General features: G+C 42.0%; 1 protein-coding gene and 1 pseudogene across 1 annotated transcript; one reads left to right on the top strand and one right to left on the bottom strand.

Moving 5' to 3' along the window:
- Window positions 1-29,094: 29,094 nt before the first annotated feature.
- On the bottom strand, window positions 29,095-48,295 carry Yeats4 (YEATS domain containing 4). The gene is made up of 7 exons (XM_004650084.2): window positions 48,057-48,295; window positions 43,030-43,149; window positions 40,088-40,154; window positions 39,888-39,982; window positions 32,418-32,510; window positions 32,016-32,103; window positions 29,095-29,754 (listed from the first exon to the last, which is right to left on the bottom strand). Exons 1-7 carry the CDS (start codon window positions 48,105-48,107, stop codon window positions 29,585-29,587), a joined length of 684 nt encoding a protein of 227 aa, XP_004650141.1. The 5' UTR covers window positions 48,108-48,295; the 3' UTR covers window positions 29,095-29,584.
- On the top strand, window positions 34,359-37,906 carry LOC123461433 (annotated as a pseudogene).
- Window positions 48,296-72,089: the final 23,794 nt, after the last annotated feature.

The raw sequence follows: 72,089 nt of genomic DNA, 5'->3' as shown, positions 1-72,089 counted from the left end.
AGGTTTGAATTGCTGGTAGAAATCACCCAACCCAAGAGCAGCCTGTGGGGGAAAAAAGGAGGTTTATTTTGGTTTACAGGCTTGAGGGGAAGCTCCATGATGGCAGGGGGAAATGATGGCATGAGCAGAGGGTGGACATCAGCCTCTGGCCAACCTCAGGTAGACAATAGCAACAGGAGAGTGTGCCAAACACTGGCAAGGGGACACTGACTATAACATCCATAAGCCCGCCCCCTACAACTCACTGCCTCCAGGAGGCTCCAATTTCCAATTGCTGTCAGCTGGGGAGACTAGCATTCAGAATACCCAAGTTTATGAGAGACACGTGAATCAAACCACCACACTGGGAGTCAAACTTTGGTCCTTAGGCATCGCAAGCAAGCACCTCAACCACTAATCCATATCTCCAACCCCATCAAATCTTATTTTTGATGAAAATCAAGTGTTACAATTTCTTCTTTGAGATGTTTAGTTATTAATTGACTATAGGAATAGCTTAAAAGTAGATTTTAAAGAAAGACCAGAACTAGGTATGATTAGTTATTAGAACTAGAAAAAACTGATAAATTACAAAGTTTATATTTAGAACTTCTGCTATGAAGATGTTTATGGGGGACACCTGAATCAAACCACCATGGACGTTCTGATATTTCTGTATTTGCTTTGTGTGAAATGGTGGTGTCATTGGCTGCTTTTTACTGCTTGTACAAGTTGTGAGAGTCTATGTTAATTAGCAGAATTCCAAGTTACCAATAAAGAAAACAGACATTACATGTGCCACCTTGTGCATCTAGCTTTACCTGGATACTAGCAAATTGAACCTGGGTCCTTTGGCTTTGCCAGCAAGCACTTTAACCGTTAAGGCATTTCTCCATCCCGTTTTTTCTTTCTATTTTTTTTTTTTTTTTGAAGGGTCTCCCTCTAGTCCAAACTGGCCTGGGACACACTTTATAGTCCCAGGCTGGCCTTGAACTCATGGAAATCCTTCTACCACTGCCTCTCAAGTGCTGGGATTAGAGTAGTGTAAGTAGTTACACTAGCACATGTTACACGGGTGTGCTGGATAGTTTATACTAGTGCATGACACCAACAGATATTTTTATAATTAATCTTGGTCTTAGAAAATTCCATTATTTTTTGATAATTGGCAACAGTAGGAAACTATGAAGGATTACTCCTAAATTGTTGGAGAGATTTCATAGTCATTTATTCATGACAATGATTTGACTATCACTAGCTGTCTGGATTTGAGGAATGTGAGTCTAAGTGAGCTGACACCTTTTTTTTCAAGAAACCTGTTGGATGTTAAATCTGTTGTGAGCCTCACACCTCAAGATGGGTATTTGAAGTATTCACTATCATGGAATAATGAACTATTATTAAGAATTATGACATATTTTGGAAAAAACTATACTATTCCTTATTATCTAAGTTTCTCAAGGGCCAATAGAGACATCCAGTGTGAGCATCTCAATACTTCTCTGTGGGATATAACTTTCCCAGAAAAATTCTTAGGTGGGTGTGTTCTAATTTATAATATGTAAGTAGTTTCCCCATAGAGAAGAAGCCAAGTTTTTTAATGTTCCCTTGTGTTCATGCTGAGAGACAAGCATGATTAAGATGGCTCAGAAGCTCAAAAAAAAAAAAAAAATTGAATCTCAGATTTTCCTCTGAGACACCCTAGCAATATCAAAGCTTAGCATGCAGCCTGTAACAGGCTGGCCTTGAGGATTTTTAGCCTAAGTACAGAACCTATATAAAATATACACACCATTTTTTGCTTGTTTGTTTTTGAGATAGGGTCTCACTCAAGCCTAGGCTGACTTGTACTCTCAGGCTGGCCTCAACCTCACAGCAATCCTCCTACCTCTGCTTTCCCAGTGCTGAGGGCTCCTCCAGTTCTTTGTTAAACACCTGTAAGCACTTCACTGTAGGCACAGGTGCTACTTTGAGTGGGCCATGTGGTCACCAAGCTGAGGATCCTCTGACCCTCTTTATTCACTTCTGTAAGGTCTTTGTAAGAACTGAGTTTCACCCGGTTTTCAGTACCAGGTGCTCTCTTGAACACTGGTGGCTCACTAGTTATGAGATATACTGGTGATGATGGCTAATTTTAATTGTCAACCTGATTACATTAATAAACACCTAGGGGAGTTATGAGAAGCACCTTTGAGTGTTTCTGTGCTGGCTTTTCCAGAGAGAACTAGACCATGAGGGTTCTTACTTACTGAGAGAATCAGTATCTAGATCGATTCACAATATAAATTGAAATAGTGAAAGCAAGGGAGTAAACTGGGCATGGTGGCTCACTTCTTCAATCCTAGCACTTGGGATGCTCAGTTAGAGGATTTCTGTAAGTTTGAGGCCAGCTTGGACTACAGAGTGAGTTCCAGGGCAGCCTGGGCTACAGTGAGAGCCTACTTCAAAAAAACCAAAAAGAAAACAAAGACAGGTGAGCCCAGGTGAAGTAAGTAGATTTACTGAGGGTGAGGCTTTGGGACTATCTTTCACATTGACCCCTGTCTGTATTCCCTTTCTGTTTCCTATCTGCCTGATGTGAGCTCTGTTTTACCATGCCCTTTCTGCCACGATGGACTGACACCTCTAAAACCATGGGCAAAAATAACTTGGCTCCCTCCCCTGGTCCCTGATCAAACCTACCCTTGCCAATAGTGAATTGTTTTCAGAGTTCTCCATGACTGAGGCTGAGTATCTCTTCACTTACCTTTGATCTTTACAGTATTTCTTCATAATTTCTGATATATCTGCCCCCCCCCACACTTACATCTAAGTCTCATCCTTGTATTCTGGAAAGATGTATCTTTCTAAAACACATCCTTCAAGGCCTGTCTCACATGTTGAACTGATAATGCCATTTGTCTACTGATGGAGTTCTTTTTCAAACTGGTGAGAATGACACACAAACATATGACACTACAGTATGAGAAGCAGAGTAGAAATACGTAACACGAAAGGAGTGTGTCATCTGAGAAAGGAGAGTGGGGCCTTCCTCAGAGGAGATGAATTTTGAATTGGATATGAACGAGAGAATGATCAAAGGTGAGCAAGAAATGATTAGAGTGAAAATTTTTACTTATTTTATTTTGAGACAGTGTCTCACTCTGTAGCCATGATTAGTCTGGAACTCACTGGGCAGCTCAAGCAGTCCCCCCGCCTCAGCCTCCCAAATTCTGGGTGTACAGGCATGTGCCACCACATCTGGCTTGTATTAGAGTTAAACTTAAGTCAGCTATATTTGACAACTCATTGGCAGTTACAAAACTGGTAAGAATTACCCTAAATGTGCTTAGCTCATGTAGGTTTTATTTTAGTAGGAAGCAGACAGGCCAGAGATAACTAGCACACAGGGAGGAAGTCTTCTGAGGGAACTACAGAGGGGAGAACCTGAGTCATCTCAGGGTTTTCTGTTTTGTTTTTTCAAGGTAGAGTCTTGCCCAGGCTGACCTGGAATTAGTCTCAGTCTGGCCTAGAACTCACAGCAATCCTCCTACCTCTGCCTCGGGAATTCTGGGATTAAAGGCGTGAGCCACCATGCCCAGACTGAGTCAACACCTGCATCTTTTTATTGACAGGTGAATGTTTTAGACAAACAATTATTTATTGATTTTTGTTTTATTTGAGGCAGAGTCTCACTATAGCTCTGCAATAAGTCACTGACAGTTATCTATTACAAGTCTTTTATTTTTTATTTTGGTTTTTTTTGAAAGAGCGTTATAGGCTGGGAAGTAGATTAGTGGTAGAACACTTGCCTACCATGCACTTGGTTCAATCCCAATCATTGCAAGAAAAAAAGAAAAGCAACTTGGCAATCAAGATTTGATACAGCCCAGAAAACTAGTAAAAGGATCTCACACATATTGCAAAATACCTGCAGTATCTGCAGTCCTAACAGGACTTGGATTTTGGAACTCTTGTCCACCAAACACAAATACCATTATCACGTTCCACTTACTTCAAGAAGGCCTTACTGATAGGAGACAATCCTCAGAATTGGCCTCCATCAGCAGAGTGGCCTTTGATTTCATCTCTAGAACACACAACTTTATCTGACAAAGATAAGGGCAAGAGCCTGAAACTTTGGAATAACTTATTTCATGTGGCCCTTTCAGCTGAAAAATCTTTCTCTACGTGAAACAAGATTTCACCATCAGCAGATTATTTTTTAAAGGGACATCTGGCTTCAAAAGGTTTTGCTGCTTCCCCCCCCCCATTATGAAAATATTAAGTTGGGCATTTCTAGGGAGGTATGCAAAAAAAAAAGTCAACATCAAACTAAATGTCACTGCCTTCCAAGGGACTGTTTCCACAATAACAAGTGGTGCTCTTGTTTTTACAGAAACACGAATAAACAGTCCTCGAAACAGTGCATGCACAGTGGTCAACACAAGTTTTCTTCATGTTCGAGTTAGTCTAGAACACTGCAGAGGTACAGGTGGCAAACACAGGTAGTCAGACTTGACAAGCAGACAAGTCACAGTCATAGGGCGTGGGCCTCCCACCTAGGAGTTCTGTGTGGGATGCTCATCCCTCCTCATCCTCATCCGCTCAGGCGCTTCACAGGTATTCGCCCACATGGGGTTGAAGAGACAGCTCTGCGGTTAAAGGGGCTTGCTTGCAAGACCTGTTGGCCAGGGTTTGATTGTCCAGTACCCATGTAAAGCTCGATGCTCTTGGCAAGAGATTGTAGCATGTTTTGCCTCCCTCAGCACACACACACACACACACACACACACACACACACACACGTAAAAACATAAACTTAAAAATAAAAAAGTATTTACCTACAATATTGATGGTTTAGCCTTGACCAACTGGGTGCTATCTCTCTCCAGATGCCAGATATATTCTTCTCTTCTCTTTTCTATTTTGTTTTTTTTTTAAGGTAGGGTCTCACTGTAGCTCAGGCTGACCTGGAATTCACTAGGTATTCTCAAGGTGGCCTAGAACTCACAGTGATCCTCCTATCTCTGCCTCCTGAGTACTGGGATTAAAGGCATGTGCCACTATGCCTGGCTCTGCTTTTTCATTTTCTTTATGTGTGCATAGTTGGTGTGATGTGCTGGTGTGTATATACATGTGAGTGCAAAGATCTGGTGTGCATATGCAGGCCAGAGGAGAATGCTGTGTGCCCCTCATTGCTCACCCACTTCTTGTGACAGTCTCTTCACTAATTCTGGAGCTTGCTTTTTTTTTTTTTTTTTTTTTTTTTTGTGGTTTCCCAAGCCCCAGCAATTCTGTGGTTTCTGCTCCCCACAGGACTGAGATTAGAGATACACATACGCCTGGCAATGCCCAGCTATTTATGTGGGTTCGGGGGAATCGAACTCAGCAGTCTCAGGCTCCCTCTGGCCCTCATGCTTACATAGTAAATACTTTCTGGAAACCACAGAGCAATCTCTCTAGGCCTCTTTTTCTTTTGAGGCAGGTCTCATATAGCTCAGGCTGGCCTCAAACCTGATATGTAGACTATGCAGCCAAAGATGGCCTTGAACCTCTGATCCTCATGCTGACACCTCCAGAGTACTTTGTCAAGTGCATTCTATTTTAAAAAAATGTTCATAAAAAAATGTTCATTTATTTGTTTATTTGAGAGAGAAAGGGAGAGAGAACGGGTGCCCCAGGGCCCCCAGCCACTGCAAACTCTAGATGCATGCACCACTTTGTGCATCTGGCTTTATATGTGTACTGGGAAATCAAACGCAGGCCATCAGGCTTTTCAAGCCAGTGCCTTTAATTGCCGAGCCATCTCTGCAGGCCCCTAGATACATTCTTATTACCAAAATTAAGCAGTAGATGTTGGTTGTTGTTGAGCTATGAGGGAACTATGCTCATAGAGGCCTTGTAATTTTAAATCCAACCCTGGAAAAGCCAGGCTGGTCATAGTGGAAGGAGGGCTGCCGGGAGATGAGCAGAGAAGCGATCCAGCTTGCTTCCAGCAGTGCCCTTTGCACCAAATCAATGGCCAGCTCTCCTTGTGAAACATACCTCTGAACTCAGATAAGCACTATTTTGGAAATGTTTACAATTCTGATAGCCACTAAGTTTTACTGAGTTCTGTGATTTTTTTCCCTGCAACTAATGACATTGCTATATGCGTCTTGGGCAGACTCCCATTCCCTGGCATGAGAAGTCTGTAAACAGAATTAAAAATCAGAAGACTTTCCTTGTCTCACTTGCTAGATAATAAACACATCAGAGGATTGAAAAGTTTCTGTGTTGTTTGTTGTTGATGAGGGAGAGAGGACAACTGCTTAGCCAGGTTACAGGTCTTTCCATCTGCTCTCTGAGCGGTTTGCAGGTAAGTCAGTGGCTGTGGCAAAAACCGAGGTAAAGTTGGGGTCGTATCTTCTACTGCGATGGAAACAAGGAGCCAGTTGCGTCTGGCTTCCCAGGCTGGTGTTAATGGCTCTGTTCCTACAGAAGTGCTGACAAAACATGACAAATAGAAAGCAGATGTGAACTGACCTTCCAAAAATGCATTTCAAGTCCTGTTAATCTCTACATAGATTCTTCAAACTAACACATGCCACCTTCAGGCAGCCATGCACATCGCATCTTCAAGGCTGCTGTCCCGCTATGATCCCTGGCCTGGCCCTCCCATGGTACTTTTCTGAAACATCTTCCTGCATGCAGGCTAACTCCCCTGTCCTCACACACAGTCAGCTGTTTTAGTGTTATAACCCTTCTTACTAAGAATTGAGATGGCTCCTCTATATATGCCATCGGATTTATACATGCCTTGAAATGGTGGCTGTTGCTGGAGCCACTGCTAACTCTCATACAGTGGTGTATCACTTAATGACAGGCGTATGTTCTTAGACATATGTCCATATGAGGCTTTCTTCAAGCAAACATCACAAACCTAGATGGTATAGGCCAACCATTCGATACAGCACATTTATTGAGAGTACTGCAAGGGGAGTGAGAGAGAGTTCATGGGTGTGCCAGGGTCTCTTGCTGCTGCAAACTATCTCCAGATGCATGAGCCACTTTGTGCAACTGGCTGATGTGGGCACTGGGGAATTGAACTTTGTAAGCAAGTTCCATTAACCTCGGAGCTGTCTCCCCAGCCACATGTGTATATATATATATAATTATTATTTATTTAACAGAGAGAAAGAGAGAGAGAGAATGGACATGCCAGGGCCTCGGGCCACTGCAAATGAACTCCAGATGCATGTGCCCCTTTGTGCATCTGGCTTATGTGGGTCCTGGAGAATCAAACCAGGATCCTTTGGCTTTGCAGGCAAACTCCTTAACCACTAAGCCATCTCTCCAGCCCCAGCCCCTTATATTTTTTAAAAAATGTTTATTTACTTATTATTTTCAAGCAGAGAGGGAGAGAGAGGAGAGAGAAAGAGAGGGGAAATGGGTGTACCAGGCCTTCTTGCCACTGCAAATGAACTCCAGACACACTTGCCACTTTGTGTACCCGGCTTTACATGGGTACTGGAGAATCAAACCAGGCTATCAGGCTTTTCATGCAAGTGCCCTTAACTGCTGAGCATCTATCTCCCCAGCCCACTCTACCTCCTTAAAACTTTTTTTTCTTCTCTTAAATTTAATTTTGTTTTTGCTTGTGTGGTTGTAGTGGTGTGTGGTGGTGTGTATGGTGCATGCTTCTTGTGGTGCCCCATATTCTCACTAGCCATGATGGACACTCAACTGCAGTGGCCTGAGGGAAATGTCAGGTATCTTACTTTGGCGTTCAGCCTGGTCTTGTTTTAAGCCACAGTCTCCTTTGACTGATTCCCAAGCTTATGTGGCTCAGATGATTCTCAGTTCTCTGCTCCCCTGCAAGACTGGGGTTACAGGTACATGTAGCCATGACCAGCTGTTTTATGTGAGATCTGGAGATCTGAACTCTGGTCAGAGCCCCCCTCAGGCCCACATGTTTGTATAGGAAGAGCACTTAATTGCTGAACCACCTCTTCTTTTTATTTTTCAAGATAGAGTCTCACTATGCAGCTCAAACTGGCCAGGAGTTTACTGTATAGTCTGGATTGGCATTAAAATAGACATTTTAAGGCTGGAGAGTTGGCTTAGCAGTTAAGGAGCTTGCCTGTGAAGCCTAAGGGCATAGGTTCAATTCTCCATGTCCTACTTAAACCAGATGCACAAGGTGGCACATGTGTCTGGAGTTCATTTGCAGTAGCTAAAGGCCCTGGTGCACCCATTCGCTCTCTCCCTCCCCCAGTTTCTCTCTAAAATAAAAAGATAAGATAAGATAAAATAATTTCTGCCCCAGTCTCTGAGAGCTGGGATTACAGTGTGTATAACTATGTCCCGTTCAAGCTTTTGTTTGATCGTGTTTTGAGGCAGGGTTTCACGCCAGCTTAGGCTGAACTGGAACTCACTCTGTAGTCCAGGCTGGCCTTGAACTCAATGATCTTCCTACCTCAGCCTCCCAAGTACTGGAATTAAAGGCATAATTCTTTTTCATTACCTTCTCTTGTCCCCCTTCATATTCCCCTTCCACCTAACCCCTTCTTCTGCTTTGTTATCTTTCCTTCCTTCTATTTTATTTCTTTTTAGAAAGTCTCATGCAGCCCAAGCTGGCCTTGAGCTCCTGATACTTTTTTTTTATTTTTTTGGTTTTCTCAGGTAGGGTCTTACTCTAGTTCAGGCTGACCTGGAATTCACTATGTAGTGTCAGGGTGGCCTCGAACTCACAGTGATCCTCCTACCTCTGCCTCCTGAGTGCTGGGATTAAAGGTGTGCACCACCATGCCCGCTGCTCCTGATACTCTCGCTTCCACCCCTCAAGTGTTGAGATGTTAGACATGAACCACCACACTAGCTTAAGAAGTTCTTTCTTTCTTTCTTGTTTTTTTTTTTTTTTCCTCTCTTTTTCTTTTTCTGAAGCCCAGACTGACATGGGATTCACTATGTAGTCTCAGAATTGCATTGAACTCACAGTGATCCTCCTACTTCAGCCTCCTGAGACTAAAGGCATGTGCCACCATCCTTGGCAAGAAGTTCTTTCTTTCTTTCCTTCCTTCCTTCCTTCCTTCCTTCCTTCCTTCCTTCCTTCCTTCCTTCCTTCCTTCCTTCCTTCCTTCCTTCCTTCCTTCCTTCCTTCCTTCCCTCCTTCCCTCCCTCCCTCCCTCCCTTCCCTCCCTCCCTCCCCTCCCTCCCTCCCTCTCTCTCTCTTTCTTTCTTTCTTTGTTAATTTATTGGGCTGGAGAGATGTCTTAGTGGTTAAGGCGCTTGCTTGCAAAGCCAAAGGACCCAGGTTTGACTCTCCAGGACCCAGGTAAGCCAGATGCACAAGGAGGCGCACGCATCTGGAGTTTGTTTGCAGTGGCTGGAGGCCCTAGCAAGCCCATTCTCTGTCTCTCTCACTCTGCCTGCCTATTTCTTTTCTTTTCTTTTTTTTAAAATTTATTTGAGAGCGACAGACACAGAGAGAATGACAGATAGAGGGAGAGAGAGAGAATGGGCGCGCCAGGGCTTCCAGCCTCTGCAAACGAACTCCAGACGCGTGCGCCCCCTTGTGCATCTGGCTAACGTGGGACCTGGGAACCGAGCCTTGAACTGGGGTCCTTAGGCTTTACAGGAAAGCGCTCAACCGCTAAGCCATCTCTCCAGCCCTGCCTGTCTATTTCTGTCTCTCTCTCTCTCAAATAAGTAAATAAATAAAAATATATTTTTTTAATTAATTAATTTATTTGAGAGCGACAGACACAGAGAGAAAGACAGATAGAGGGAGAGAGAGAGAATGGGCGCGCCAGGGCTTCCAGCCTCTGCAAACGAACTCCAGACGTGTGCGCCCCCTTGTGCATCTGGCTAACGTGGGACCTGGGGAACCGAGCCTCGAACCGGGGTCCTTAGGCTTCACAGGCAAGCGCTTAACCGCTAAGCCATCTCTCCAGCCCTAAAAATATTTTTTTAATTTTAATTTATTTTGTAAAGAGAGGGAGAGAGACAGAGAGAGAATTGTACCAGGACCTCAGTCCCTGCAATCAAAGACCAGACACTTCCACCACCTAGTGGGCATATACGACCTTGCAATTGTCTTACCTTTGTGCATCTGGCTTATGTGGAATCTGGAGAGTCAAACCTGGGTCCTTAGGCTTTGCAGGCAAGAGCCTTAACTGCCAAGAAGTTATTTCTGACATAATGATCACAATGATGTTTTTGACTAAATATTTAAATTCTTACTCCAACTCCTCTGTGGCACATATAGTGATTTTTGTCTTATATATTTTGTAGATACGCTATAATGGGAATGTTATTGTATAGAAAAAAATTAAATGACAGAAAATGTGGGCTCCTAATAGGAAGTTTTAAGAAGATGATGAGGATATAGAATGGGTTAATTCGCAATATATAAACTTTCCTAGTTGTTGGAGATATTTATATGAATTGTCAAAAAAAAAAAAAAAAAAAAGCAGGGCTGGAGGGATGGATTAGTGGTTAAGTCATTTGCCTGCAAAGCTAAAGGACCCAGGTTCGACTTCCCAGGATCCATGTTAGCGAGATGCACAAGGGGGCACACGCATCTGGAGTTCATCTGCAGTGGTTGGAGGCCCTGGCACACCCAGTTTCTCTCTCTCTTTCTCCCTCTTTCTCTGTCAAATAAATAAATAAAAATAAAATATTTAAAAAGAAAATCAAATGTATAGAGCTAGGAAGGAAAGTAATGCTTGCCTGGAGCTGAAGTTGGATGGGCAGTGGCTGCAGCAGGCCCAGGGATTCTTTTAGAAGCAATAGGAATCTCCTAATATTAGACTGCAGTGAGGGTTGCATAGAACTGTCAATCTATAAAAAAAAACAACAAAAAACCACTGACCCGTACACTAAAATGGCGATGTTTATGGTATATGCGCTGGTTGGCCAGGGCTGCTGACACAAGATATCATAGACCAGGGACTTAAATAACAGAGATATGGGTTTGTTTGTTTGTTTTTCCCAGTCCAGGAAATAAGAAGTCTAAGATCAAAATGCCAGTGAGGCCTGTTCCCTTGGAGGTCTGTGAGGGAGGGTTTGCTGCAGGACTCGCTTTGGTTCGTAGGTAGCCATCTTCCCCATCTGTTGTAACTCATTCATTTGAATTTCTTTTTACTTTATAAAAATTTATTTGTAGCTGGCCGCAGTGGTGCATGCCTTTAATCCCAGCACTTAGAAGGCAGAAAAGCAGAAGGATCGCTGTGAGTCCCTAATTTGCAAACAAAAACAAAAAAAAACCCACAAAAACAAAACCAACTGTGTGTGCTTGGGAGGGGGTGCCTGTGAGCATGCATGCAATGGCATGTGTGTAGAGATCACAGGATAGCTCTGTGTGTGCTCTACCTTCTTTGGCACAGGGCTTCTTGCCACTGCAAATGCACTGCCAGAAAGCGAACCAAGATTACCCCAGCTGGCCCTAGAGCACTGGATTCTCCTGGCTGCACCTCCCGTTGTTGTAGGCCTTGGGATCACAGATGCATGAACCACTTGGATCTGGCTTCATATGGGTGCTGGCTGGGAAATTAAACCAGCCCAACAGGCTTTGCAAGCAAGCACCTTTAACTGCTGAGCCATATCCCCAGTCAATATTTTTATTTATTTTTGGCTTTTGAGACAGGGACTCATTCTGTATCCCAGACTGGCTTGGAATGTTCAGTAATCCTCCTGTCTGATCTCCAAAGTGCTGAGAATTCAGGTGTTAGCTAGACAATTTTTTTGTTTGTTTGTTTTGTTTTTCGAGGTAGGGTATCACTCTAGTCCAGGCTGACCTGGAATTCACTATGTAGTCTCCTACTTCTGCCTTCCAAGTGCTGGAATTAAAGGCATGTGCTACTATGTCCAGCTATTTTTTTTCTTTTTATAAGGACACCATTCATATTGAGTTTAGAACCTACCTTAGTTTAATTACACATTTAAAGACTCAGGCTGGGGAGATGCCTGAGTGGTTAGGGCATTTGCCTGAAAAGCCTGGAGTTTGATTCTCCAGTACCCAAGAATGCCAGATATACATGATGCCCAACCCCCAAATAAATAAATTAATTAAATATTTTAAAAAGACTCAGTCTCCAAATACAGTCATATTCTGAAGTACTGGGAGTGAGGAATTCAGCATATGAGTTTTGGAGGGGACACTGTATAACCCATGACAGTATATAAATTACACTTTAATGAGATTATTTGAGCCAGGTGTGGTGGCTTTCACCAGAAGTTTGATGCCAGCCTAGGCTACATATGAAACTCCAGGTCAGCCTGCCTCAAAAAACAAAAACAACAAAAAGCTATTTTAAAAATAACATATTAACTACATATTTCCTAGGTTCTAAGTACTACACTAAGTTTTTTCATATGGTTTTTTTTTTTTTTTCAAGGCAAGCCCAATAGACTGGCCTTTTTTTATGTGAAAGGGAGAGAAGACAGAGAGCGAATTGGTACACCAGGGCCTCAGCCACTGAAATCGAACTCGACATGTACACTCCCTTATGTACCTTGCACACTTATGTCAGCTTATGTGTCTGGCTTACATGGGACCTGGAAAGTCGAACATGGCTCCTTAGACTTCGTAGGCAACTGCTTTAACCACTAAGCAACCTCTCTAGCCCTATACTAAGTTCTTTACATACATTATCTCTTTTGATCTTCTCTTCTTTTTCTTTCTTTCTTTTTTTTTTTTTTTTTTTCAAGGTAGGGTCTCACTCTAGCTAGGCTGACCTGGAATTTACTATGTAGTCTCAGGGTGGCCTCAAATTCACAGCGATCCTCCTACTTCAGCCTCCTGAGTGCTGGGATTAAAGGCGTGTGCCACCATGCCAGGCATCTTTTGATCTTCTGGATAACACTGAGGTAGCTACAATTATGTTCATTTTACACAGAAGCAAAGAGAGATACAGAGAGGTTAAACAACTTGCCTCTGGTCACAAACCAGTTACAGAGGCATGATTCAGACTAAGCAGTCCCATTTTAGAGCCCACACTTCTTTGTTTGTTTTGCTATCATTTTTTAAATGGGCAACTTCCAAACATATAGACAATATACCTAGCTCATAATCCCTGTCCACCACCCTCCCTTTCCCCCCCTTCCAAATGCCCCTTTCACTGAATCCCTTCTTCTTTTCAACTAGTTTCTCTTTTATTTTGGTGCCATCATTTATTATCCTCTTATTATGCAGGTCAGACACTGTGAGGTCATGAATACCATGAGCCCACAGGTTTTTGTTTTTTTTACTCCCCTGAGGTAGGGTCTTGCTCTAGCCCAGGCTGACTTGGAATTTCACTCTGTAGTCTCAGGCTGGCCTCAAACACAGAGGTCTCCTACCTCTGCCTCCCTAGTGCTGGGATGAAAATTGTACAGCACCATGCCCCACTGAGCGTACAGTTTTAATCCCTATGGCAATGCCCATACTGTTTCAGATAGGTCAGAATCTGTGTCAGTCCTCTTATATGAGCGTTATAATCTCAGCTGTATGCAAGAGAAAACTGAAGCTCAAAAAAAAAAAAGTAACCTCTCCAAGTTCACATAGTATGAAACTGGGTTTCCCCACCAAACCCAAGTTGTTTCTAAATATTATGGCATTTCTAATTTTAACCATAGCTCTTACCACTTTTTTTTTTTTTTAAAGAAAAGCATTTTCATAGCATGTGTTAACATGTGAAAGGCTGTACCTGAATAGTCATAAACTTCAGCAATGCCAGGTATAGTGCTGGAAGGCTGATGAAAACAATAAGGTTAACGAAAGAGTTTCTTTCTTTTAAAACTTTTTATTAATAATTTTCATAATATATGTAATGATTTTTTTTTTTTTTTTGATTTCTGAGATAGGGTTTCACTCGAACTCAGGCTGACCTGGAATTCACTCTGTAGTCTTAGGATAGCCTCAGACTCACACAGTACTCTTACTTCTGCCTCCCAAGTGCTGGGATTAAAGGCGTGCGCCACCATGCCCAGCAGATAATGAATTTTGATCATTCTCTTGTGTCCCTCCCCAACCCCACACCCCACTAAGCCTTTCTTTCCAACTGGTCCCTCTCCTACTGGTGGCTATTTTTTTTCTGACCTCCACCATCCATCCCAGAATGTCGATGGCCCAGTATTGCGTAGGTCTTGCACTGGTACCAACAGTCACTATGAGGTCAGAATTCAATGGCCATGTTATGTTTGGCAGACAGCAGTCCACACAGCATTCCCCTCACCTTCTGGCTCTTACATTCTTTCTGCCCCTCCTGCTCAGTGGTTCTTGAGCTTTGCAGGGGGTGATGTAGATGTCTCATCTAGTGCCTGGCAGAAATCCCAGAATCATTTCTTCTCAGCACTTTTACCAGTTTTGTGTCTCCTTGGTAGCCAGTGCCATCTGCAAAAGAAGTGTCTCTAACCACAGGTGAAGGTGATAGCAGCACTAATTTATGGGTATAGATGTAAATGTTTAGAGAACAACTTGGTGGGCACAAAATATTTATCTAGCCAAACAACAGTAGTAGCTTCTCCCACCAGGGAACATAAGTTTTATTTATTTTGTTTAAAGATTTATTTATTTACTTATTTATTAGAAACAGAGAGGGGGAGAGAGAGAGAATGGGTATGTCAGGGCCTTTAGCCACTGCAAATGAACTCTAAACACCATGTACATCTGGCTTATGTGGAACCTGGAGAATCGAACCTGGATCCTTAGGCTTTGCAGGCATGTGCCTTAACCACTAAGCCATCTCTCCAGTCCATAAGTTTTATTTTTCTTTTGAGATAGGGTCTCTCTCTAGTCTATGCTGACCTGGAACTCATTCTAGTCCAGGATGACCTTGAACTCATGGCTATCCTCCTATCTCAGCCTCACTGAGGATTTTTTTTAAAAAGAAATTTATGAGAGAGAGAGAGAGAGAGAATTGGCACGCTAGGGCCTCCAGCCACTCTAATCAAACTCCAGACGCGTGTACCATCTTGTGCACTATTGCAGTCAAACTGTAGACACGCATGCCATCTTGTGTGCATGTGTGACCTTGCACGCTTGCATCACCCTGTGCATCTGGTTTACGTGGGTCTAGAGAGTCAAACATGGCTCCTTAGGCTTCACAGGCACAAGCCCTAACCACTAAGCCATCTCTCCAGCCCATTTCTCACTAAAGATTTTTAAAAATATTTTTATTTTATTTATTTATTTGGGAGAGAGAGATATATATACAGAAATTGGCAGGTAGAGAGAGACAGAATGGGCACATCAGGGCCTCCAGCCACTGCAAAACAAATTCCAGATGCATGCCCCCCTTGTGCATCTGGCTTACGTGGGTCCTGGGGAGTCAAACCTGGGTCCTTAGGCTTAGTAGACAAGTGCCTTAATCGCTAAGACATCTCCCCAGCCCAAGGATTTATATATATACATATTGGTTTTTTTGAGGTAGGGTCTCACTCTAGCCCAGGCTAACCTGGAATTCACTCGGTATTCTCAGGGTGGCCTTGAACTCACAGCAATCCTCCTACCTCTGCCTCCCGAGTGCTGGGATTAAAGGCATGCACCACCATGCCCCCACTTAAAAATATTTTTCATTTGCAAGGAATGAGAGAGGGAATGCGCATGCCAGGGCCTTTTGCCACAAAACAAACTCCAGATGCGTGTGCCACTTTGTGCATCTGGCTTTACATGGGAAGCAAGGAATCAAACCCTGGACAATTAGGCTTTGCAAGCAAGTGGCTATAACCACTGAGCAATCTCCCCAGCCCACACATAGGTTTTTGACTAGGCTTTCGGTCCCCAGCATGAAATACCTGTCATGTAGTGGGTCTCAAATCCAATCAGAGAACAGTTGGTTGCCCTCCCAACAATCATGCAACTATTGTGCCAGTGGACACATCCTGTCCGGCTGGTCAGCTGTGCAGCTCAGAGGTCCAATGCTGGGTAAGACTGTTGATGGCTTCTCTCCAGCAGCACCCTGCATAGCACCTTCCAAAACTGTGATGGGTAACCTGCAGGGAGCAGGCATCTAGCTCCATTCCAGCTTGACTTCTCAGTGTCCTGCAAGCAGTTTCACCACTTTTGTTGACAGAAGTTTTAAGGCTGGAAAATGCCTCTTTGGCACATAAAAGCTGCTAAAAACTTAGTTGTGGAATGAGAGACAGCACAGTGACAAGGGCTGGTGGGTAGCTTTACAATCGCTGTGCAATGGACATAGGAATCTGCTCCTGCTAGAGAACCGAACGAGAAAGAATAGCGCCCTATATGATGCCCTGGCTGGCGGTGAACCCCTGGGCTCAAGGGCATCTTGCACTTCAGCACAACAGTCCTCTTCTGACGTGGTGCATCACATCAGTAATTATCATAGCAGCCTACAACTCATAATAACCCATGAGAACCATCATTAAGGCAAAGAAGATTTTTTTCTTTTCTTTTCTTTTCTTTTCTTTTCTTTTCTTTTCTTTTCTTTTCTTCTCTTCTCTTCTCTTTTCTTTTCTTTTCCTTTCCTTTCCTTTCCTTTCCTTTTCCTTCCTTCCTCTATCCCTCCCTCCCTCTCTCCCTCCCTTTCTTTTTGAGGTAAGGTCTCGCTCTAGCCCAGGCTGACCTAGAAATCACTATGTAGTCTCAGACTGGTCTCAAACTCAGTCATCTTCCTACCTCTGCCTCCCAAGTGCTGGGATTAAAGGCATATACCACCACACCCTTAAATGTATGTCTATTTCTTTCTTTCTTTCTTCTCTCTCTCTCTCTTTCTGTCTTTTTTTTTTTTTTTTTTTTTTTTGGTTTTTCGAGATAGGGTCTCACTCTAGCTCAGGCTTACCTGGAATTCACTATGGAGTCTCAGGGTGGCCTTGAACTCATGGAAATCCTCCTACCTCTGCCTCCCGAGTGCTGGGATTAAAGGCATGTGCCACCATGTCCGGCTCTTTCTGTCTTTTTGAGGTAGGGTCTCTCTCAGTCTAGCCCAGGCTGACCTGGAATTCACTCGGTATTCTCAGGGTGTCCTTGAACTCATGGTGATCCTTCTATCTCTGCCTCCTGAGTGCTGGGATTAAAGGTGTGCACCACCACACCCGGCTATAAGGCAAAGAGTTTTTGTCTTTAGGGATAGAAGGGATAGGAGTTGATTGTAATGACCCTAGAGAACCATTAAGAAAAAGCTTTATCTTCAGGGACAGAAGTTGTTCTAGCCCACTGGCATCAGAAGGCTCCATCTGCAACATGAAATTCCTGCTGAACCCCAATAGTGACAGAATTTTCTGGGTCCTTTATAAGTCTAGTTATAAAATAGCCAGTGTAGGATTGCATAATGACTATCCAGAAAATAGGGCTATGTCAAACAGTTCCCGGTTAAAATACATGGTATTCCGGAAAAGAGAATTCTAGAACAAAGTTCTATTTTATAATATTGTTTAAAAGATATAGCCACATTTCTTATATTAGCTAATACAGACTTAGCACATACAATGCATCAGGAATTGTGCCAAGCATTTTATATATGTTTTCTCTTTTAGTCCTTAGAGAAGTAAACAGAGACTTAGAGAAGCTCTTTACCCTGTTGGTAGGTCTGCCTGATGGCAAAGCCCTTGCTCTTCAGGAAAATCCTAGCTATTCATAAATCTGGTTGTAAATATCACATTCTGAACTATTTTCAATCTAAGAGAAAATGTGGGGCTGGGGAGATGGCTTAGTGGTTAAAGCACTTGCTGGCAAAGCCAAAGAACCCATGTTCTATTCCCCAGGACCCATGAGGAGCCAGATGCACAAGGTGGTGCATGCGCCCACCACTTTCTTGCTCTCTTTCAAATAAATAAATTAAGTTAAAAAATAGATAAATAGGGCTGGAGAGATGGCTTAGCGGTTAAGCACTTGCCTGTGAAGCCTAAGGACCCCAGTTCGAGGCTCGGTTCCCTAGGTCCCACGTTAGCCAGATGCACAAGGGGTCGCACGCATCTGGAGTTCGTTTGCAGAGGCTGGAAGCCCTGGCGCGCCCATTCTCTCTCTCCCTCTATCTGTCTTTCTCTGTGTGTCTGCCACTCTCAAATAAATAAATAAATAAATAAAATTAAAAAAAAAATAAATGTGTCAAGAAGAATTGGAAACAATTAAATGTCTAACAATAATAATAATACAATCATACACAGAATGAAATAATAGATAGTTCTTATTGACACTTTTAATTATGGTAGAATTAAAGTTCATGCCATACAACAGTAAGTGAAAAAAATAAGCCAATAACATGACATTCACAGAGGAAGAATTGAAAATAGCCAGTAAATATATGGAAAGACACTCAATCTCATTCAGAATTTAAAGAAATGTGAAGCAAGCAATGAAATTCTTTTCAACTATATGGTGAAGTTAGTAGGGTGAAGAAAAGCATACATTTAAACACACAGTTTTTGAAAGTATTAAGTGGTAAAACATTGGGGAACAAACATATCAATATTATTAAAATTTAAAGGTATTCGTCATCTTTAGTGTAGTAATTTTACCTCTGGAAATTTCTTCTGTGGAAATACATTTGCAAAGATGGTCATTATAGCACTGATTATAGTAACACAAAAAAGCCAAAACAGAAAAGAATCAACGTATATGATCATCAATAGCCAAAAGGCTAAATAAGTGGTAGAACAGTCATACAAAGAAACACAGGCAGCTCTTAAAAGAAATGCCAGTTTTCTTGTGCTTTTTAACAAACAAAGCTGCACTCATCGAGTTCATCCAGGAACACACAACTCAAGACAGATAATTCAATAGGTGGAATATGATGTAGAAATCAATTACAAAAGTCTAGAGGTAGGGTTTTCAAATACAATTTTTTTTTGTTAGTTTCCCCTTTTATCCCTCATCCCCTCTCTCCTACCTTCCCTTCCAACCCTCCATATTTTCCTTCCTCCTGTTTACATGTCACAAGTATCCTTTTGCCCTTCTTCACCCTCTTCCAGTCCATCTCTTTATATTCACTTTTGGTTACAGTTCTGTTTATAGGCTCTATGCACATTTGTACCCCTCTACACTTACAAACTTACAGATATTACAAGCTAAGATCATCATAGCAGAGACAACATGTGATTTTGCACCAAATGGGCTAATTAACTGAGCAGACAGTTCACAAAAGAAACACAAATGGACAAGTATTTGAGAAAATGTTCAACATGCCTAGCAAGGGAAAATGCAAGTTGAAACCACTTTTCAATCCCATTTTACCCCCATTAGAATGGCTATCATCAAGAAAACAAACAATAAGTGTTGCCAAGGAAAGAGGCATTCCCATCCACTGTTTGTGGGTGTGCAAACTAGTATATCCATATGGAAATCAATATGGAGGTTTCTCAAAAAGTTAGAAATAGGGCTGGACAGATAGCTAGCAGTTAAGGAGCTTGCCTGTGAAGCCTAAGGACCCAGGCTCAACTCCCCAGTACCTACCTAAGCCAGATGCACATGGTGGCACTTGTGTCTGCAGTTCAGTTCCATTGCAGTGACTACAGACCCTGTTGTTATCTCTCTCTCTCTCTCTCTGTGTCTGTCCCCCAAGTCGTAACAAATAAAAATAAAATTGCCAGGCATGGTGGTGCATGCCTTTAATCCCAGCACTTGGGAAGTTGAGGTAACAAGATTGCCATGAGTTCGAGGCCAGCCTGAGACTATATAGTGAATTCCAGGTCAGCCTGGGCTAGAGGGAGACCCTACCTCAAAAAACAAAAAACAATCAAACAAACAAAAATTTAAAAACCAGGCATGGTGGCTCATGCCTTTAATCGCAACACTTGGGAGACAGAGGTAGGAGGGCCACCGTGAGTTCAAGGCCACCTGAGACTACATAGGGAATTCCATATCAGCCTGGGCTAGAATGAGACCCTTTCTTAAAGCAAAGCAAAACAAAACAAAACAAATTTTAAAGTTAAAAATAGATTTCCCATATGACTTCACTATGCCACTCCTAGGCATATACTCTAAGGACCCTACAATCTACTACAGAGATACTTGTAGCTCTATTTTATCTATTTTATTTTATTTTTAATTGCAGTTCTACTTACAATAGCTAAGAATAGGACTCTGTGAGATTTGCAATGCTCACCAGAGGAAGACCTTTGGGGGGGGGGGGGGAGGCAGAACCTACCACTGACAACATGGGCAGTTGGTGCCATCTACTGGGAGAGGGGTGAAATTGATGATAAAAACTTAGGTTTCAGGACTGTTGCACCTGAAGTGGCTGCCGGCATCCACATGTCATCTCGGAGCTGAGTATTAGTCCAGAGCTCAGCATGGGAATCTGGCCTGGAAATCTAGGTTTGGGAAAATTAACATAAAATACTATTTAGCTGGGTATAGTGGTACAAGTCTTTAATCTCAGAACTCAGGAGGGCCAAGTTCAAGGCCAGCTTGGGGCTACAGAGTGAGTTCCAGGTCAGCCTAGGCTAGAGTGAGACCCTGCCTCAAAACCAACCAACCAAACAAACAATAACTAAATAAATTTCAAAAATCTGGTACAATATAGACTCTCAGAGTATAAAATAATACAAGCTGTGTGGTAGTACATGACTGTAATTCTAGCACTTGGGAGAGTGAGGGAAGAGGATCATGGTCATCCTTGGCTACACAGCAAGTTTAAGGTCAGCCTGGGTTACATGAGACCCTGACTCAACCAAAGTGAATAATTAAATAATGAAGCACCAGGGAGATGGCTGTGTGGGTGAGAGTGCTTGTGGAAACCTGGTTCCCACACAGAAAGCTGGACGTGGCTCATTCGTCTCAACCCCAGCACTGAGTGAGATGGAGGCAGGAAGCTGGTCAGCCAGGCTAACCAAGCCCAGCAAGCTCAATGTTCGGCAAGCGACTCTGTCACCACCAAAAAAGTGAAAGAATGACCAAAGGAGTATCCTCTTCTGGCTTCATATGTGCACTCTAGACACGTACACTGCGCACACACATCCCCCAATGCCACACATACTACACACCTGTCTTTTGTAGTAATAACAAATAAATAAAACACTGACATGCAGGTGGAACAGAGGAATAGGAAATGCTGAAAGGGAATGAGACAAATTGGTGAAAAGGAAGAAAGAAAGAGGGGGAGAAAGGAAGGAGGGAAAGGAGGAAAAAATGGACAGAAGGAAGGAAGGAGAAAAGAAAAAGAAAATTGATCCCAGATGTGGTGGTTTGATTCAGGTGTCCCCCATAAATTTAAGTGTTCTGAATGGTAGGTTCCCAGCTGATGGAAATTTGGGAATTAATATCTCCTGGAGGTGATGTATTGTGGTGGGGGGACTTATGAGTGTTACAGCCAGCTCCCCCTTGCCAGTGTTTGGCACACTTTCCTGTTGCTGTTGTCCAGCTGATGTTGGCCAGGAGGTGATGTCCACCCTCTGCTAGCCATCATTTTCCCCTGCCATCATGGAGCTTCCCCTCGAGTCTATAAGCCAAAATAAACCTTGTTTCCCACAAGGTGCTCCTGGTCAGGTGTTTTCTGCCAGTAATGCGAACCTGAATGCAACACCAGGCAAAAGAAAATGGCCAGCTAGGTGTGGTGGCTCATATCTTCCATCCCTGCAGGGTTGCCATGAGTTTGAGGCCTGGGCTGCATAGCAAGACCCTGCTTCAAAACAAACACTTGTCAAACATTGCCAAGAGGTTAGACAAGCCCTAAAAAGGGCCCATTTAGATATAGTCTCAAGAAGATGCCTGGTGACATCTTGTGGAGGAAGAAGTCCAGAGCCCAAGCACTTAGCAGGTTAGAACCAGTTCCCCATTCCCAGTATGCATGAATAGGTAAGGGCAAGTCACTGGTGATATTAAGTAGGAGAAAATAAATAAGTGTGCTTGTGTTTAATGGTTCTCCTGCAAATCCCTCTCTAGGGTAGCTCCGACTAACCTCATCAGCTCAGGACATTTCCAAGGATCCAACCTGAAACTTGGAGTGAACTTGAGTTTATAGAACTCCTTCTTGGGCCAGCAGGTTTTGTGTATCCCTAATCTATAGAAACAGAACAAACATAAAACAAGGGTCAGTTTCCTGTCACCCCTGGGGCTGCTTCTAGATCTTTATATTGCCTATGAATGATGAATTTTTTGTTTTGTAGTTTTCCAATGTTAAACCAAAAAAAATTTTATGATTTGAAAATTACATGACATCAAGTTTCAGTTTCAGCAAAGCAAGTTAATTTGCATACCTCACACTTTGCTTATGTATGATTGCTCTCAAAGTAGGAAATTTGCATGGGGCATGTTGCATAAGGCTATTAGGATCCAAGATGCCAACTAATCTCTATTTTAGTTAAAAGTGACTACAACTACTTAAAAAGCCAGACCAGAGTCCTGCTTCAGGAAGATTGTAGATAGAACCAGATCTAGGACTCAGGAGAGGGCTCAGTGGATAACGTGCTTGCTGCACAATCATGAGCACCCGTTTAGGATCTTTAGCACCCATAAAAATGATGGACACTCAAGTAGCTATCGCCACCTGATATTCGATAAAAATGCCCAAAATACTCATTGGAGAAAAGACAGCCTCTTCAGCAAATGGTGTTGGGAAAACTGGATATGTATCTGCAGAAGGATGAAAATAGATTCTTCTCTCTCTCCATGCACAAGAATTAAGTCCAAATGGATTAAAGACCTTAACATCAGACCTGAAACTCTGAAACTGCTAGAGGAAAAAGTAGGGGAAACCCTTCAACATATTGGTCTTGGCAAAGACTTTCTGAATACAACCCCAATTGCTCAGCAATAAAACCACAGATTAATCACTGCCACCTCATGAAATTACAAAGATTTTGCTCTGCAAAGGACACAGTGAAAAAAGCAAAGAGGCAACCTACAGAATGGGAAAAAATCTTCTCCAGCTATATATCTGATAGAGGATTAATATCTAGGATATACAAAGAACTCAAAAAGTTAAATAATAAGGAACCAAACAAGCCAATCAAAAAATGGGCTATGGAGCTAAATAGAACATTCTCAAACGAAGAAATATGAATGGCATATAAGCATCTAAAAAAATGTTCTATGTCACTAGCCATCAGGGAAATGCAGATTAAAACTACATTGACATATCATCTCACTCCTGTCAGATTGGCCACCATCATGAAAACAAATGATCATAAATGTTGACGGGGATGTGGAAAAAGAGGAACCCTTCTACACTGCTGGTGGGAATGCAATCTGGTCCAGCCATTGTGGACATCAGTGTGGAGATTCCTAAATCAGCTAAAGATTGATCTACCATATGACCCAGCTATAGCACTCCTAGGCATATATCCAAAGGACTCATCTCATTTCCTTAGAAGTACATGCTCAACCATGTTTATTGCTGCTCAATTTATAATAGCTGGGAAATGGAACCAACCTAGATGTCCCTCAACTGATGAGTGGATAATGAAGATGTGGCACATTTATACAACGGAGTTCTACTCAGTGGTAAAGAAAAATGAAGTTATGAAATTTGCAGAAAAAATGGATGGACCTGGAAAGGATTACAATAAGTGAGGTAACCCAGGCCCAGAAAGCCAAGCGCCACATGTTCTCTCTCATATGTGGATACTAGCTACAGATGATTGGGCTTCTGCATGAGAATGAAAATACTTAGTAGCAGAGGCCAGTAAGTTAAAAAGGAGACATAAAGGGAAGAGAAAGGAAGGGAGGAGGGTACTTAATAGATTGATATTGTATATATGTGAGTACAATGATTGTGATGGGGAGGTAATATGATGGAGAATGGAATTTCAAAGGGGAAAGTGTGGTGGGGGAGGGAGGGAATTACCATGGGATTTTTTTTATAATCATGGAAAATGCTAATAAAAATTAAAAAAAATGATGGGCATCGTGGCCTGTAATGCCAGCACTTGGGGGTCAGAGATAGCAGGATCCCTAGAACAAGACGGCTAGCTAGACTCAGAATCAGTGAGCTCTGGGTTCAATGAGAGACCTCATCTCAAATGCAAAGAAGAGATGGAAGTAAACATGCTCAGGCTAACCATGCAATGGTAGTTGTCGTCACCAGATCAGAATGCAGTGATCTAATAAGATCGATGGGCTTATTCTTTATTGACTATAGACAGAAGATAAATGAAACACTGATTCCCTCCATCTTATATTAAAAATAAAGTTTTTTTTTTTAGCAGCCGGGCGTGGTGGCACTTGCCTTTAATCCCAGCACTCGGGAGGCAGAGGTAGGAGGATTGCCATGAGTTCAAGGCCTCCCTGAGATGACAGAGTTAATTCCAGGTCAGCCTGGACCAGATGAGACCCTACCTCAAAAAACCAAAAAATAAATAAATAAATAAAGTTTGTTTGTTTGTTTTTTTTCCCCAGGTAGGATCTTACTCTAGCCCAGGCTGAACTGGAATTCACTATGCAGTCTAAGGGTCGCCTTGAACTCATGGTGATCCTCCTACCTCTCCATGCACCCCCATGGATTAAGAACTCTCAAACATATGCAAAAATAGAAAAAATTACAAATTCCTATGTGCCCATTACAGAGCTTCCACAATGATCAATATATGGGCAACTGGTTTTTTTTGTTTCATATATATAATGTGTGTCTGGTATATGTACATGTGCATATTCACACCACCTTGTGCATCTGGTTTATGTGGGTCCTGGGGAATTGAATCTGGGTCCTTTGGCTTTGTAGACAAATGCCTTAACCATTAAGCAATCCCTCCAGCCCTCACATGAGTTTTTAATTTTGTTTCTTGAGACAGGATCTTTCTATATCGTCCCAAATAGTCTGGAACACATGGTCCTCTAGCCTCCACCTTCCCAGTGCTGAGAACACAGGCCTGTGCCACCATACCCTTCTTCTAACAAGATTCTTAGCCTCAGTGTTTGGCATTTTGCCACCTGATGTACATATTTGTTAAGTTTTCTTCTGTCTTTCCTTTTCCTCCTTCCCCTCTTCCTCCTTCCTTCCTTTAAAACTTTTTGTTTTGTTTTTCAAGGTAGAGTCTCACTCTAGCCCAGGCTAACCTGGAATTCACTATGTAGTCTTAGGGTGCCTCAAACTCATGGCAGTCCTCCTACCTCTGCCTCCCCAGTGCTGGGAATAAAGGCGTGCACCACCACACCTGACTTTTTTTTTTTTTTTCCTGTTTTGAGTCAGGGTTTTTTATTTTATTTATTTTTATTTATTTGAATCAGAAAGAGAGAGACAATGGGCATGCCAGGGCTTCCAGCCACTGCAAATGAATTCCAGATGTGTATACCCCCTCATGCATCTGGCTATTTTTTTTTTTTTGCTTTTTCGAGGTAGGGTCTCACTCTAGCCCAGGCTGACCTGGAATTCACTATGGTGTCTCAGGGTGGCCTCGAACTCAAGGCGATCCTCCTACCTTTCTCTGCCTCCCAAGTGCTGGGATTAAAGGCATGCGCCACCACGCCTGGCGGGCAAGCTCCTTAACCACTAAGCCATCCTTCCAGCCCTGAGTCAGGGGTTTCATGTAGCCCAAATTGGCCTCAAATTATGTACCTGAAGATGATCTTGAACTCTGATCCTCCTGCTTCCACATCCCAAGTGCTGGAATTACAGGTGTGCATCACCATGACCAACCTAATTATTAATAGTTTTAAATTAAAGGAAAGAGCCTTGAGAAGTATGTGGGTAGGAGTAACAGAGAGAAGAAAGGGGAATGTTTTAAACACGAGCCTTCATTATTGAAGCAGAGAGGCCCACAGCTGTCTGTTACTCCCGTCAGTCATCAGTGGTTGACTCAACATCAATCTCCCATCTGTAAACAATGGGTAACTAACAGACTAACCACCTAAACTGAATAGAAAATGAAAGCTTTAAAGACGAGCACTGCCAGCCAGGCATGGTGGGAATGTCTTTAATCCCAGCCGAGGGAGTGGGAGGCTGTGGTAGGAGGATCACTGTGAGTGCAAGGTCACCCTGAGACTACATAGTGAATTCCAGGTCGGCTGGGACTAGAGCAACCTCAAAAGAAAAAAAAAGGCTGCTGCCTAATTATCCAAGTTTCCTTTAATTCCTTTTAGTTCTTTTTTTGTTTTGTTTTGTTTTTGTATTTTGAGGTAGGGTCTTGCTCTAGCCCAAGCTGACCTGGAATTCATGACGTAGTCTCAGGGTGCTTTTGAACTCATGGCAATCCTCAAGGCTGGGATTAAAGGCATGTGCCACCATGCCTGGGTCTTTTTAGTTCTTGCCTCCATGAAGGAAGAGTGGGAAGACAGAAATCAAGACCTTACAGACTATCCTAAAGGTTTTTATAATATTTAGCAACACTAGCAATTGAGTAAAGAAAGAGTGGGAGGAGGGTTAGTCAAAACCTAAAAGGGTATGAATAAGTCATATGGAAACCTACTTTCTTAGACAATGGCACACCCAGAAGCCAAAGATTGTTACTAGAAAATTTTCAATGCCAGCGATGGGATACCTTTCAGTGAATTGTTGGCCAGGGTGGTTCCTGGTGCCCCCACAACATTACAGGCCATTGCCGAGGCTCGTGGTTTCCCACCAGGAATAGATGGTAAGACCCTATTGCTGAAGACTCCATATACTTGGGCTGCAAGGTCACTGAGAAATCCTGCTGGAGCTAAGCTGAAAACCTCCTCTGTGTAGACCAGCTGACAGAAAGCTGGAAAGAGCTATGTTGCATGCAGCTCTATCGGACAGAAGTCATCAGTATAAATAAACAACAGTGGACACTGCAAACCTTAAGTTTGGCCAGCCAGGCCAAATGAGCCAATGGGTGCAATAGTGGCATGTCTGTTATGGGAGAAACCAACTGCTCTCTAATTGGACTGGAGGCCTGCTCCATGGGAGGGAATACATGTCTGATATTGAAAACCTATGACAGAGGAAGTCATGAGCCCTAGGGGTCTAATGCCTGCTGTTGTCTTTGTAAATGTATATATTATGCCCATCAAACTGCCTGGCAAACATTTCTCTTAATGTTCACACCCATATATTAATGCTACTCTCACTTTTTTCCCTCAATTTTTATTAACATTTTCCATGATTATAAAAAGTATCCCATGGTAATAATCTCCCTCTCCTCCCCCCACCACTTTCCCCTTTGAAATTCCATTCTCCATCATATACCCTCCCCATCTCAATCAGTCTCTCTTTTATTTTGATGTCATGATCTTTTCCTCCTCATATGATGGTCTTGTGTAGATAGTGTCAGGCACTATGAGGTCATGGATATCCAGGCCATTTTATATCTGGAGGGAACACGTTGTAAGGAGTCCTACCCTTCCTTTGGGTCTCACATTCTTTCCGCCACCTCTTCCACATTAGACCCTGAGCCTTGGAAGGTGTGATCAAGGTATTACTCAGTACTCCAGTCACTTCTTTCCAGCACTATGATGCCTTCTGAGTCACTTTTGGTTAGAGAAGCTTCTCTTTTCAGATGGCAGTGACCTTGGGATGACTCCAAAGGCACCACAGTACTGAGAAGTGACAGAGGAGTGCTCAGCACTAAAACATCTCTATCACACCTTCCAAGACTCAGGGTCCATTAAAGAAGAGATGATGGGAAGAATGCCAGAGCCAAAGAAGGGGTAGGACTGCTTATAATGCACTCTTCCAGACACAAAATGGCCTGGATATCCATGACCTCACAGCGCCTGGCACTACCTATACAAGACCAGTATAATAGGAGGAAAAGATGATAACATCAAAATAAAAGAGACTGATGGAGATGGGGAGAGGCTATGATGGAGAGTGGAGTTGTGAAGGGGAAAGTGGAGGGAGAATCATCAGGACTTATTTCAAAAACCTCTATTCCACAAAACTGGATAATGTAGAGGAGACAGATAAATTCCTGGACTCATACCATCTATCAAAGCTAAACTCAGAGCAGATTAATCTCCTCAATGAACCCATCACACTCATGGAGATTGAAAAAGTAATAAAAAAAAAAAAAAAAACCTCCCCCAAAAGAAGAGTCCAGGACCAGATGGCTTCTCAGCTGAATTCTATCAAACCTTCATGGAAGAACTCAAACCAATCTTCCTCAAACTGTGCCACCCAATTGGAGAACAGGGAAAGCTACCCAACTCCATTTATGAAGCTAGTATCACCCTAATTCCAAAACCAGGTAGAGATGCCACAAGAAAAGAAAACTACCGGCCTACTTCCCTGATGAACTTAGATGCAAAGATCCTGAACAAAATCCTCGCAACCAAATCCAACAACACATCAAAAGCATTATCCACCTTGACCAAGTGGGATTCATCCCAGGAACAGGGGTGGTTCAACATACAGAAATTTGTCAATGTAATATACCATATAAACAAAGTTAAACATAAAAACCACATGATCATTTCAATAGATGCAGAAAAGGCCTTTGACAAGATACAACATCACTTCATTACCCCAGCATAGCACTAAAAGCTGAAGGGCAAGACTGAGGCACTCTGCATTCTAAACCTCTATGTATGCATAATTTTAGACGTGCTGATATGGACTTTGCTTTTATGAGCACAGGGATGACTTTTCATATTAAGGTTTTTCAAGTAAAATTAAGACTTTTCTTCATGAATTTCTTCTGATTATATGTAGGTATGTCCTACATATACTTTGGGACTCCAATCTTCATGGGCCTGGTAGGCAGTGGTCTAAAAGGTGGGTGAAATCTGAAATTCCTACTATCTATATATCCCTCTCAAGCCCTAAAGGACCTAGCATAAATTTCATACCACAAAACCGTTGTACAATCTATATATAATACATACAAATCCCACAACTTAAGCAGAAATGAGGGATTGAGAAGATGGCTCAGTAGTTACAGGTACTTGCTTACAAAGCCAGCTGACCCAGGTTCAATTCCCTAGTACCTATGTAAAGCCAGATGTAGATGTACAAGGTGGCGCATGCATTTGGAGCTCATTTCCAGTGGCAAGAGGCCCTGGCATGCCCATACTCTTTCTCCTTTTTGCTCTCAAATAAAGATTTTCTTTTTTTTTTTTTTTTTTTTTTTGAGGTAGGGTATCACTCTAGCTCATGCTGACCCGGAATTCACTATGTAGTCTCAGGGTGGCCTCAAACTCGTGGTGATCCTCTTATTTCTGCCTCCCAAGTGCTGAAATTAAAGGTGTGTGCCACCACACCCAGCCTGAGGCATTTCTTGAGTAAAGATGTAAGGTCACAATACTGTGGAGATCCATTGTTTCTATTGAAGGAGCTCTACAGTCTTCAATCACAAAGGAAAAACAAGAGACAGAAACAGGATCAGTAAGCTACATTTACTTACTGGGTACATCATATATACAAAAGAGGTAGGAGAGGGCAGACAGGTACTTGCAAAATTAAATATACACACCAAGCTTATTATTAATTCTAACTAGGAGAGAAGTATAAAAATTTGCACATTATACTTTATAATGAAATTCTGATGCCTGCCTAATGGAAAATAAGCTACATATATATATTCCAATAAAAATGTAAAAAAAATTGTGCTCAACATCATGGAATTTCCATAAAGGACGTTGGTAAAATGCCCATACAGTAGCCACTCTTAAGACATCCATATATTTTCCCCCAATGATTGCTTAAGTAGTATGAATACTTGGACTTCACTACTGAGAAATCCATGGTCAGCAATTATTTATGCAGTTCCTCCAAGAAGCATCACAGTTTTTTCATTCAGTCCATTTCTCCATTAAAGTCCACCTTATTTCCAGTCTAACTTGCTGCCAAGTTCTCTTCAACACTGTTTATATGTCTTTTGTCTGATCATCTTCTTCAAGTTTTCTAATTTCATTTTTTAGACAATTTATAGTTTCACGACTTGCTTTTAATCTCTCCTTAAGTTCTGCAATTTCAAAGCTTGTTTTTTTCTTGGCAGCTTCTAATTTTTCTCTGGTTTTCACTTCAAGTTCTGCAACTAAGGAACAAAAATAATTGTACTTAATTTTTTCTCACATGTTGAGACATGTCTGTCATACAACAACACACATACCATTTCCTTAGGTCAATATTTTCATATTTAAATGTATACAACTTAAGATACAGAACATTAAACATAAGTGGACATGAAAGGTAAGAAAATTTAAACTCTCAACAGAGGATATCAGCTGTTTTCTATAAGTAAGAATGAAACTGTAGCCAATAACTCACAGTTAAAGCTTTTAGAAGTTATTTTTATCCATCTACATATGACTCGAGAAATAAAGGGGCATGCAGAACTAGGAGATGCCATGGAATGAGAGCCAACTACAAGTATTCCTAAATAATATAGGTGTGGCTTACATAAGGAACATCACAACTACAAGTACTGGTAAATAATACAGACATGTAACTTACATAAGCAAAATCACAGTATCAAAATAAATTGCAGCTTTCTTTTTTCCCAAAAGGTTAGCAAAACTCTAAATTTTCATTCTAGCTCTATCATTTGTTAGCTGTAATAAGTTGCTTCAGCTTTCTATTGCTTATTTCATTTATAAAACAAATGATAATGTCTTATTTGAAAATTTAAATGAATTCTAGGTATATAAAGGTACCTGGAATAATGACACATAAATACCTTACCAACTATTATAATTGTTTATGATGACAAAATAACATTATGTAATACTTGAAAAGTTTAGAAAATGGTGATGCAGTTCAGTTGTTAGAATGCTTGCTTAGCATTTATGAGACCCTGGGTTCAATCCCCAGAAATGCAAAGACAAAACAAAAATTCTAGATTAACACATAAAAATGACTAAAGAAAATATAACTGCAAAAATAGGGTATACATAAAGTATATCAATTGGTTTTTACACAGAAAAATGGTGCTTGCATCCAACATCTCCATCTTGTGGACACTTTAGGTAGCTGCTGATTATGGAAGGTTGTTCTTTCACATGACAGTCACTAAGTGGAAGAGGGATGGTTTGGTGAAAAGAACCCCAACTCTGAGATCAGAAAAACTGAATTCAAATACACCCTCAATTCCTTATTAGATAACTGTTGACATTCCCACTTCTTCAATTTTATCTTTTTTTTTAAAAAATATTTTTGCCCAGTGTGGTGGCGCACACCTTTAATCCCAGCACTCTGGAGGCAGAGGTAGGTGGATCAAGGCCACCCTGAGACTCCATAGTGAATTCCAGGTCAGCCTGGACTAGAGTGAGACCCTACCTCGAAAAACCAAATAAAATAAAATAAAATGAAATAAAAATTATTTATTTATTTATTTGACAGAGAAAGAGGGAGAAAGGGATGGAGAGAGAGAATGGGTGCACCAGGGCCTCCCAGCCACTGCAAACGAACTCTAGACACTTGTGCCCCCTTGTGCATCTGGCTAATGTGGGCCCTGGGGAATCGAACCTGACTCTTTTGGCTTTGCAGGCAAACGCCTTAACCACTAAGCCATTCCTACAGCTCCAATTTTATCTTTTTAAAAAAATTTTTTTTGGTTGTTTATTTATTTATTTGAGAGCAACAGACACAGAGAGAAAGAGGCATATATATATATATATATATATATATATATATATATATATAGAAAGAGAGAGAATGGGTGTGCCAGTGCCTCCAGCCACTGCAAACGAACTCCAGGTGTGTGAGCCCCCTTGTGCATCTGGCTAACATGGGTCTTGGGAAATCGAGCCTCAAACTGGGGTCCTTAGGCTTCACAGGCAAGTGCTTAACCACTAAGCCATTTCCCTAGCCCCCAATTTTATTGTTTAAATTATATTGTTAAAACAGGTATTTCCAAATGATTTATGAGGGGTAAATAAAGTAGTTACAGTTAAAGTATCAAGCATTTAAAAACAATGTAGTAGGTTGCAGAGATGGCTTAGCAGTTAAGGTATTTGCCTGCAAAGCCAAGAATACCAGTTCAACTCTCCAAGACCCACGTAAGCCACATGTACAAGGGGACAAGGCATCTGGAGTTTGTTTGCAGTGGCTGGAGGCCCTAGCACACCCATTCTCTCTCTCTCTCTCTGCCTCTTTCTCAAACAAACAAATAAATAAAACCATGTAGTATTGTTTTCCTTATTTTGTTCACTTCTGTTTATAGTAACATATACCTTCTTTTAACACCTAAGCCATTTATGTATGTCAGTAGAAAAATTTAATAGCCACTAATCAATTAATTCTCTCACCATTACTGAATATATTACTTTCCAAGATTAATTATTATATGTCACTTACATTCTGTTTCATGCTTATAGGCTCCTAATGTTAGCTGACGAGATGTTGTTAATAACTGTTGCATCATTGCTGTTGGGTCTTGAAATATCTTAAGGGATAGAATGAAAAAGAAAAGCCAATAATAAATTATCCAACTTAAAATATTTTACAAACTCTTATTGTAAGGACCAGGGATGTAGCTCAGTTGGCAGAGTATCTGCTCAGCAAGTATAAGGCCCTGGGTTCAATCCCCACTATGGCATAAATCTGGTACAGAGATGCATACCCATAATCCCAATATAATGACATGGAGGCAGGAGAACCAAAAGTTCAAGGTTCTCCTCAGCTACTAGTGAGTTGAAAGCCAGCCTAGGATATATGATACCCTGTTTCAAAAACCTCCCTCTCACTGTAGAATCTTACCATTTCATCATAGAACTCTGAAACCACTGTCTTTTTCCCCAGCATGGCATTGGTGTCTGATTGGAATAGTTTTAATAAATGATAGAGGGTGACCTGTAGAATAAACAGATGTTATGTCCATGCACTGGTTTTCATCACCATCATGAGCCCATCAGCTCTATAACTGAATTAAGAGAATGGAATTGATAAACACCGCAAATTCCACATCTGGCTTCAATTGCAAATCACCCAAACTTTTTGTACTTTTGTTTTCCTTGCAGGTACCCACCATCTGTCTACACCTCCTTAACAGGAACATTTTGTACAAGTTAGAACAAGTTAGGAACTATGCAAGCATCTCTAGGAAAGTCGTTGTAAACAAAAATAATACAGAGAGCTGTGTGTGGTGATGCACTCAGCAGGACAAGATAGGAGGATCACAGTGAGTTTGAGGCCAGCCCGGGGCTCCAGAGTGAGCTCCAAGTCAGCCTGTGATAGAGTGAGACCTTGCCTCAAAAAACCAAAACCCCAGCAAAAAAACCACAAGATAAGGCTATGGAAATTAAGTTAGAAAATTGTAAGACATGATTTTGCTCACATAAGTGAAACTGGATTACCTTTTTTCATTTCTGTTGAAGCAGGGTCTTAACTGTAGCCCAGGTTGAACTGAAGCTTATTCTGTCACCCAGCAGTGCTGGGATTAAAGGAGTACACCACCATGCCTGGTTTAAACTGGATTAATTTTAACAGCTGACTATGAAGATTAGAGTTTACAAATTTAATGAGGAAAAGAGTTAATTGGACATGGTAGTCCATGCCTATAATCCTGGTACATGAGAGGATGAGGCAGGGGGATTGCTGTGAATTTAAGGCCAGTCTGGGCTACATAATGAGACTGCTTCAAAAAAGAAAAAACAAGTGTTTTTTGTTGTTGTTGTTTTCCCTGAGGTAGGGTCTCACTCTAGCCCAGGCTGACCTGTAACTTAACTCTGTATTCCTAGGCTGGCCTTGAATCACAGCAATCCTCCTATCTCTGCCTCCTCATGTAACACCATGCCCAATGAAAAGTCTTTTTTTTTTTTTTTCCCAGGTAGGGTCTCACTCTAGCCCATGCTGACCTGAAATTCACTAAGCAGTCTCAGGGTGGCCTTGAACTCATGGCAATCCTCCTTCCTCTGCCTCCCACGTGCTGGGATTAAAGGAGTGCACCACCACGCCCAGCCTTTTTATTTTGTTTTAATGAGAGAGTGCTAAAGAGAGAAAGAACTGATGCGCAGGGCCAACAGCCACTGTAATTGAACTCCAGACACATGTGCCACCTTGTGCATCTCGCTAATGTGGGATTTGGTGAGTTGAACATGGGCCTTTAGGCTGCACAGGCAAGTGCCTTAACCACTAAGCCATCTCTCCAACCCAAGGTATTATTATTTTTAAAGGAATAACCAATACTGAATTCATCAATGAAAGCAAGATACTCTGGTTAGGGTGATATAATTGTCGTACAAAAGTCATAATAGAAAGTTGGTCAGTGATAGCTCACTTTGGCAAGAGCAACATGTCTGCATATAATACTGACAGGTACACTACCACAGAGAAGCTTTGCAGTACAATGTGTCATCACTTCAGCGAAATGAAGCACAGCTGGTGAAACATCACAGCCACTGCTGAAGTTGTACAAATCAATTCACAGGCCTCAAAGAATCTTCCCAAAGGTCAGCTACAATCATCATAAGAACATGCTATTCTTTTACCCTGTAAAAAGAAGACCTTGTAACTAAGCTTAAACACTTGAGCTCAACTGAGAAACGTCTGACTTATGTGGACACAACTAGGCCAGTGCGAGCATCCTACGTGAAGGACATTTTCCAGGTTCAGCATGGTTTCAGAATCTGAGAGTCCCTTGTGTGCAGGGGGTGCCGAGGCAGAGAGACAAAGTTCATGGGCTCCCTCCTCACTAAGACTATGACTTCCAAATTGCTCCCTGTGGTCTTCCTTGGGCTGTCTAGCTGGGGCACAGGCAAAGGCACCGTGTGCCACAGGACCGCTCAGAACTTCTGGCTTCTGCCCTCTCTCCAGCAGTTGCCTTTTGTAGGAAAACCTCAAGGGCAACTCAGAGGACACGGCACCTGGAGACCTAGAAGTCTTCTGGCTTCCTATGTGACCGTATGCCTAATGAAGTCTGAAATGAAAACCAGTTTTCCAAGGATAACAGCACAGGCTGAAGCTCTGAACAAAATCTATAATTTGGATATAATGATCAGTTTGAATATTCCATTTGACACACTGAAAGTTTGCCTTAGCCAACATTGGATTCACACTTCTAGTGGAAGTCTATAACCTGGACTTCAACCCACCTCATGTGCATGGCATTGATGACATCACCAGTGTGGTGGTTTGATTCAGGTGTCCCCCATAAACTTAGGTGTTCTGAATGCTAGTCTCCCCAGCTGATGGCAATTGGGAATTAACGTCTCCTGGATGCAGTGTATTGTTGGGGGTGGGCTTATGGGTGTTATAACCAGCTTCCTTTTGCTAGTGTTTGGCACACTCTCCTGTTCCTACTGTCTAACTGATGTCCACCCTTTGCTAATACCATCATTTTCCCCTGCCATAGTGGAGCTTCCTCTCAAGTCTGTAAGGCAAAATAAACCTATTTTTGCCCACAAGCTGCTCTTGGTCAGGTGTTCTCTGCCAGCAATGTGAACCGGACTACAACACCAGGAAGCCACTAGTCCAGCAAGAAGATGATAAGCCTGAAGCAGTTACAATGGCAGTCATTGAACTAACTGTACAAGTGCCGAGGAGTGCTTCCGTCAGTTTTCTGATTAAAGGTGTGCCACCACACCCAACTATGACCTTATTTTCTTCTTCTTCTTCTTTTTTTTTTTTTTTTTGGTTTTCCAAGGCAGGGTCTGGCTCTAGCCCAGGTTGTCCTGGAATTCACTATATAGTCTCAGGCTGGCCTCCAACTCACAGCAGTCCTCCTACTTCTGCCTCCCAAGTGCTGGGGTTAAAGTTATGCACTGCTGTGCCCAGCTAGGAGCAGCTTTTAGAAAATAAGGTCAAGGCAGGTGCGGTGGCGCATGCCTTTAGTCCCAGCACTTGGGAGGCAGAAGTAGGAGGACTGCTGTGAGTTGGAGGCCAGCCTGAGACTATATAGTGAATTCCAGGACAACCTGGGCTAGAGCCAGACCCTATCCTACATCAAAAAATAAAACAAAACCCCGCTCTCATGTTCACACATTTATATCAATCAAGATCATACCTATTTAGTCCAAAAAAGCATACTGAGTCTGCCATGGGAGGGACCACAAAGATGTGGGTCATTCATTCAATTGTGTGTAGTACTGGTGCCATGTCCAAATTGGAAGCTAGCTTGTAGCATCTTTTTTAGTTTAAATGTTGAAGTGACAGGAAAACTAGTGGGGGAAAAGTTTATAACGAAGCCCTCCTCTGCCTTGCCCAGCTTTATTTTTTTTTTATTTATTTTATTTTTTACTTTTTTTGAAAGTATCTCACTCTGTACCTTAGGACTAAAATTCACCATCTCCCAGGCTGGCTTAGAATTCATGGCAATCCTCCTAACTCAGCCTCTTGAGTGCGGGGATTCACTTGGTCTTTATTTTGTATTTCTCTTCCTGACTGGGAATTTTGTCTAAAAGCACAGCACCCAAGGGCTGGAAAGATGGGTCAGATGTTAAAGGTATCTGTTTGCAAAGACTGACAGCCCAGGTTTGATTCCCCAGTACCCACGTAAAGCCAGATGCACAAAGTGGCACATGTGTCTGGAGTTCGTCTGCAGTAGCAGGAGGCCCTGGCACAACCGTCTCACTCTCTTAAATAAACAATTTAGTTTTTTAAAGCATAGCACACAGGACAAATAATGGCTCAATACAGGAGTATGGATAGCAGCATATGTTCTGTAACGTTACAGTGAGGAGGAGATAAAGGGATGGCTGCCCGCTGTGCCTCTGCACTCACTATTCTCCTTCTGTAGCCTCTGCTTCCGCCGAATCCATGTCTTCCTCTTCATAATCCTTCTCCAAGGCTGCCAGGACCTCCTGGGGCATGGAGAGCTCTTCCCCCTCCAAGTTTTTTCCTTTGTATCAGTGCAAAGGCTCGCTTGGTGTATATGAGTTTGAACTGGTGACCAGGAAGGTCTAGGCCTCACACTGGCAGTGGTATTGCTCAGTCTGTGCATGACTGGCTGCATCTTGGCCAGATCTTCCCCAGGGACCATGGTGCAGGGCTGCTGGTTGACATACACCTCCAAGGTCTATCTATCTCTTTGCACACTTCCAAAGGGACTAAAATTTCTTAGTGGGACTTTGCTATACGCCAACATAGCAGCTCAGGATGGTGACTGATAAACCGTTGTCTCCGAAGTAGACAGGGCCAAGAGTAGAAAGTGCAGGAGCTGGCTTCCCAGCTGGTCAGGCAGATGTGGCCAGTAGACAGAAGTCTGCTATGCCTCTGTGATTAAGTACAGAGTGGGAAGCCAGGCATGGTGGTGCATACCTACAATCCCATACCTGGGAGATAAAGGAAGGAGGATTGGGAGTTCAAGGTCATCCTTGGATACAATGTGTTTTTTTTTTTTGTTTGTTTGTTTTTTAAAAGTGTAAGTTGGGCTAGAGAAATGCCTTAGTGGTTAAGGCACTTAACTGCAAAGCCTAAGAACTATGTTTGACTCTCCAGGTCCCATGTAAGCCAGATGCACAGTGATGCAAGTGTGCAAGGTCACATACGCACACAAGGAGGCATGTGTGTCTGGAGTTTGATTACAGTGCCTGGAGGCCCTGGCATGCTAATTCTCTCCCTTTCTCTCTCTCTCTCTCTCTCTCTCTCTCTCTCTCTCTCTCTCTCTCACACACACACACACACACACACACACACACACACACACACTCTTGCATTAAAAAAAAAAAAAGGCAGCCTGTTGGGCTCATCTCAAAAAAAGAAGTGTAAGTCTAAACTGGCTTTTATGAATGAATTCAAAAAAGCTGGAGAGATGGCTTAGTGGTCAAGGCACTTGCCTGTGAAGTCTAAGGACCCAAGTTCAATTCCCCTGTACCCACATAAGCCAGCTGCACAAGGTAATAAGTCTGGAGTTTGTGTTCAGTAGGTAGAGTCCCTGGCGCCTCTCTCTCTCTCTCAAATAAATAAATAAGTAAAAATATTTTTTTAAAAAACTGGCTTGCTTGAGACTGATTGGGACTCAAAGAAAGGCGGTGTCTTACCATCCTGGTGGCTATGCTCATTCTGGATGTAGGCTCTGGCAGGTGGTAGCGGGGGGTAGGTCATGGCTCTACAGGGGAGGGCTGGGCACCTTGAGGGCCCAGGTGTAAAAAGGGGCTGTGAAGGCCGGTCTCCAGCCTCCAGCCAAAGATGCAGGTAAAGTGACAGGTGCTGAGGTCTTTTCCACTGGAAAGCAGGAAGAGGTGGAGAAAATGGAGCTGTGGGCACTCAGCCTTCAGAGCAACACTTCCTACATCACCAGAGCTGGCTGATGTCAAGTGCAACAGGTTGGTTGGTAACCACGCCCTTCCTTCAGCCAGTGATACCCACTGATTCCCATCAGCTCAAAATAGTTCTCCTTAGTGTATGGAGCAGAACAGATGACTCAGAGGCCCAGGTGTCACAGGCCCTGGCCACTGGGGTCCACTGCTGAAAGTTGGTCAGACACAAGCTGTGCCTCAGGTTGTCCTTTTTATTTATTTTGGTTTTTCAAGGTAGGGTCTCACTCTAGCTCAGGCTGACCTGGAATTCCCTCTGTAATCTCAGGGTGGCCTTGAACTCACAGCGATCCTACTACCTCTGCCTCCTGAGTGCTGGGACTAAAGGCGTGCACCACCACACCCGGCCTGGTTGTCCTTTTTAGGAAGTCTGTGGAAAGAGATGGTGAGGTTGTGTTCTTGTGCATATCCAGTGCACAGCAAGTGGTAGAACGGTGAGGCAGCACCCTGTTGAAACCTGTCTTGACTCCTATTGTGGTACTCATAATCTCACCATTGTTGTACTGCCTGTTTTATATTTTATTTTTAAAAATATTGATTTATGGGCTGGAGAGATGGCTTAGCGGTTAAGCGCTTGCCTGTGAAGCCTAAGGACCCCGGTTCGAGGCTCGGTTCCCCAGGTCCCATGTTAGCCAGATGCACAAGGGGGCGCACGCGTCTGGAGTTCGTTTGCAGTGGCTGGTAGCCCTGGCGTGCCCATTGTCTGTCTGTCTGTCTGTCTCTCTCTCTCTCTGCCTCCTTCTCTGTCTGTTGCTCTCAAATAAATAAATAAAAAAATAAACCAAAAAAAAAAACTTTAAAAAAAAATATTGATTTATGAAAGAGAGAGCATAGACATGCCAGGAACTTTTGCAAATGAACTTCAGTCACATGTACCACTTTGTGTATCTCACTTTGTGTGGATACTGGGAGATCAAAACAGGGCTACAAGGTTTGCAAACAAATGCTTTTAGCTGCTGAGCCATCTCCCTAACTCCCAATTTTATTTATTTATTTATTTATTTATAAGGCAGGGTCTCTAGCTCAGGCTGACCTGGAATTCACTATGTAGTTTCAGGTGGCCTCAAACTCATGGTAATACTCCTACCTCTGCCTCCCAAGTGCTAGGATTAAAAGCATGCGCACCATGCCCGGCTCCCTATTTTGTATTTTATATGCACTTTCATATGATCTATTTTCTTTAAGAGCTAACTACCAAACAAGCATAATGGTTTCATTATACTAACAGAACACTACAATCATTTTTAGGGAATAAACGTTAGGCCTATATCACTGTGTATACAGATTTACTACCACAGAAGTGCAATAGACAATATTAATTTAACTTTCCAAGACAGACTTTGGAAACTGTCTCAGAGGTTACAAAATATAATCATTTCTTTCATAGATGTATTTTCCAGTTAAGGTGAGAGAACAGATTAGGAGACAGAGAGATAAGGCAACACATTTTTAAAAGACAACTGGCAATAGAGCCATCTTACAAATGAATTTCTAATAAGCACAGTGGCCCTTGCCTGGAATCCAGCCCTCAGAAGGCTGAAGCCTAAGGATCACAAATCTGAGGCTAGCCTGGGCTACCAGCAAGATCTCCACGACCAGGGTCTGAAAAACCAATCAAATGATGCTAATGAATTTTTGCTGTAGGAATCATCTGAGTTCTGTGGTCTATTATTATGTCCTTGCTGAAGGGAAAGAAATGGTCTTGCAAGGCATTTCACTTAAAAATAAATATCCAGAGCCAGGTAGCACATGCCTTTAATCCCAGCACTTGGGAGGCTAAAGTAAGAACACCACCTGAGTTTGAGGCCAGCCTAGGTTAGAATGAGACCTTACTTCACAAAAACAAAAGAAGAAAAGCATAACTCATGGCAAGATATACTGTCATAAGCTTGCATGAAGTACAGCTAAACAAACAATAGCTCATCAGTATTACTAAATACTCTGTTTTCTATTTGCAAAGATAAGCATTACTCACAGGTCTTTCATTAGGGTCAATGAAAAATATTTTGATGATTATTTCAAATTCACCCCATCCTGTTTCAGTAATTTCATATGGAGGCTTAGTAACAACTGGAAAGAGAATAATAATAAAAACAACTGTAAATTACTGATTCATTTTCCTGGTTCTTTTATTATTAATTATGTATAGTATGAACCAAAAAAACTCTAGTATACCTCTTAAGGGATTGCCATAGCTTTCATGTAATTTAAACTGGATTTTCTTCACATATGCTGACATATCCTAAAATACAGAGAAATTAATTAGTTCTACAATGAAAATGCATTTACTATAATACATACAATTTTATAAAACATACTTCCCATCAAATTTTATGAAATTCATTTAAACAGTAAAGCAGGACTGGGAAGATGGCTCAATGGGTCAAACACTCGCTTTGTAAGTGTGACGACTTGAGTTTGGATCCCCAGAACCCATGTAAAACTGGATGTAATAGCAAGTGTCTATAATCAGAGCCCTCCCAATAGGAGGGAGAATCCTGAAGACCATGGGCCAGCCAACCCGATGTTCACAGTGATGAACACAGTCTGCCTCATATAAAGTGGGAGATAAGGACTGACACCAGGGGTTGTCTTCTGATCATACATGCACTGTGACATGTGCATGCCTACACACACACACACACACACACACACAAATTTTTTAAAAACCATGAATTAACTAGACACACATAATCTCAGCTAATCAAGAGGCAGAGGTAGGATGATCCCAAATTTAAGGCCAGGTTGAATAACTTAGCAAGACCCTGTTGCAAGATACAATTTTAAAAGGGGTTGAAGATGTAGCTCAGTAGTCATGGTTCATATCCCAGTACTGTAAACCAAACAACAACAACAAAAACCCTCTAGGCTCCATGAGTACACTCTCACGTGTACCCACACATATACAAACATGCACACACACATAAAAATTCATATGTCAAACATGGTGCACACCAGTAATCCCAGCATTTGGGAGACTGAGGTAGGAAGATGATAAGTTCAAAGCTACCTTGGGCTAAATAATGAGAAAGTATCTTAGAAACAAAAGATACATGTATATAATGTCTGATTATAGAAAATAAAAGTGTAAAAACAGAGCCAGTTCCTCTCTAACAGTAACAAGTTTTATTTGTTTTTAGACTTTTAAAAATTTTTTTATTTTTCAAGGTACAGTCTCACTGTAGCCCAGGCTGACCTGGAATTCACTACATAGTTTCAGTGTGGCCTTGAACTCAAAGGCGATCCTCCTTCCTCTGCCTCCTGAGTGCTGGGATTAAAGACACGCACCACCAGGCCTGACTTATTCTTAGACATTTGCAATTTTTATGGTCTACATACATTTAAAAATAAAATTAGGATTATGCTGCAATGATATCTTACTACTTTGCTGTGTTGGTTTGAGTCAGATGTCCCCTATAAACTCATGTGTTCTGACTGCTTGAGCCCTAGCTGGATGCAAGTTGAGAGGCGAAGTCTTACTGGAAGAGGTGTGTTAGTGATGCTAGCTAAGTTTAGGGGGTTATAGCCAGCTCTCTCTTGCTAGAGTTTGGCTTACTCTGATGTTGCTACTGTCCACAAGCCTTAGCAAAGTGATGTCCAGCTTCTGCTCATGTCATGTTTTTCCCTGCCATCATGGAGCTTCCCCTTGAGATTGTAAGCCAGAAAAAAAAACTTTCCTCCATCAGCTGCTTTTGGTCAGGTGTTTTATCCCAGCAATGTGAAGGTAACTGTAACACTAGGTTGGTTTTTTGTTTTTTATCATAATGTTTTTTTCCTGAGGCAGATTTCATAAGACTTTTATAAAAAATATTTACTTGGGCTGGAGAGATGGCTTAGCAGTTAAGCACTTGCCTGTGAAGCCTAAGGACCCCGGTTCGAGGCTTGATTCCCCAGGACCCATGTTAGCCAGATGCACAAGGGGGTGCACACGTCTGGAGTTCATTTGCAGTGGCCGGAAGCTCTGGCGCGCCCATTCTCTCTCTATCTGTCTCTCTCTCTCCCTTTCTCTCTGTCACTCTCAAATAAATAAATAAAAATGAACAAAAAAATAAAAAAAATTTTACTTATTTATTTGAGAGAGGGAAAGAGGCAGAGTGAGTGAGAGAAAGAATGGGCATGTCCGGCCTTTCAGCCACTGCAAACAAACTCCAGATGCATAAGTCCCCTTGTACATCTGGCTTACATGGGTCCTAGAGAATTGAACTGAGGTCCTTTGGCTTTGCAGGCAAGCATCTTAACCACTAAGCCATCTCTCCAGTCCCATAAGACTTTTTTTTTTTTTTTTTTTGGCAATAAAATGTTTGAAGATGTTTTTGGTAATACTTCATTTGTTTCTCCTATCAGTATTTAAGTGACACCAATACTGCTGTGCCAGATGCCAATTAAGGTAAATAATATAGGGTCTTATCCTCATGCAATAGGCACTGTGAAGAATCTATCTATGTAAGCATACAATTTAATTTTTGGTATATTTGCAGAATTGCATAACCATCAGTTATAACCAACTCTAGAAGATTTCTTACTATACAAAAAGAAAACCTTTTTTGTTGTTGTTGTCCTTTTGTTTTTTTGAAGGAGGGTCTTGCTCTGGCCCAGGCTGACCTGGAATCCACTATGTAGTCTCCTCAGACTGGCCTAGATTCACAATGATCCTCCTAGCTCATCCTCTGGAATTAAAGTGCTGGGATTAAAAGTATGTGCCACCATGCCCAGTGGTACTGTTTTTATAACAAGATAACTTTTGTTACTTTAATTTTTATCAGGAGACATTTTTGGAAAACTAGTTTCTACTAATTACATGAAAGTATGAGTTTTCATTTATTCTTGCAATTTGGGGGAGGGTTCTTCAACATAGGGCACATTCTATACTCAGAAAAATACTACAAAATATTTTACAATGTATTTTCAAGCATTGTAGCTTCAAAAAAAAAAAAAAAATACAGAAAAGCTGGGCATGGTAGCACACGTCTTTAATCCCAGCACTTGGGAAGAAGAGGGAGGAGGATCACCATGAGTTTGAGGCCACCCTGAGAATACAGACTGAATTCCAGGTCAGCCTGGGCTAAAGCGAGACCCTACCTCTGAAAACAAAAATTATAGGAAAATCAAAAGCCTACCTCATTTCTGTATGGTTTTACATATACCGTCCATTGATGGGTATGACCATCTTCTTCTCTTTTCTTTCCAAAATAGCGAGCAACATTACCATAAACTATTGGTTTAACGATAGTAACTCCCTAAAAGAAAAATAATTAAAAGCCAGTAAATATTTTGCCATTACCTAAATAGAGTGAGAGCACTGACAGCCTGTTTGTTTATGAATTCACTTATTTACTTTTTATGAGGGAAAGAATTGGGGCACCAGGGCCTCTAGCCACTGCAATAGAATTCCAGATGCATGTGCCACCTTGTGCAAATGCATGACATTGTGTGTCTGGTTTATGTGGGTTCTGGGGAGTCAAACCTGGGTGCCTGGGCTTTGCAGACAAGTGCTTTAACCACTAAACCATCTCTCCAGCATCTATTTATTTATTTTTTGAGGCAGGGTCTCATCTAGCCCAAGCTAACCTAGAATTTACTCTCTGGCCCAGGTTGGCCTCTAATTTATGGTGATTCACTTACCTCAGCTCCTGAGTACTAGACTGAAGTCATGAGCCACCAACACCTGCCTCTCTGATAGATTACTTAAAAGAATGGCAGTCTAACAACTTTAAAAATTTAGTTCAAACATGGATTCTGGGGGCTGGAGATGGCTCAGCAGTTAAAGGCACTTGCTTGCAAAGCATGAAGGCCTGGGTTCAATTCCCCAGTACCCATGTAAAGCCAGATGCACAAAGTAGAGCATGTAAACCGGTCATGGTGGTACACACCTTTAATCCTTTAATCCCAGCACTCAGGAGGCAGAGGTAGGAGATCGCAGTGAGTTAAAGGCTACCTTGAGACTACAGAGTGAATTCCAGCTCAGCCTGGGCTAGAGTGAGACTCCACCTCGAAAAACAAAAAAACAACAAGAACAACAAAAAAAAGTGGAGCATGTATCTGGAGTTCATTTGCAGTGTCACTAGGCCCTAGCATGTCCATTTTTATTCCCTATTTGGAAATAAATAAAATTATTTTTAAAGACATGGATTCTTCTCAAATCAGTTTGACACATTTATTTCATGGCAACACAAGTAACTGAACAACAGATTAGTTATAATGTTCCCTATGTGAAATGCTTCCATTTAAATCACTACACAAAGCACTGGAAAGTTTTGCTAAAGAAGCATAAAAGGCCTTCTCCTTATAAACCTTAAAGTTAGGGTTCTGAATCCAAATGGCCAGTTGGACTGCGATCACTTGCTGTGGCCTCATTAGCTCATGGCAGTCTTAGCAAAGCACCGTACAACAGTAAAAGACAGTATGTAAGAGGATTTTAGCCTGAAGAAGGGCATTTTATATTACTTTGCGCCATATGGTTTGAATATGAAGTGGTACCACTGGGAGGTGACAGGGCCATGACAATTTTCTTCCCTCCTCTTCTCCTTCCTCAACCATCTGCTTCTCAGCCACCGTGGGCAAGCAGTGTTGCTCTGCCATGCTGTCCATGCACAATGTTGAGCCTTACCTCAAGCCTATGACAATGGGGCTAAGTGATCACGAATGGAGACTGATAGGGTGTAAGAGGGATGGTTAGGGGCACTTTTATCTTCTGCATTATAATTATCTTCTGTATTATAAACACACATTTGTGCTCCATGCTGTAGAAAGCAACTGAACATCCATGTTGTTAATAGCTTGGCATAATATGGTGGCTTGGATCAGAGGTCCCCCATAAATTCATGTGCTTTGTACACTTGGTCCTTATCTGGTGGCAATTGAAAGGTGGAACCTTGCTGGAGGTGTGTTGAATGGGTAGGCTTTGTAGTGTCATAGCCAGGCCCTCACTAAAACTGGGCTCACTCTCCTGCTGTTTTCTACTTGCTGTGGCAGAAGTGATGTCCAGCCTCTGCTCATGCCAAGCTTTCCCATGTCACCATAGAGCATCCCCTCCAGACTACAAGCCAAAAAACAAATGAAAAAAACCTTTCTTCCCATAAACGGCCTTGGATCAGTTGCTCTATCTCAGCAATGAGAAGGTTAACTACCACATGCATGCACAACACACATGTGGTTAATGGCAGGTTTGTTGAACTACCTTCCCCAAGTCCAGATGCCCATGGAGGAATGAGTACAAGGCTGGTAGCAGCAGAAGCTAACTAGATTCAGGGTTTTAAGAAATGACTGAGCCCACAGAGCAAAGGGAAGAGCACTGGGGCTAACAAGAGGAGCATAAACATCACACGTCTCAGAAAAGTGGCTGACCACCTGACCAGAGGACCAAGGCTGAGCTCTGAAATGACTGACCACCTTTGCTTCCCCCAGGTTCTCCCAATATAATCTGCTGGGTAGAATTATAATGGAAAGTTTTTCAGGTGTCAACCTGCTACCTTCTCAGATTGCTGTCTCTTGAATAAAGCACAACTTAAAGATTCAACTTGTGTCTCTACTCATTGCCTTGTCAACATGAGCTCTGGAACTCCAGATACAAAATCTCTGAAACCATGAGCCAATTAAACCATTTCTCCTTTAAAATTGTCTCTTTCAGAACAATGGACAGCTAATTAACACAATGTTTTTAATCTACATAAGACAAAACGTAACTATAAGTAGAAATTCAAACTGTCAGTCTCAAGATGTTTAGGAAGAGGCTTTTCAGCTTTTTAAAAGTTGAATTGATTTAAATCCAGATGTTACAATTGGGTTTAGATATGGCAAAGATAGTACAAGTGGCACTTAGATGACTGAGGTTCGGCAAACACAGGTCAGTAGCATGTTTGCCACATTTGTGCTCAGTTCTAGGATATATATACAAGTTTTTCATTATACCTGATTTATGTAAAGATGATTAAGAAAAGGAAAAGTGACATTAAATACTAAGTGGAACCAATCATGAGGTGTCCACACAAAGTATATTCATAGTAAAAAATATATATATATTAAACGGGGGTTGGGGGAGGGCTCAGTGAATGAAGTTCCTGTTGCGTTAAGTGTGAGTACCTGAGTTCAGCTCATCAGAACCCACATAAAAAGCTGGGTACTGTGGCATGAGTGTCTAATCTTAGTATGCTTCTGGTGAGAAGGGAGGAAGAGACAGGAACATTGTACAGAAGACTGGTGTATGCAGGGCATAACAAGGAGATATTGTGCCTCAAACAAAGTAGAAGGTGAAGACCATCAGCCAAGTTTGTCCTCTGACATCAAATGTGTGCCTGCACTCACACATATGAACATGCACACATCAAAAAAATGTAGCAAGGGAAGAGAAAATACTGTTTTATTCATGAACCTGAGACCACCTTTCCATAGTAGCAATGTATCTGATGGACAAACATCAAGATACATCATATGTGAAAGAGGCTACATTAATGTAATAAACCAGTGGTTAAAGGTGCTTGCTTGCAAAGTCTGCTCACCCCGAGTTCAATTCCCTGGCAATCCACATCAAGTGGGACAGGCATTTGATTGAAGTGGCGAGAGACCCTGGTACACCCATACATACACAAACACACACACACCTGTGCAAATAAATGATTAAAAAAAGAAAGGAAGGAAGGAAAGAAGGAAAGAGCTGGAGAGATGGCTCAGCAAGGATCCAGGTGTAACTCTCCAGAACCCACATAAACCAGAACATGTCTGGAATTCGTTTGAGTGGTTGGAGGCCCTGGTGCGCCGATTCTTTCTTCCTCTCTTTAACAAATAAATAAAAGTAAAATAAAACTGTCCTTTAAAAAGTATAATCTCTGATACTATAAACTTTTATCTGGCATTTCTATTAAATCTAATAGATCCTAGAATTTTTGAAGAACTGTCATTTCACATGTGAGATTAAAAGTGATAGCTGGTAACACACTAACTAGAATAATGTATTTTTTAAACATTTGAACTAGATTGATGCAAATGTGGATGATTTCTTTTGAAAGAAAAATTTCCTTTTGCAATGAATTATGATCAGAAAAGTTTTGGTTTAAAAACATGGGGAGGGGAGCTGGGCGTGGTGGCACACACCTTTAATTTCAGCACTTGGGAGGCTGAGGTAGGACGGCCATAGTTTGAGACCATCCTGAGACTACCTAGTTTATTCCAGGTCAGCCTGAGCTAGAGTGAGAGCCTACCTCGAAAAATAAACCAAACAAAGGTGTCTGGGTAGGAACCAGTTGATCCTGCCTTAAAAATTAATCTGGCAAAGAAAGAAGAGTGGGAGAGGCCGTGGTGGTGCACACCTTTAATCCCAGCACTCGGGAGGCAGAAGAGGATCACTGTGAATTAGAGGCCACCCTGAGACTACATAGTGAATTCCAGGTCAGCCTGGGCTAGAGTGATACCCTACCTTAACAAACAAACAAACAAGGAAGACAGAAAGAAAAAAAAAAAGAGAAGTGGGAGAGAATTACTTGTGGCAATGTCCAACATTACGTAGGCTCTGATCTCCCACTAAATGAGCGAAGCGGATATTTACTGCACGTAGCCTATGTGCCAGGGCATAAGCTATTGGCGACAGCTTTGTAAATGCCAGAACTCGGACGCACTTAACACTCGGCAACCTCGGTTACCGTCTCCGTAAAACCTACGGCGATTCTCCCACCCCGGCGTCTGTGAATGGCGTGGGTGCTCATCCTCACAGGGAGGACGGAGGCAGCATTTCCCGGCTCTCGAAGTGGCCTCGGTAATGTTTTCTTTTTAAATATATAATTTATTTGTTTGAGACACAGAGAATGGGTGCGCCAAAAAAACAAACTCCAGATACATGTGCCACCATGTCTGGCTTATTATACAAGTACTGGGGAATCGAACCTCAGTCCTCAGGTTTCACAGTCAAGCGCCTTAACCGCTAAGCCATCTCTCCATGTCTGTCGCGATGTAGGTGACTGGGAGAAGTCGGGGCCCAATAAAGTTTTCGCTCTCCCAGAGACTATAGTTAAAGCTGAGCACAAGAAGAAAGGCAAGCCGGGGCAGAGAGGCAAAGGAAAGCGGAGGGGAGGGACGGGGACGAAAACAGAGTCTGCGCAGGCGCGGAGGGACGCATGAGGGGGCGGAGACTCCGTCCGCGCAGGCGCACACTGACCTTCACTCTCCCGCCGGAGTCAGGCCCAAATTCGGCCATTCTCTTGAACATATTGTCCCAGGGAAGAAGCTGCCGCTGCCAGGGAAAGAGTTCGGGCCGGCGGGGTCGCCGCTCCCCTCAGAGCTCCCACTCCTCTAGCGAGAGCCCAGGCGGAGGGTGTCAGGCGGAAGGAGGCTGAGTCACTGGGCTCGCGGCGCCGCGTCGGCGTAGGCCATTCAGCCCCGCGAGGAGGCGGAGCGGAGCGGAAGCGGCGGCGGCTCCCTGCGCGCGAGCGCGCACGCGCAGTGGCTTCGTTCCCGCCGCTTACACTGCGCACGCGCCTGGAAGCGGCTCTAGTCGCTGGATCTAGCAAAAGTAGGAATTCCAGACAGAATCAGGTAGTTTGTACAAAGTTCTCCAGAAATTCAGAATATGAGCACTATCCCCAAGGCAAGAACATCCACGTCAATGCATTTCATGAACTTTGTCTTTTTACGAGGTAGGGTCTCATTCTACCCCAGCTGATCTGGAACTCAATCTGTAGTCCCAGGCTGTCCTTGGACTCACGGTGATCCTCCCTACCTCGCCTTCCCAGTATTGCGGTTAGAGGCACGAGTCACTGCGCCTGAATTTGAATCTGGTAAAGAGATAATCAAGATTATTAAGATTGGAATCAGAAGCCAGGTGGTGGCACATGCCTTTAATCCCAGAACTCGGAGGGCAGAGGTGGGAAGATCGCCGTGAGTTCGAGGCCACCTGACACTTGGGTGAATTCCAAGCCAACCTGAAATACAGTGAGACCCTAGCTCGGGAAAAAAAAAAAAAATCAGAAAACTTTAGAGCACTCAGTCTCACTATGGAAATTTAGAGACCAGTAAAGTACTTTTCAACATCCTAAAGGAGAGCATCCTGTCCTACAAAGAATGATGGTGATGCTGCAAAAGAAATTGGGAGAGAATGTGGAAACACTGCTGCAGGTGACAAGCACTAGTAAAGGAAAGCTGCCAAGCTGAAGGGAAAATATGGAAAGTATATTGCTGCCCGCATAGCTAAAGGTAAACCTGATGCGGGGGGGGGGGGGAGGAATGGTCGAGGTTGAAAAGAGCAGGAAAAGGAAGATGAAGATAATTACTATGAATAAGTTGGTTCTAGCTGTCTGTAAAGCATTTGGCCCCCTTGTACATAACTCAGTTTTTATTTATTTGCAAGCAGAGAGACAGGGGTGCAGAGAGAGGGAATGAATGGACATGCCAGGCTTCTAGCCACTGCAAACAAACTCCATATCCATGGGCTACTTTGTGCATCTGCTTTTACTTGGGTACTGGGGAATTGAACCTAGGTCATTAGCTCACTTTTAAAGCAAAACAATGAAATGTAAGGCTTGATTTTATATATATGCTATGCAGTGTTTTTTGTATAGTTAATATACAAACCAAACATGTCTTTAGATGGCCCTGTACTGGTGGCATTTTCCATAGCCTCTAACTTTGCTTGGTACAGTATGGGTTGCAAATTGGCATGATGTAAAGTAGTTTCTCGTTGGTGCACAGCACAAATTAGTTATGTATGGGAACAGTAGTTTTTCTTCACTTGTCTTGGCAGCTTGTTTGAAATAACTGTTCCTCTGGTAACTGAATACTACTGTAATTGCACAAATAAATTGCAGCTGTTTAGTTTGCATTCTGAATGCTTCTAAGTATATGTACTCTGGAGGCAGAGGTAGAGGATCACTGCAAGTTCAAGGCCAGCCTGAGGCAATAGAGTGAATTTCAGGTCAGTCTGGGCTACAGTGAGACCCTGCCTCAAAAACAAACAAATCTATATTGTGGGGCCCTTGCCTGCAAAGCCTAAGGATCCAGGTTAGATTGCTCAGTGCCCATGTAAGCCAGGTGCCCAAGGTGGTGCATGTCTCTGGAGTTTATTTGCAGTGGCTGGAGGCCCTGCCATACCTATTCTCTCATAACTATTTTAAAAATAATTGGGATAGTTGAGAAATGTTGGCACAAACATGAAAATTCAATTTTCAGAAAACATTGATTTCCCTCACAGGCAATTTTTTGTTGTTGTTGTTTTTGAGGTAGGGTCTCACTCTAGCTCAGGCTGACCTGGAATTCACTATGTAGTCTCAGGGTGGCCTCAAACTTGTGATCCTCCTACCTCTGCCACCCAAGTGCTGGGATCGAAGGCATGTGCCACCACACCCAGCTGTCAGCTTGTCTTTTGGGGTTGTCCTGACACTTGAGAATATTCCATCTCTGTTTCTCAGCTATTATGGAAATATCTCTTCCCCTGTTTTTACCTATTTTTCATTTCTTATATACTTCAGAGTATCCTGATAGGAAAAAACTCATATTAATAATTTAAGAGTTCATTCCTGTAAGTATAGTGCACATAAAGCCCAAGATTACATTTCTGCAGGGGGCCACTGGCTTCCCCTAGCTAGCCTCTGTATTACATTTACATGGAATGGAGTCATAACCTGGAATCCTTCAAGCTATTGTACTAGAATTGTGTGAACTTGAAGAATTAGAAAAATTTTAGACTTTCAACATGGAGGGAAATACAGCAAGAGATCTTACTCTATTAGGCGATATTTATTGAGTATCAGTCATGTTCTACTCACTCTTCTAAGCGTTTGGAATGTGTAATTGAACAAGAGTAAAGGATTTTTGCCAGATGTGGTACACAGTGTGATCCTAGCATTCAGGAGGCAGAGACAGGAGAAACTTGAGTTTATGTCCACTCATGGCTACATAGAGAGTTCCAGACCAATCTTAGTAGGCATGTTAGCTCAAGCTTGTAATTTCAGCACTTGGGAAGCTGAAGACAGGAGGATTGCTAAGAGTTTGAAGTTATGTGGTGAGTTCCAGGGCAGCTGGGTTACAGAGTGAGACCATGCCTCAGAAAACAAACAAAGGGAGAGATGGCTTAGTGGTTAAGGAGTTTCCCTGCAAAACCAAAGGATCCCGGTTTGACTCTTCAGGACCCACGGAAGCCAGATGCACAAGGGGACACATGCATCTGGAGTTCATTTGCAGTGGTTAGAGGGCCTGGTGTGCCCATTCTCTCTCTCTCAAAGAAATTAAAAAAAAAAAAAAAGAAAGAAAGGAAAGGAAAGGAAAGAGGGAAGGAAACAAGGGGCCAGCACTCGGGAGGCAAAGGTCGGAGGATCACCCTGAGTTCAAGGCCAGTCTGGGAGTACAGAGTGAGTACTAGGTCAGCCTGGTCTAGAGTGAAACACTACCTCCAAAAAACAAAGCAAACTCCAGAAAAACAAGGGCCTGAGAAGATGGCTCAGCTGTTAGAGGTACTTGCTTATAAAACCTGCTGGTCTGGGGTTCAGTTCTCCAGCCATCGTAAAGTCAAGTGGGCATTCATTCCTAGTGGCAAGAAACACTGGTGTGCACCCTGAAATACAGACATATAAGTAAATAAAAATTACAGACAAAACCAAATGATAGTTTCAGGCTGGCCTTTTCAGGAGGGCTCTGGGTTTGTGGTCGTCAGCTTCACATTGCTAGGACAAACACCAGACCAAAGTCAGCTTGTAGGAGGAAAGGGTTTATTTCAGGCTTACAAATTTCAGAGGAACACTATTAAGGGTGGGAAAAGCTGTCTCATTCCCATAGATCCAAGCAGAGACACATCACCAAGAAGCCTGTAGATTCAAGACTGAGTCTGTGGGGCCATACATTTAAACCACTACAGGTTTTAGATCTTACAACCATTTGACATGCCACAAATTTTATTCATTTATGGCATCCCCTTCAGCCACTACTTTACTCTCTATGGTTCTTAGCTGATAGAGATTTGGGAATTAATGCCTCCTGGAGGTGATGTATATTGGGGGGTGGACTTATGGGTGTTATAGCCAACTCCCACTTGCCAGTGTTTGGCACACTCTCCTGTTGTTGTTGTCCATCTGATCTGGCCAGGAAGTGATGCCCACTCTCTGCTTATGCCATCATGTTCCTCTGGCATCATGAAGCTTCCCCTCAAGTTTATAATTCAAAATAAACCCTTCCCCCCCCACACACACAAGCTGCTCTTGGTCAGGTGATTTCTGCCAGCAGTGTGAACCTAACTGCAGCAACAACTTAATGCTTCACCTTAAGGCCTTCAAAAAAGAAGAACAAGGCAAACAAAAAATCAGTAGATGGGAAGAAATAATAATTAGGGAAGTAATTAATTAAGTAGGAACCCCAAAAAACAATCCAAGGAATCAATGAAACAAAGAGTTGGTTCTTTGAAAGGATAAACAAGATTGATAAACCCTTAGCAAAAAAAAGAGACAGATTAATTAAATTAGAAATGAAAAAGGCACCATTACAACACATACCAAAGAAATTTAAACAAACCATAGGAACATACTTTAAGAACATATACACCACTAAGTTTGAAAATCTGAAAGAAATGGATGATTTCCTTGATTTATATGACCTACCAAAATTGAATCAAGATGAGATTTACCACTTAAATAGACCTATAACAAGTATAGAACTCCAAGGTGTCATAAAAAGTCTCCCAGGTTTAAAAAAAAAAGTCCAGGCCCAGATGGATTTACTGGTGAATTTTACCAGACCTTCATGGAAGAACTAACACCAATGCTTCTCAAACTTTTCCATAAAACAGAAAAGGAAAGAATTCCACCTAACTCTTGTGAAACTAGCATCACCCTCATATCAAAACCTGACAAAGACAGCAAAAAAAAAAAAAAAAAATTACAGACCAATCTCCCTCATGAACATAGATGCAAAAATTCTTAACAAAATATTGGCAAACAGAATACATCAGAAAGATCATTCACCCCAATGAAGCAGGCTTTATCCCAGAAATGCAGGAATGGTTTAACATACGCAAATTGATAAATGTAAAACATTATATAAATGGACTGTAGTACAAAAATCACATCATCATCTCATTAGATGCAGAAAAATCATTTGATAAACTCCAACAACCCTTCATGGTAAAAGTCCTACAGAAACTGGGAATAGAAGGAACATATCTCAACATAATAAAGGCTATTTATGACAAACTGATAGCCTACATAATACTAAATGGAGAAAAACTTAAAGCTTTTCCACAAAAATCAGGAAAAAGACAAGGATGTCCACTGTCCCCACTTTTATTTAATATAGTACTGAAAGTCTTAGCCATAACAATAAGGCAAGAGACACAAATAAAAGGGATACAAGTTGGAAAGAAAGAGATCAAAATATCATTATTTGGAGATAGTGATTCTATATTGAGGACCCTAATGACTTTACTAACTGTTAGAGCTGATAAACATAGCAATGTAACAGGACACAAAATAAATGCACAGAAATCAGTTGCTTTTCTATGTGCTAACAACAAACACACTGAGGATGAAATCGGGAATCACTCCATTTATAATTGCATCAAAAAAAATAATAATAAAATACCTTGGAATAAACCTAACCAAGGAAGTGAAGGAGCTCTACAAGGAAAACTAAAACAAAACAGAAATTGCAGAAGACACTAGGAAATGGAAATATATCTCATGTTCTTTGATTGGAAGAATTAATATTTTGAAAATATTAATCTTACCAAAAGCAATCTACACATTCAATGCAATCCCCATCAAAATTCCAATGGCATGCTTCACTTCATGGAAATAAAAAAAACAATCCTAAAATTCATTTGGAAGCACAAAAATACCTCGAATATCTAAACCAATTTTGAGCAACAAAATAAGGCTGGTGGTATTACCATACCTGATTTTAGCCTATATTACAGAACCATAGTAACAAAACAGCATGGTACTGGTACAAAAACAGACATGTATATCAATGGACCAGAATAGAGGACCCAGATATAAATCCTGGCAGCTACAGCCACCTGGTAATTTGACAAAAATGCCAAAGATACTCACTGCAGAAAAGACAGCCTCTTCAGCAAGAAAGTGCTGGGAAAATTGGATATGTGTCTGTAGAGGGATGAAAATAGATCATTATTTCTCTCCATGCCCAAGAATTAAGTCCTAATGGATCAAAGACCTTGATATCAGACCTAAAACTCTGAAACTTCTAGAGGAAAAAGTAGGTGAAAACCTTCAACATCTTGGCATAGGCAATGACTTTCTGAATATAACCCTAGTTGTTCAAGAAATAAAACCACTAATCAAGCACTGGAACCTCCTGAAATTACAAAGCTTTTGTATAGCAAAGGACACTGTGAATACAGCAAAGAGGCAACCTACAGAATGGGAGAAAAATCTTTGGCAGCTATATATCTGACAGAGGACTAATATCCAGGATACACAAAGAACTAAAAAAAAAATAATAATAATAATAAATAAATAATAAGAAATCAAACAATCCAATTTAAAAAAATGGACTATGGAACTAAATCAGATTTCTCAAAAGAAGATATGGATATGGCCTATAAACATCTAAAAAATGATGGCCTATAAACATCTAAAAAAATGTTCTATATCCTTATCCATCAGGGAATGTCGCGTCCGCCTCGACCAGCAAGGAAGACACAACCACCAGTTCTTCTTACAGCAGTTTATTCAGGCAACTTCAAGCTTCATCTCCCCCGAGCCTCGGGCAGGGCTTCCTTATAAGCGCTCTCACTCTGCCCAATCACCCCAGGCAACGCAACCTCTCCAGTAAACAAGCATCAGAAGCCAATGAGCAGTGGTGAGGGCGAGCTCCTCCAAATATGGACTTGTTTGTCCCAAGCATAGAACTTTCCATCAGGCACCATCTTTAGGGCTTGGCCCGAGGGGCTCTCCACAGCTCCCCCTTGTTTATTATTTTAAAAGGCGTAACAGCAGGACACAACGGGTGGAGGTAGAGGTCTGATCCCTGGTGTGTAAGTACCCTTTTCCCAGGGGAAGGAATAGGAGTACAACCTTCATGCAATCAAACATGCCTCCCAGAGAGTCGCCCAACTGCTCGTAGGCAACCCCCTGTGCAGTGTTTTGCCTCGCACCCTGAGTGTGATGAATACTTAGGAAGCCACTATTTAAGGGCAGCAAGCCAAATCTGGGGAGACTGTCCTTCTATCGCAGCAAAGGCCTGAGCTATCATGGCAGAGGTGCAGGCCTGTGCCCTTTTGAGGCGACAAACACACCACATGCACACCACACAAACTAATATCAGCATTCCCCCCAGGGCTCCTATGCCTGCCCACTCCTTTAGATGATTCACTGCAGCGGAGATCCATGTAGTCAGCCCAGTTGCCAGAGAAAGATCCACTCAAGTAGAAAAACCTTGAGACCAGTTTCCCTGCAATTGGGAGGATAAGAGCCTGGACAGATTAGCTGCGTGTTATATTAAATTTTAATTGTAACACTCGGGCATTTACATGGAACTGAGAATGGAATTCTCTGGCTAGTTCTAAAGGTGAGGCCAAAAATATAAACTGCATTTTAGAACATTTATCAACCACGTCATTTCCTTCATCCAGGCAGGCCGCTATGTGCTCGGATGTGATGTATAAAAAAGGGATTTTTTCTATTCCAGATTAAAAGTTGTAATTCACTAATATATTTAAATATAACAGTGGAGGGTTTAATCTTTCCAGCTATTTCTAAATCTTTAACCAAATTGACTACATAATTAGAGTCAGAGATTAAGTTAAAGGGAAAAGGGCAATCCTTAAAGACTTCTAGCACTATCTGAAGCTCCACTAATTGTGGAGTGTTAGGGAGAAACTGCCTGATAACAGGGTCTTGAGAATCAACCATATAAGCACCACAGCCTGTTTTAGATCCATCTGTAAAAATATTTTTGGCCCCAACTATAGGCTGGGTTTTTGTCACTTTATAGAACACAACCGGATGCAATTTTAAAAAGGTCATAAGAGGATGTTTAGGATAATGATTATCTATTTTTCCATCAAAGCGACAACTTAAAATGGCCCAAGCATCTATAGTTGCAGTTAAGACTCTGACTTGATAATTGTCATAAGCCACAATAAGAGTCTGTGGCATGAACCCAAAATGTTGTAGACACTGGCAGAGTCCTTCAATAGCAAGAACAGCCACAGCCGTGGGGATATGCTCCACTGTTTTTCCAGGAGAGCTTTTAGGATGTATCCACAACAGAGGACCTTGCTGCCATAATACACCTGTGGGCTGTTCTACTGTTTGCAAGATGCAAAGATCTACAGGTGTTCCTTCTATTACTCTATGTAATTGGGCAGTAGAAATCTCTTCATTAACAACATTAATAGCTTTTCGGGCATCTTCTGTCAGGATTCTAGGTGAATTTAAAGCTGTATCTCCCTCTAATATTTTGAATAGTGGCTTTAAGACATAATTAGGGATTTTTAAATATGGACGAATCCAATTTATATCTCCCAACAGTTTCTGAAAATCATTGAGGGTATGTAAATTATCTAACCGTAAACTAACTTTCTGTGGCCAAACCATGTTAGGTGAAACCTTTGCCCCTAAGTAAGAAACAATTGATTCATGTTGCACCTTTTCAGGGGCTATATAAAGCCCCCAACCTTTTAATTCATTTACTAGATTACTATAGGCTTCTTTTAAATAAAGTTCTTCTTTGGCAGCAAGTAATATGTCATCCATCCATGTTCTCTAGCAAAATCTAAATCTCTTCCTAGTTTTTCCCAACTGGTCACTGTCAAGTTTCCCGACATGGCAAACCAGGGAGCTGCTGTATCACATTCCTTCAAGAAACGTTGCAGGGTGGCTCTACTCAATTCCAACCCCTCTAATTTGAGCAGTTCCTGCAACACTGAATAGATCGGATGTGATGATGATGCACCCATAGTTTCAATTTTACCTTTCTAGCGCCTGCTTCCTGGCGTCCTAAATAGCCTCTAACTTTCCTGAGGACCTTCCCCAAACCCTGGGGTTGTTTCTAGTGCCTACTTCCTGGCGTCCTAAATAGCCTCTAACTTTCCTGAGGACCTTCCCCAAACCCTGGGGTTGTTTCTAGCACCTACTTCTGGCGTCCTAAATAGCCTCAATTTTTCTGAGGACCTTCCCCAACCCCTGGGGTTGTTTCTAGCGCCTACTTCCTGGCATCCTAAATAGCCTCAATTTTCCTGAGGACCTTCCCCAAACTCTGGAGTTGTAAGCCCAACTTACCGGGGACTTACCCTGCGTGCACCCCTGACTGTTGTAAGTTCTGAACTCTTCAGTGGGGGAGTTGGGTTCCCTGTACGGGCCACCACTGTCGCGTCCGCCTCGACCAGCAAGGAAGACACAACCACCAGTTCTTCTTACAGCAGTTTATTCAGGCAACTTCAAGCTTCATCTCCCCCGAGCCTCGGGCGGGGCTTCCTTATAAGCGCTCTCACTCCGCCCAATCACCCCAGGCAACGCAACCTCTCCAGTAAACAAGCATCAGAAGCCAATGAGCAGCGTGAGGGCGAGCTCCTCCAAATATGGACTTGTTTGTCCCAAGCATAGAACTTTCCGTCAGGCGCCATCTTTAGGGCTTGGCCCGAGGGGCTCTCCACAAGGGAAATGTAAATTAAAATTACTTTGAGATTCCATCTCTCTCCTGTCAGAATGGCTGTCATCAATAAAACAAATGACAATCAATGCAAGTGAGGATATGGAAAATGAGGAATCCTACACTGTTGGTGGGAATGCAATCTGGTACAGCCATGTGGAAACCAGTTTGGAGGTTTCTGAGACAGCTAAAAATAGATTTACTATATGGCCTAGCTATACCACTCCTAGAGATATATCCTAAGGACTTATCACACTACTTTAGAGATACTTGCTCAACCATGTTTATTGCCATTCTATTCACAATACCTAGGAAATGGAACCAGCCTAGATGTTTCTCAACTGATGAGTGGATAATAAAGATGTGGTATAATTACACAGTGGAGTTCTACTCAGCAGTAAAGAAAAATGAAATTTTCAGGGAAATGGATGGATCTGGAAAGGATTATATTTAGTGAGGTAACACAGACCCAGAAAGCCAAATGTTGCATGCTTCTTTCTCTTATGTGGATCCTAGCTACAAATGTTTGGACTTGTATGTGAGTTGGAATAAAATTCAGTAGCAGAAGCCAATAAGCTAGGAAGGGAGGGTGGAGTTAAGAGGATGGTGTTGTATATATTTAAGTAGAAGAACAGATTACTGGGGGTGGAAAGGCCTAAGTGAAGTCAGGGAAAAGATTGAATAAAGGAAAGGTGGGGTAAGGCTAAGCAAAATCTAAAAAGGCATGAATAAGTCATTTTTGGTCAATGGCACACTCAGAAGCCATAGATTATAGGTTGAAAATTTTTTAGTGCCAGGGATGAGATGTCTTCCAGTGAGCTGTTGGCCAAGGAGGTCTCTGATGTCCTCCAAAACATTACAGGCCATTGCTGAGGCTCTTGGTTTCCCACCAGGAATAGATGATAAGACCCTATTGCTGAAGACTCCACATACTTGGGCTGCAAGGTCACTAAGAAATCTTGCTGAAGCTGAGCTGAAAACCTCTGTGTAGACCACCTGACAGTAAGCTGGGAAAAGCCATGTTGCATGCAGTTCAATGGGAGTGAGTGAAATCACCAGTAAAGATACTCAACAGTGGACACTACAAGCCTTATATTTGGCCAGCCAGGCCAAGTGAGCCAATGGGTGCAATAGTGGTACATCTGTTATGGGAGAAACAAACCACCCTCTAATTTGACTGGAGGCCAGCTCCATGGGAGGGAATACATTCTTGGTACTGAAAACCTACAACAGGGGTAGTCATGAGCCCTAGGGGTATAATGTCTGCTGGTGTCTACTTAAATGTATACTCTATGCTCACCAAACTGCCCAGTAAGCCTTCTCTTATTGTTCATACCCATATATTAATGCTACTCTCACTTTTGGTTAGAGAAGCTTAACTTTTTAGATGGTGGTGACCTTAGGATGACTTAGAAGGTACCCATAGTGCTGAGAAGTGAGAGAGGAGTGCTCAGTACTGAAACATCTTTGTCACACCTTCCAAGGCTCAGGGTCCATTGCAGAATAGGTGGCAGAAAGAATATAAGAGATAAAGGAAGGGTCGGACTCTTTACAATGCACTCCTCCAGACACAAAATGGCCTGGATTTCTATGATCTCACAGTGCTTGATACTACCTACACAAGACCATCATAATAGGAGGAAAATACGTTGGCATCAAACTAAAAGAGAGTGATTGAGAGGGGGAAGGGGTATGATGGGGAGTGGAGTTGCAAAGGGGAAATTACCATGGCTTATGGTCTATAATTATGGAAGTTGTCAATTAAAAAAAGTAGGTCTGGAAAGCCGGACGTGGTGGTGCACGCCTTTAATCCTAGCACTCAGGAGGCACAGGTAGGAGGATTGCTGTGAGTTTGAGGCCACCCTGAGACTACATAGTGAATTCCAGGTCAGCCTGGGCTAGAGTGAGACCCTACCTGAAAAACCCAAAAAAATAAAAATAAAGTAGGTCAGGAGAGATGGCTTAAAAGTTAAGGCACTTGCCTTCGAAGCCTAAGGACTCATGTTCAACTCTCCAGATCCCACATAAGCCAGATACACAAAGGTGAGGCAAGTGCAAGGTTACACATGCCCATTGGGCAGCGCAAGCCTCTGGAGTTTGATTGCAATGGCTGAGGCCCTGGCACGCCAATTCTCTGTCTCTTGGGTGTCTCTATCTGTCTGTCTCTAAAATAAAATTAAATAAAGATTTAAAAGAGGCAAAACAAAAAAGAAATTTTCTCACTGGTTTCTATAGTAGCACCACCAGTTTGCACTCCCATCAATAATGAAAAGAGTTCCTCTCTCCTCACATTCTCATCAGCATTTGTTGACCTTTTTTTGGTGAAAGTCATTTTGATTAGGGTGAGATAGAATCTTAAAGTAGTTTTTTTAATTGGCAGCTTCATTAATTATAGAAAATAGCCATGACAATTCCCTCCACTCCTCCACTTTTCCCTATGCCAATACATCCCTTCCCCTCTCAATTAATCTCTCCTTTATTTTTATTTTATTTTTTTAAAAATTTTTATTTATTTATTTATTTGAGAGCGACACAGAGAGAAAGACAGATAGAGGGAGAGAGAGAATGGGTGCGCCAGAGCTTCCAGCCTCTGCAAACGAACTCCAGACGCGTGCGCCCCCTTGTGCATCTGGCTAACGTGGGACCTGGGGAACCGAGCCTCGAACTGGGGTCCTTAGGCTTCACAGGCAAATGCTTAACCGCTAAGCCCTCTCTCCAGCCCTCTCCTTTATTTTGATGTCATCATTTTTTTGCCCTTATTATGAAGGTTACGTAGGTGGTACCAGGTACTGTGAGGTCATAGATATCCAAACCATTTTGTGTCTGGAAGATTGCATTGTAAGCAGTCTTACACTTATTTTTGCTCTTACATTCTTTCTGCCACCTCTCCTGCAATGGATCGTAAGCCTTGAAAGGGGTGATAGAGATATGACAGTGCTGGAAACTCCTCTATCACTTCTTCTCAACCTATGATGCCTTTTGGTTAGGGCTAGGGATTGTATCATGAAGAGGCCAGCCTTGATACAAAGTTCCGGGGCCTGAACTTGATCAACCACAATGTTAGAAAGGACCTTCCTCCCAGGGGTTCCTGGTTGTTTGTGGAGAAACAGGTGTAGGAAACTAGGTAAGAGATAAGAAGTCAGATCATCTTTGATTCCTAGCAAGTGCAAACTTTCCTGCCCTTTTTACCTTTAGGGGTCCAGTCACCCTAACTGTACCCCACTCTCAAAAGGGATCACTTGCTTTATGGGAGATCTAGCCAGACTGGCCCACATTTCCAGAAACCCCTCTCCCACTAGTAAGTGCACCATGCCCTGAGGAAATAGGCCAGGTGCGATTTTCTTTCATATATGCCTCCCTCCTCCCTCCCTTTCTCCTTCCCTCCTTGTCTTCCTTCTTCTCTCTGTCTCCATTCTTTCTCACTTTCCTTGGCTTCAGAGTCCCATCTCTCAACTTCATGGGATATTGTTTACAATCATGGAAGTTGACAATAAAAGTAAATAATAAATAAATAATAAAAATTAATACCCCCAGCAAAAAAATTAATTTTAAAAAATTTAAAAAGAAATGTATCCAAACATGTATGCACTAAGCGGTCCATTGTAACTTGTAAGAGAAAATGGACATGACATATGTGCTTAACAGAGATAGGTTGATACAGAATATTCATATGGTAAAATTTTATTCACACCTTAATTTGATAATACAGAATTTGTTAATAAGAAAATAATTTTGTGTGCAAAAGTAAATCACAAGGCATTGCAAATAAATGATAATTTTGTTAAAATCACGTTGCAGCTGGTTGGTGGCACATGCCTTTAATCCTAGCACTTAGGAGGCAAAGGTAGGAGGATTGCTATGAGTTTAAGGCCAGCCTGAAACTACATAGTGAATTCTAGGTCAGCCTGGGATAGAGTGAGACCCTACCTCATAAAACATTCCAGGGCTGGAGGGATGGTTTAGCAGACTTACGGCCTGTAGCAGACAGATTCAGGTTCGCTGAGATGAACTTTAAGACCAGGCACAGTTATGGAGGAAGGGATATTTATTGAAGCTTACAGATCCAAGGGAAGTTCCATAAATGGCAGAAGAAGCTGGCCTGCCTTCACAGGACCAAGCAGAGAGAAGCACAAGCCTAAAGGTCAAAAGCCACAGCACACTTCAGGAACTCCTGGTAGGCATACTTTGCATATCTTTAGATTGAAATCTGAAACCTACCACCACAATTTAAGATCCACCCAGTGACATTGCCTCCAGCCAGGTAGCCAGCAGACGCAAACTACAAACAAACAACTGAATATATTGGGGGCCATCTATTCTGTTTAAACCAGCACAAGGCCTTTGCCTGCAAAGCCAGAGAACCCAGGTTCAATTCTCCAGGACCCGTTTTAGCCAGATACCCAAGGGGGCACACGAGCCTGGAGTTAGTTTACAGTGGTTGGAGGCCCTAGCATACCCATTTTCTCTCTCTCCCCTCCTTTCTCTGTCAAATAAATAAGTAAATAAATAAAATAAAATAAAATATTAAAAAAAAAAACAAAAAATTTCCAAAGTTAATCTTCTTATCTGGGAATTTTAACATTTAAATATTTAACAATGCCAGTTTTCAGTATTTGTGTACCATTTTAGTCACTTCTATTTTAACATGAGTCCAAGGGTTTACTATTCCTATGCTTTAGACATATGATAAATTCTGTGTGTTATTCTTCTTCTAAAAAAATGAGCTTTGGAGGGCTGGAGAGATACCTTAGCAGTTAAGAAGGTACTTGCCTGTGAAGCCTAAGGACCCAAGTTCAAATCCCCAGGACCCACATAAGTCAGATGTATTGTAAGACCCCCAAAACGAGGACCCCACGCTCTGCCCAGATATGGAGACACCCCAAATCACTCATGAGAAGCGGTCTTGATGCAAACTGCAAGAGGATTTTATTCCAAGCGCGCTGGGGCCCACAGTCGTACACCACACAGGGTAGAGGACTGCAGAGCCCCGAATGTAGGAACGGGACAGTTTTTATAGGGTTTCTAACAAAGCCTGTGCATTAGACCAATCTTTTTTTTAATATCAGGAGCCCGCGGGGTGCGAGCCAGTCAGTTTGTGCCACTCCATAGTTTCTAAGCCAATTAGTTTAATTTGTTCAAGCCCCTCGTGGACCAATCAGTCTCTTATGACCTTGGTGGTCAGCATTTGCGCAGGTCCTTGGGTGGGAGTAGCAGAGTGTGGTATCAGTCTCCTATGACCTTGGTGGTCTGAGGCAGGCTGCTACAGCTTATGGTGCAGGCTATTTACAGAAACCAAATAAGTGGTTCACTTCATTACTCATTTCCCATCCTTGAGGGCTATCTCATGCCCTTTTTACCTAGCTTTATATTAGGAGCGGGCTCTGATATAATGAGAAGAGGGATTCTTTACTTGCTTTCAACAGAGAGTAAAGCCTGGAGTTTGAGGTATGCAGGGGCCCGCTTAAGCTCCCTTTGGAGCGTGATAGTATTTCTGGGCTTCTGAATTCTTGGGCCTTTCAGTACAAGGTGGCACATGTATCTGGAGTTCATTTACAGTGGCTAGAGGCCCTGGTGCATCCATTCTCTTTCCCTATCTGCCTCTCTATCTCTATCTCTATCTCTCAAATAAAAGTACATAAATAAAGCTGGCCATAGTGGTGCATGCCATTAATCCCAGCACTTGGGAGGCAGAGGTAGGGGGATCATGGTGAGTTCAAGGCCACCCTGAGACTACATAGTGAATTCCAGGTCAGCCTGGACTAGAGTGAGATTCTACCTTGAACCCCCCTGCCCAAATAATAAATAGATAAATAAAATGAGCTTCAGGGCTGGTGAAATGGCTTAGCAGTTAAGGTACTTACCTGAGAAGCCTACAGACCCAAGTTTGATTCACCAGTACCCACATAAGCCAGATGCACATGATGGTGCATACATCTGGAGTTCATTTGCAGTGGATAGATGCCCTAGTTTACCACTCACTCTCCCTCTCAAATAAATAAATAAAAATAAAATTTTCTAAATGAGCTTCTTTACAAATACATAAATCCATAAGATAATATTTTAGGTGTGTTCATCATTGACTAGTTTATTTTGGAGATGTAGACTTTAAAAATTAGAAATGATATATCATTTTTCTTATTCTCCCTAGAAATCAGGCAGGAGGGGAAGAGTGGGAGGAGGGGAGACTGGGGAAAAGAGAGAGAGAAAAGGAGAGGAGTATGAGTGCACGAGAGCATCCTGCTACTGCAAACTGTCACTTGGTGTATCTGGCTTTACACAGGTACTTGTGAATTGAACCTGGGCCTGCAAACTTTTCAAGCAAGCTCCTTGAACTGCTGAGTTATCTCTTCAGTCCCCAGAAAGTTTTGGTTTTGAAGCAGGGTCTCCCTCTAGTCCAGGCTGGACTGGAACTCACACTATAGTCCAGTCTTACTTCAAATTCACAATGATTCTCCTATTGAGCATTGGGATTATAAGAATGAGCCACCTTGCAGCTTCCATAAACTTTTGTATATTAAAAAGCACCAATTTAAAAATATATATACATATTTTTATTGACAACGTCTATACTTACAGACAACAAATCACAGTATTTCCCTCCTGTCCTGTCACCTCCACTCTCCTGCTTTCCCCTTCATAACTCTGCTCTCCATTATATTCCCTCCCTCTCTCCATTAGTCTCTCTTTTAATTTGATGTCGTCATCTTTTTCTCCTATTATGAGGGTCTTGTATAGGTATTGCTAGGCACTGTGAGGCCTTGGATCTTGAGGCCAAATTCTATCTGGACAGTTGTATGTAAGGAGTGGTACCTTTCCTTTGGCTCTTACATTCTTTCTGCCACCTCTTCTGCAATGGATCCTGAGCCTTGGAAGGTGTGAGATGTTTTAGTGCTGGACACTCTTTGTCCCTTCTTTTCAGCACTATGTTGCCTTTTGGATCATCCCAGTGGTTATCACCATCTGAAAAGAGAAGCTTCTCTAACCATAAGTGAGAGTAGCAGTAAAGTATGAGTATGAACATTAAGTGTAGTGCTTTCAGGGCAATTTGGTGACAGAAATATATGCATTTATCCAGACAAGAGCAGGCTTTACACCCCTAAGGCTCATGACCTCCCCTGCCATAGGCTTTTTTTTTCCCAAGGTAGTGTCTCACTCTAGCTCAGGCTGACCTGGAATTCACTCTGTAGTCTCAGGGTAGCCTTGAACTCACAGTGACCCTCCTACCTCTACCTCTACCTCCCAAGTGCTGGGATTAAAGACATATGCCACCACATCCAGCTTTGCCATAGGCTTTTGATTAGGTTTTCAGTACCAGGTATGTATTCCCTCCCATAGAGTGGGCCTTCAGTCCAATTAGAGAGCAGTTGGTTTTTCCCAGAGCAGATATGTCACTATTGTACTTGTTCAGTACATTTGGCCTGTCAGGCAAAACTTGAGGCTTTCAGTGTCCACTGTTTTCACCGCTGATGACTTCTGTCTCCCATAAGGCTGCATACAGTAAAAAGCACCAACTTTTTATGCCAGAATTTTATTCATGTACTTTTTAAAATGAGAGATGAAGAGTGAGAGAGAATGGGCACACCAGGGTCTTTAGCCCCCAAAATCAAACTCCAGATGTGTGTACCACCTTGTGTGCATATGTGACCTTGCATGCTTGCATCACCTGGTACATCTGGCTTATGTGGGAACTGAGCAATCGAACCTGAGTCCCTTGGCTTTGCAGGCAAGTGCCTTAACTGCTAAACCATCTCTCCACCCCTCTTGTACATTTTTTTTTTTTTTTGAGATAGGATCTCACTCTACCTCAGGCTAACCTGGAACTCACTCTGTAGCCCATGCTGGCCTCAAATTTATGACCTTAGCTACTTATCTAAGCCTCCCAAGTGCTAGGATTAAAGGCATGAGCCACTATGCCCAGTTTGTTTTCATGTACTTTCTATGAGCTGATAGAACTCAGGATCTCATGGGTGCTAAGCAGGTGTTCTATGCTGAGTTACTCCCAGAACTAGTCTCTTATTTAGGAAGATCATAATCACTATTTTGAATTTAAGATAGGGTGTTTCCTGATCCCTGACACCATCCTTCATATGCCACAGGATATTTGCTTGTATATCCTTGTAGGACTTCTGCCATCATTCCTGTGCCATCTTGTTTTACCTTTGCAGGAAATGCCAGTCATTACATGGTACTGTTTTTTTTTTTCATTATTGCACCAGTGGTGGTTACTGATCTGACATCTCCCATAGCCAGTGTGCACCATGTGTGCACCACCTTGTCTCCATTATACCTTATAACATTTGTGTTATAATTACTTTCCCATCTGGCCAAGTACATCCCTGAAATAAATAACTTATAACCCTATACTTAGCTAATTACACTTTATTAGTGACTTACCTTAAAAGTACAATACACAGCTGGGCGTGGTGGCACACGCCTTTAATCCCAGCACTTGGGAGACAGAGTTAGGAGGATCTCGGCAAGTTCAAGGCTACCCTGAAACTACATGGTGAATTCCAGGTCAGCCTGGGCTAGAGGGAGACATTGAGTGTCATTCCTCAGGTATGCTGTCCACCCTTTTTTGAGACAGGGTCTCTCATTCACCTAGAACACATCAGTTAGGCTAGAGAGTCCCAGGGATCTACCTATTTCTACCTCTAGTGCTGGAATTAAAGCTGTGTCACTATACTTGTCCAACACTTTTAAAAACATGAGTACTAGGGATCAAACTCAGAAAGAAGGTGCTTTACCAGCTGAGCTATCTCCCCAGCCTCCTCAACACCTTAGTTTTAGAAGGTGTCTAAGAGAATGCTTTTACAATGCCAATAATTTGTAATATTAATCAAACAAGAAAAAGTGTCTTTAAGATTATTCAAAGAGCTATTTCTTCATTGATTTTAGACTTTGCCTACTGCCATCTTCAGACTATATTCATTTTAAAGGAGTAAAATTAGACCAGTCAAGCTGGAATACCTGAGTTCAGTCCCCAAACCCCATGTAAAAAACTGGAAGCCGTGGTGGGCTCCTGTAGTTCCATGCTGATGCTCATGGTGAACTGGGAGGTGGACACAGGAGAATTTCCCAGAAGCTTATGATGAGCACAGCAAAGAACACCAGACTGAGAATCCAAAGAGAGAAACCCTGCCTCCAATGAGCTGGCCAGATAAGATCCAGCCCCAGAAATTGTTCTTTGACCTCTACACTCACACCACGGCAAGGGCACTCCTGCACTTACATACACAAACAGGTGTGCATGCACACACACAAAAATAATATTTACTCTCTTGCTCTCTCAAAAAGAACAACACCAACAAAAAGAGCTGGAGAAATTGCTCAGTGGTTAAGGTTCTTACCAGTAAAGCCTAAGGACCGAGGTGCAATTCCCCAGAACCCACATAAGCCAGACGCATAGTCATGCATGTGTATGAGGGGGCATATGTGTCTGGAGTTCAATTGTAGTGGCTAGAGGCCCTGACATGCCAATTCTCTGTCTCTCTTTCTCTTGCTCAAAAACAAAATTTAGGAAATTTAAAAATCTTTAAAAAAATTAAAGTATGGAGTGGGGCATGGTGGTGGCCACCTTTAATCTCAGCACTTGGGAGGCAGAGGTAGGAGGTTCACTTTTTTTTTTTTAATTTTTATTAACATTTTTCATGATTATAAAATATATCCCATGGTAATTCCCTCCCTCCCCACCCCCACACTTTCCCATTTGAAATTCCATTCTCCATCATATTACCTCCCCATTACAATCATTGTAATTACATATATACAATATCAACCTATTTTGTTCAAGGCCACCCTGACACTACATAGTGAATTTCAGGTCAGCCTGGGTTAGAATGAGATCCTACCTCAATAAACCAAAATAAACAAATAAATGAATAAAATAAAAGTATGGGGCTAGAGAGATTGCTCAGTGGTTAAGGTACTTGTCTGCAAAGCCTAATGACCCCAGTTTGATCCCTCAGTATCCATGTAAAGCCAGACGTATAAAGTGGTGCATGTGTCTGGAGTTTGTTTGCAATGGCTAGAGGACCTGGCACACCCATATTCTCTCTCTCTCTCTAACACACAAATAAAACAAAATTTTTAAAAAAGTACATAAGGGCTGGAGAGATTGCTTAGCAGTTAAAGGTTTGCCTGCAAAGCCTAAGGACCCAGATTCAACCCCCCCAGAACCCACGTAAGCCAGATGCACATGGTGGTGCATGCATCTGGAGTTTGTAGTAGTATGCCCATTCTCTCTGTCTGTCTGCTCCGCCCACCTCACCCTTCCTCCCTTCAAATAAATATATAAAAATAAAATTCTTTTTACGAAAGTATGATAAGAAAGAAATGTTAATGATTGATGAAGTTTGAAAATACTTAGGAGATGACTGGAAATGTGTTTTCTAATATAACAAAATAAAGATTTGTCTGAGAAAAGTTTTCTTCCAATAACTAAGAGTAAATATTCTAAATTACAATCTTAAAATATGAAATATAGAGCACAAGAGGATATTCTGTGATTTTATCTACTTATCTGTCCATTGAGTCACTCAATCATTCATCAGAATAATTGGAGGGAAATGTTTGATTTCAATCTGAAAAACACAGTGTTTACGTTAGCACTGATATATATATGTTTCCTCATGGCATCTTCAGTTGTGTGGAAGAAAACAGTCAACTATAGTAAGAGTGTTAAGTTATTTTATGTTGAATTTTGGAGTTCTCATATAAATAATGACTGGGGGAAAATAGGATCCTACTATCTTGTTTTGAGAGTTCAACAACAATTTGGAAGATTTTGCTCTTAAAATATAATGTTAATTTACGTTCTTAGAACCCAAGTTCCAAATGAGCTTTCTGAGTTTAGCCTACATGGGACATTGAGTCTAGGGCTACTGGGCCACCTAGTGATATTCACAGTGTACCTCAGGTCTTGTTTGCCCTCCTCCCACCCGGAATCTCCTCACCCCAGTATCTCTGATTCTGAAGGACCAAGTTGATATGTTGAACCGTTGTAAGCACAAACACATAGCAAAGTAAAAGTCTATCCCCTCAAACTCTCTTTCTTACCACTCAGACCCACCTTGCATTTGTTCTGTATGTAGTACCAATCTGAGTTATGAAGGAGAGGAGACTTACAGTTTTCCAGTTTGGTTCCATTGTAGCCATCAATTTTAAGACTCTTTAGAACTCTGGCCAACTCACACATTTTATAGACCCCGCCCTGGACAGTGACAGAGAGCAGAAGTCCCAGAGGAAGGAGAGCCTTCATGGTGACTATCAAGCCAGGCCAGCAGGCAAACTAGTATGTGTAGTTAGGTCCCAGTATTTAAGTATCTTTTAATTTCCTTCTGAATCCAGTGATTTGGAGGCTCAATCTTTTGAGCTGTGTGCAAAGCAGGAAGTTTGCATTGCTCCACTTCAAAAGTCTTTGCTTTTATCTTTCCAGTGTTTGAAGAGATATAATCTGGTTTATAGAAAATAAAGAAATGAGAGCTGGGCAATGGTGGTGCAGGCCTTTTAGCCTAGCACTCGGGAGGCTCAGGTAGAAGAATCGCTGAGAGTTTACGGCCATCCTGAGACTACATAGTGAATTCCAGGTCACCTGAGCTAGAGTGAGACCTGACTTTAAAAGAGAGAGAGGAAGGGAATTACCATGGGATATTTTTTTATAATCATGGAAAATGCTAATAAAAATTTAAAAAAGAGAGGGGGGGAGGGGAGAGGGGGGGAAATAATGAAATGATAATGTTTGCAGATTTGGCTCAGAAAGAAATGAAAGGTAGAACATGGTGGCTTTCTGAAACAGGAAGTTTCTTCTATTGTATTATGAATTTGAGCAGTAAAAAGAAAAAAAAGGTTACCTTTTATAGCTTAATATAGGTTGTGTTTATTAGCCAATGGTCATATTTTTTTGTTTTGATTTTTTGAGGTAGGGTCTCGCTCTAGTCCCTCCTAACCTGGAATTCAGTACGTAGTCTCACGGTGGCCTCAAACTCACAGCAATCCTCCTACCTCTGCCTCCCAAGTGCTGGATTAAAGGCATGTGCCACCACATCTGAATCCAACAGTCTTTTTTATTGAATTATTGTGGGCATTCACTATTTTATGTGAATCTTCTTCACTTTTATGTAATTTATCTCATATATACTTTTGTACAAAATGGACACAACACATGTATCAATCCTCTCAGAGGGTATATAACATGACTCAATGTTTCTCTGCCAACTTCTTACTCTAGGCATCTTTTTATACTTTAGACATTTTATGTTACTATTATAAATTTTATTTTGCTGTAAGTTAATTACTTTTTTAAAGTTTAAGTTACTTATGTCAGCCATCTTCTAGCACACACACAAAACAAAAGAGACAGAAGATCATTATCCTGGTTCATCATTTTATACCAGAAAAGGACAATCCTGTACTTTTTTGTTGTTGTTTGTTTGTTTTTCGAGGTAGGGTCCCACTCTAGCCCAAGCTAACCTGGAATTCACTATATAGTCTCAGGGTGGCCTCAAACTCATGGCGATCCTCCTACCTCTGCCTCCCAGAGCGTTGGGACTAAAGGTGTGTGCCACCATGCCTAGCCCTTATATTTTTTTTAGTCCACATGCAGAGTGATGGTGCCAACAAGTGCTGTGGTCCACTGTCCTGGGTAATGTTCCAGTCTCTTTCTTCCTTTCTTTCTTTTCTTTTCTTTGCTCTCTTTTTTAAAGAAAGTTTTTATTTTATTTTATTTTTTAGTTTTTCAAGGTAGGGTATTACTCTAGCCCAGGCAGACCTGGAATTCACTATGTAGTCTCAGGGTCACCTTGAACTCACAGTGATTCTCCTACCTCTGCTGAGTGCTGGGATTAAAGGTGTGCTCCACCATGCCTAGCTTAGTTTTTTTTCTTCTTAAAATTTATTTTATTTTATTTTATTTTATTTTATTTTATTTTATTTTAAGAGAGAGAGGGAGAGAAAGAAGCAGATAAAGAGAGAGAATGGATATGTCAGGGCATCTAGCCACTGCAAGGAACAAACTCCAAATGAATGTGCCACTTTGTGTAGCTGGCTTTATGTGGGTACTGGGGAATCAAACTAGGGTCTTAGGTTTTGCAGGCAAATGCCTTAGCCACTGAACAATCTCTCTAGTTTTCTTTCCTCATTTTCATAGCCAGTTGGAAAATAGTTTATGTGAGGGTTATGAGAAAGTATGGTTATCACCTTCCCCCCAGGAAGAGCAGTTGGTCCTGGTGTCTCTGTTCTTATTGGCGAATCTTAAGAATCACATTTAGCAAACTCATGAAGGACAGAACCACACACCAGATGAGGGCTTTGCACATGGGAGCTGAGCCCTCCTTGCTGTTTTTGCTAATTGCCAGGGTCCCCACACTTTGAGCAGCACCTGCCTTGCATAGATACTACACTGTCATTTTAGACCATCATAATAAGGAAAAGATTATGACATCAAAACAAAAGAGGGACTGATGGGGCAGGGATACGATGGAGAGTGGAGTTGCAAAAGGGAAAGTACGTGGAGGAATTCCTTGGTTTATTGTCTATAATTATGGAAGTTGTCAATAAAAAAAAGCAAAGAAGTATCTTTTAAAAGGCAGTGTTTTGCCACAGTTTATGACATTGCATAGAAAGTGCTTTATAACCTGCATTAAAAGTAGACACGTAAAGCCAGGCATGGTGGCTCGCACTTTTAATCCCACACTCTGGAGGATTGCCATGAGTTGGAGGCAGAGTTAGGAGGATCACTGTGAGTTCAAGGCCACCCTGAGAGTACATGGTGAATGCCAGGTCAGCCTGAGATAGGGTGAGACCCTATCTCAAAAAAACAAAAACAAAAACAAAAAATCTGGGCGTGATGACGCACGCCTTTAATCCTAGCACTCAGGAGGCAGAGGTAGGAGGATTGCTGTGAGTTCGAGGCCACCCTGACACTACATAGTGAGTTCTAGGTCAGCCTGGACTAGAGTGAAACCCTACCTCAAAAAACCAAAAAAATAAATAAATAAAATAAAGTAGACACATAAGCCTAACTCTTCCAAATCCCATATATATTTTTTAAGGGCTGGAGAGATGGCTTAGTACTTAAAGCGCTTGCCTGCAAAGCATAAGGACCTGTGTTTGACTCTCCAGATCCCATGTAAGCTAGACATACAAAAGAAAAGGTGATGCAAGGTTGCACATGTCCATTAGGCAGCACACTCATCTGGAGTTTGATTACAGTGGCTCTCATTCTCTTTCTTTCTCTTGCTCTCTCACATTAAAAAGTCTAGTCTGTTGGGCTTGCCTCAAAAAAAAATTTTGTTTTCAAAGATTTAAGAGGTATAACCTAATAACAGCAATGGAAAAGCACAAGAGAGTTTAAGAGATGAGGATTGTTGTTAAAGTTTGTAATCCAGAAGAAACATGAGAATTTGACATTTGAGCACATTAACACCTAAATGCCCACAGAAGGGTAAACCCAGAAAAGCACCTGGATTGTGGCCTCAAACTGTAAAACTCTAGAATTGGAGATGATACTGTCTATGAACAGGAAGACAGGTTGGAAGTCTGTAATTCCCAGACATTCTCAAGAAATAGCAGCTCAGGAAGCACCAAGTAAATATAA

Source organism: Jaculus jaculus, chromosome 6 (assembly GCF_020740685.1).
Source record: "Jaculus jaculus isolate mJacJac1 chromosome 6, mJacJac1.mat.Y.cur, whole genome shotgun sequence".
NCBI lineage: Eukaryota > Metazoa > Chordata > Mammalia > Rodentia > Dipodidae > Jaculus > Jaculus jaculus.
The sequence above is the reverse complement of the archived record's forward strand: the minus strand, read 5'-3'. Positions and strand labels throughout refer to the sequence as shown.

What these genes read in the sequence shown, in the direction of transcription:
- Yeats4 (XM_004650084.2), bottom strand. Translation starts at nt 48,107, where the DNA reads ATGTTCAAGAGAATGGCCGAATTTGGGCCTGACTCCGGCGGGAGAGTG. An exon ending in ACTCCGGCGGGAGAGTGAAG is followed by an intron (nt 43,150 to 48,056) that starts GTCAGTGTGCGC and finishes TTTTTCTTTTAG; the next exon opens with GGAGTTACTATCGTTAAACC. An exon ending in CAGAGTTCTATGATGAAATG is followed by an intron (nt 32,104 to 32,417) that starts GTAAGATTCTAC and finishes CTATCCCTTAAG; the next exon opens with ATATTTCAAGACCCAACAGC.